Source organism: Oncorhynchus tshawytscha, linkage group LG14 (genome assembly GCF_018296145.1).
Source record: "Oncorhynchus tshawytscha isolate Ot180627B linkage group LG14, Otsh_v2.0, whole genome shotgun sequence".
Lineage (NCBI taxonomy): Eukaryota > Metazoa > Chordata > Actinopteri > Salmoniformes > Salmonidae > Oncorhynchus > Oncorhynchus tshawytscha.
This window is the reverse complement of record NC_056442.1, coordinates 56,712,378-56,784,466: the sequence shown is the minus strand read 5'-3', so window position 1 is coordinate 56,784,466 and position 72,089 is coordinate 56,712,378. Positions and strand designations below refer to the sequence as shown.

The 72,089-nt window shown below is 45.7% G+C and overlaps 3 protein-coding genes across 4 annotated transcripts in view; 2 read left to right on the top strand and 1 right to left on the bottom strand.

Moving 5' to 3' along the window:
• urb1 (URB1 ribosome biogenesis homolog) overlaps window positions 1-19,681 on the bottom strand; it is a 53,904-nt gene extending 34,223 nt beyond the window's left edge. For both annotated transcript variants that reach the window (XM_042297716.1, XM_042297717.1), the window contains exons 1-17: window positions 19,417-19,681; window positions 19,061-19,200; window positions 18,726-18,877; window positions 18,502-18,631; window positions 17,746-17,842; window positions 16,056-16,141; window positions 14,271-14,396; window positions 13,970-14,100; window positions 11,367-11,562; window positions 10,092-10,229; window positions 9,788-9,961; window positions 7,859-7,982; window positions 6,772-6,903; window positions 6,253-6,365; window positions 3,853-3,966; window positions 3,107-3,223; window positions 2,337-2,475 (exon numbers count right to left, since the gene is read on the bottom strand). In XM_042297716.1, coding sequence (XP_042153650.1) covers window positions 2,337-2,475; window positions 3,107-3,223; window positions 3,853-3,966; window positions 6,253-6,365; window positions 6,772-6,903; window positions 7,859-7,982; window positions 9,788-9,961; window positions 10,092-10,229; window positions 11,367-11,562; window positions 13,970-14,100; window positions 14,271-14,396; window positions 16,056-16,141; window positions 17,746-17,842; window positions 18,502-18,631; window positions 18,726-18,877; window positions 19,061-19,200; window positions 19,417-19,552 — 2,245 coding nt within the window. In that variant the 5' untranslated portion in view covers window positions 19,553-19,681. The remainder of the gene's footprint in view (window positions 1-2,336; window positions 2,476-3,106; window positions 3,224-3,852; window positions 3,967-6,252; window positions 6,366-6,771; window positions 6,904-7,858; window positions 7,983-9,787; window positions 9,962-10,091; window positions 10,230-11,366; window positions 11,563-13,969; window positions 14,101-14,270; window positions 14,397-16,055; window positions 16,142-17,745; window positions 17,843-18,501; window positions 18,632-18,725; window positions 18,878-19,060; window positions 19,201-19,416) is intronic.
• Window positions 19,682-30,195: 10,514 nt separating this feature from the next.
• On the top strand, window positions 30,196-46,956 carry LOC112267331 (protein phosphatase 1D). Its single transcript, XM_024445621.2, has 6 exons — window positions 30,196-30,907; window positions 34,172-34,400; window positions 36,550-36,674; window positions 43,554-43,735; window positions 44,028-44,252; window positions 45,254-46,956. Exons 1-6 carry the CDS (start codon window positions 30,385-30,387, stop codon window positions 45,671-45,673), a joined length of 1,704 nt encoding a protein of 567 aa, XP_024301389.1. The 5' UTR covers window positions 30,196-30,384; the 3' UTR covers window positions 45,674-46,956.
• A 3,883-nt stretch (window positions 46,957-50,839) lies between these two features.
• Window positions 50,840-54,090, top strand: LOC112267330. Its single transcript, XM_024445620.2, has 2 exons — window positions 50,840-51,920; window positions 52,718-54,090. The coding sequence occupies exons 1-2, from the start codon at window positions 51,414-51,416 to the stop codon at window positions 53,708-53,710; spliced, it is 1,500 nt and encodes a 499-aa protein (XP_024301388.1). The 5' UTR covers window positions 50,840-51,413; the 3' UTR covers window positions 53,711-54,090.
• Window positions 54,091-72,089: the final 17,999 nt, after the last annotated feature.

The following is a 72,089-nucleotide window of genomic DNA, read 5'->3' as shown; positions in this document are numbered from 1 at the left end:
CTTTTTAACCATTTTCATATAGACTTGATTGTGTGTTTTGGATTCTTGTCTTGCTGCATGACTCCGCTACACTTCAGCTTCAGCTGACAGACCGACGGCCTGACATTCTCCTGTAGAATTCACAGATACTGATCAGGATTCCATGGTTCCTATGGTATCAAGGCAATGACTCAGCTACACTTCAGCTTACAGACTGATGGCCTGACATTCTCCTGTAGAATTCACAGATACTGATCAGGATTCCATGGTTCCTATGGTATCAAGGCAATGACTCAGCTACACTTCAGCTCCCAGACCGACGGCCTGACATTCTCCTGTAGAATTCACAGATACTGATCAGGATTCCATGGTTCCTATGGTATCAAGGCACTCAGCTACACTTCAGCTTACAGACCGACGGCCTGACATTCTCCTGTAGAATTCACAGATACTGATATCCATGGTTCCATGGTATCAAGGCAATGACTCAGCTACACTTCAGCTCCCAGACCGACGGCCTGACATTCTCCTGTAGAATTCACAGATACTGAGCCAAAAGGCATCCCCCTGAGGACCCCCCAGGACCATCACACAACCACCACCATGCTTGACTTTTGGAATAAGGTTCTTACTGTGGAATGCAGTGTTTGGTTCTGGTCAGACATAAAATGGGACACATGTCATCCAAAAAAGTTGACTGGAGTAGTTTTCCAAAAAAAGCATCTGGATGCACCTGGATGATCATCAATACTCTTGGAAGAATGTTCTATGGACAGATGAGTCAAAATAGCCAAAAGGTGGTACAACCAGTCATTGAATGTAAGGGGGCAATTACTTTTTCACACAGGAGAATTGGGTATTGCATAACTTTGTTCCCTTAATCTAATATTAGGTGTTGGTTGAAGATCTGATAATATTTAGTATCAACAATATACAATAACCTTTTCACAGTACTGTCTATGTGACATGGGGATGATGTAGGAGTCACCAACCGTCTATGTGAGAAGGGGATGATGTAGGAGTCACCAACCGTCTATGTGACATGGGGATGATGTAGGAGTCCCCAACCGTCTATGTGTGAGTTGGGGATGATGTAGGAGTCACCAACCGTCTGTGTGAGAAGGGGATGATGTAGGAGTCACCAACCGTCTATGTGAGAAGGGGATGATGTAGGAGTCCCCAACCGTCTATGTGAGAAGGGGATGATGTAGGAGTCCCCAACCGTCTATGTGAGAAGGGGATGATGTAGGAGTCCCCAACCGTCTATGTGACATGGGGATGATGTAGGAGTCACCAACCGTCTATGTGAGATGGGGATGATGTAGGAGTCCCAACCGTCTATGTGAGATGGGGATGATGTAGGAGTCCCCAACCGTCTATGTGACATGGGGATGATGTAGGAGTCACCAACCGTCTATGTGAGAAGGGGATGATGTAGGAGTCCCAACCGTCTATGTGAGATGGGGATGATGTAGGAGTCACCAACCGTCTATGTGACATGGGGATGATGTAGGAGTCCCCAACCGTCTATGTGAGAAGGGGATGATGTAGGAGTCCCCAACCGTCTATGTGACATGGGGATGATGTAGGAGTCCCCAACCGTCTATGTGAGAAGGGGATGATGTAGGAGTCACCAACCGTCTATGTGAGAAGGGGATGATGTAGGAGTCCCCAACCGTCTATGTGAGAAGGGGATGATGTAGGAGTCCCAACCGTCTATGTGACATGGGGATGATGTAGTGAGTCCCAACCGTCTATGTGACATGGGGATGATGTAGGAGTCACCAACCGTCTATGTGAGATGGGGATGATGTAGGAGTCCCCAACCGTCTGTGTGAGAAGGGGATGATGTAGGAGTCCCAACCGTCTGTGTGACATGGGGATGATGTAGGAGTCCCCAACCGTCTATGTGACATGGGGATGATGTAGGAGTCACCAACCGTCTATGTGAGAAGGGGATGATGTAGGAGTCCCCAACCGTCTATGTGAGATGGGGATGATGTAGGAGTCCCAACCGTCTATGTGAGAAGGGGATGATGTAGGAGTCCCCAACCGTCTATGTGACATGGGGATGATGTAGGAGTCACCAACCGTCTATGTGACATGGGGATGATGTAGGAGTCCCCAACCGTCTATGTGAGATGGGGATGATGTAGGAGTCCCCAACCGTCTATGTGAGATGGGGATGATGTAGGAGTCCCCAACCGTCTATGTGAGATGGGGATGATGTAGGAGTCCCCAACCGTCTATGTGACATGGGGATGATGTAGGAGTCACCAACCGTCTATGTGACATGGGGATGATGTAGGAGTCACCAACCGTCTATGTGAGAAGGGGATGATGTAGGAGTCACCAACCGTCTATGTGAGAGATGGGGATGCTGGCGGTGTCTCCGTCCTGTCCGCTAAGATTGGCCTGTAGGTAGGCTGCCTCCTGGACAAGACTGGCCACCTTGTCTGTGTAGGTGTAGGGGTTACACACCAGACACATGAGCACCTAGGGGGACATACACACACATCAACAGGGTTACATACAATCACCTGGACACACACACACACACACACACACACATCACAGAGAGACACACACACACACACACACACACACACACACACATCACAGAGAAAACACACACACACATCACAGAGACACACACACACACACACACATCACAGAGAAACACACACACACACACACACACATCACAGACACACACACACACACACACATCACATCACAGAGAGACACACACACACACACATCACAGAGAAAAGACACACACACACACACACACACAGAGAAAGACACACACATCACAGAGAAGAGAGACACACACACACACACACATCACACACACACACACACACACATCACAGAGAAGAGACACACACACACACACACACACAGAGAAGAGACACACAGAGAAGAGAGATTATTATTATTATTGTATGCTACTTATGACGACGATCGTAGCATAACGATAGATTGATCAATTGAGGGTATCTATGATTGATTGATTGATTGATTGAGGGTATCTATGATTGATTGATTGATTGATTGAGCGATGTGTCAATTGATCCATCGATCAACCATCTGTATTCTATGGGAGGTAGACCAGGTGACTGACCCTCTCCAGGAAGTGTATGACCGTGTCCTGCTGGTCTGTCTGTAGTCGGTCCAGGTGTTCCAGCCACAGCTCCAGCTCAGACCAGGTGTACTCAAACACTCCACTGTCCTTCAGCACCTAATTCCAAACAACGGAGACCAAGGAGTTTACAGGAACTAACAGTAGATGTTTTTAATAAGTACACTATAATTCGTTTTTACTACGTTGGGCACATTCAAGAGTCAGCGGGCATACTAAATTCTGTATATATATATAGGGCACTACTTTTGAAACCACTATGGGGAAAAGTACTCAATGGTCCTGCTTGAATAAAAGTGAAGATGCCTAAAAACAGAAAATGACTCAAGTAAAAGTGAAAGTCACACAGTAAAATACTACTTGAGTCAAAGTCTAAAAGTATTTGGTTTTAAAATATCAAAAGTAAAAGCTGTCCTGCTAAGCATTCAAAATGTAACGAGTACTTTTGGGTGTCAGGGAAAATGTACGGACATTATTTTCATTAGGAATGTAAGTGAAGTAAAAGTTATAAATAGTTTTTAAAAAACTATATAGAAAAGTAAAGTACAGATACCCCCAAAATAAATACTTAAGTAAGTACTTTAAAGTATTTTTTTTTTTTACTTAAGTACTTTACACCATTGGTCAAAAGTAGTGCACTCTATGTCAGGGAATGGAGTGTCAGTTAGGACAAAGCCCGTGTGTGATTCAAACCCGGATGGAACGGAGGCAGTAGGTCTTGCGCTCACCTTCACCACCAGTTTCCTGGTGGACATTTTCAGGTGGCTGTTGTTGCTGCTCACAAACATCTTGAGGAGCAGGAAGAACACAGACTTCTCCCCAGAGCCCGTCTCCACGTGATCCTGACAACGGAAAGGAGCAAAATGGAATGACTTCAAGGTTATAAAAGGAGACTTCACAAATAGACCAGGGGCAAAACTTTCACTGGGGGGGGGGAAGAGACATGCCCCCCCCAGTTGTTTTATTGCACTGTGATGCAAAAAGAGACATGCTGAAGGACCATACAGACACCTCAGAGCTTTTGAGACAACCGTGAAGCATGGAGGAGGAGGTGTGATGGTGTGGGGGGGCTTTACTGGTGACACCATCAGTGATTTATTTAGAATTCAAGGCACACTTAACCAGCATGGCTACCACAGCATTCTGCAGCGATACGCCCATCTGGTTTGGGCTTAGTGGGACTATCATTTGTTTTTCAACCTCCAGACAGGGTAAAGGCTATTTTACTCTGCATCAGATGACCTGGTCTCCATAATCACCCGACCTCAACCCAATTGAGATGGTTTGGGATGAGTTGGACCGCAGAGTGAAGGAAAAGCAGCCAACAAGTGTTCAGCATATGTGGGAACTCCTTCAAGACTGTTGGAAAAGCATTCCAGGTGATGCTGGTTGAGAGAATGCCGAGAATGTACAAAGCTGTCATCAAGGCAAAGAGTGACTATTTATTTTGGTTACTACATGATTCCATACGTGTTATTTCATAGTTTTGATGTCTTCACTATTATTCTACAATGTAGAAAATAGTAAAAATAAAGAACAACCCTTGAATGAGTAGCTGTGTCCAAACTTTGGACTGACCGACCGTATGTGTATGTACTTATATATATCACTAGATTGGATTTATTACTAGATTAAGGGTACACTGTGTAACTTTCATAAGGTTTGGATACCCTATATGGAACGACTAAAGAAGTCTGTAATGACAACATGCCCATATCAGGGGAGATACCTCTTTAGGTCATCCCTAGCTACTGGGCCGCTCAGTCCTGGGGGTCTGCCCAGGGTCAGGAGAGATAGCTCTTTAGGTCATCCCTAGCTACTGGGCCGCTCAGTCCTGGGGGTCTGCCCAGGGTCAGGACTGAGGTTGCCACTCTGGCTTCGGCCTAACACACCAGAAACCAATAATGAACGTAAGATCCTAAAGCTGAGTGGGGTGTGTTGGGTTGGGGCGCTGTAGGGCGGTTGGCCCTTAGCTGGATTGTCCCGTCCTGCCCCCTATACTGTGTACAAGTAAAAAGAGCACTACAGTACTCTTAAGGCCTATGATATGAATCACAGCGCCCTTCGGCGGTTACAGACCTCTGGCGGTTACAGCCCGGTGCCCTCTGGCGGTTACAGACCGGTGCCCTCTGGCGGTTACAGACCTCTGGCGGTTACAGACCTCTGGCGGTTACAGACCTCTGGCGGTTACAGACCTCTGGCGGTTACAGACCTCTGGCGGTTACAGACCTCTGGCGGTTACAGACCTCTGGCGGTTACAGACCTCTGGCGGTTACAGACCTCTGGCGGTTACAGACCTCTGGCGGTTACAGACCTCTGGCGGTTACAGACCTCTGGCGTTACCTCTCACCATGACAATAACAGTGGAGGTTAGCAAATTATCCGAGGGAGCACCCCCTGTTTATGTCCCTACCACTTCTAAAAACCAAAAACCCCTGCAAGTAACAGCCATTTACTGTTTCCATAGTCTCACATTTCCTTTGAAGCCACTCTAGGAGATAGCAGACAGTTCAACCCCTGGTCTGTTCCATGCTCCTTATAGGGGATATTAAACATACCACTAACAGTCTGCTCCATTCTAACCTGAACCCTGAACCCGGTCTATAACCATCTCACCTGAACTCTGAACCAGGACAACTTGCTGGTCTAGAAGCTCCCCTGAACCAGGACAACTTGCTGGTCTAGAAGCTCCCCTGAACCAGGACAACTTGCTGGTCTAGAAGCTCCCCTGAACCAGGACAACTTGCTGGTCTAGAAGCTCCCCTGAACCAGGACAACTTGCTGGTCTAGAAGCTCCCCTGAACCAGGACAACTTGCTGGTCTAGAAGCTCCCCTGAACCAGGACAACTTGCTGGTCTAGAAGCTCCCCTGAACCAGGACAACTTGCTGGTCTAGAAGCTCCCCTGAACCAGGACAACTTGCTGGTCTAGAAGCTCCCCTGAACCAGGACAACTTGCTGGTCTAGAAGCTCCCCCCTGAACCAGGACAACTTGCTGGTCTAGAAGCTCCCCTGAACCAGGACAACTTGCTGGTCTAGAAGCTCCCCTGAACCAGGACAACTTGCTGGTCTAGAAGCTCCCCTGAACCAGGTGATAACATCAAACACACCCGGTCTATAATCATCTCACCTGAACTCTGAACCAGGAGAACTTGCTGGCCGGCAGGTCCAGGGCCAGTTGTAATATCTGGTGTTGAAGGACTGGATGGACCTCCTCTCTCATACCTTTCTCTGACACGATACCTGAAGAGAGAGACCAAATACAATACCGTTAAAACGATCCTCTCAAGATGGACACAACCAGTGGATGATTTCACAGGCCTTTTGGATAGCCGTACAGATCCTCAGAATGATGTGATAACATGGAAATTGTGTGCTAACACAATGTAAGGCAAATTAATAGATTTTAACATTCTGTTAGCACATCAGGGAGATAACTTCCATATTTTTTAACAGGACTAATAAAGAGCAACAGAGCAATCAATCAATCAATCAATGAATCAATCAATCAATCAATCAATGAATGAATCAACCAATGAATGAATCAATCAACCAATAAATCAATCAATCAATGAATGAATCAATGAATCAATCAATCAATCGATCGATCGAGATCGATCGTCCATCCATAGAGTTTATAGAGCAGTACCTTTGAGCAGCTTGCTGAAGTCAAACTTGCTCTGGCTAACCAGATGAGGCACTACCTTCTGGTAGAGACACATGACCTGGAGGATGAGGGCTTTCAGGACAATGACCTCTGGAGACTCGGGGCCTGACGGGGCTGGAGGAGACAGACGGGAGATATAGACAGATGGGAGAGACAGACAGATGGGAGAGACAGACAGATGGGAGACACAGACAGATGGGAGACACAGACAGATGGGAGACACAGACAGATGGGAGACAGAGACAATCAATGGGAAGAGAGACAGACAGGAGAGACAGACAGATAGGAGACAGAAAGATGGGAGAGAGACAGACAGATGGGAAACACAGACAGATAGATGGGAGAGACAGGAGAGACAGACAGACGCACAGGAAGAGAGAGAAGGAGAGACAGACAGATAGGAGACAGAAAGATGGGACAGACAGACGCACGGGAAGAGAGACAGACAGGAGAGACAGACAGATAGGAGACAGAAAGGTGGGAGACACAGACAGATGGGAAACACAGACAGACAGGAGACACAGACAGATAGATGGGAGAGACAGGAGAGAGAAAGACAGATGGGAGACACAGACAGACAGATGGGAGAGACAGAAGAGAGACAGACAGATGGGAAACACAGACAGACAGGAGACACAGACAGATAGATGGGAGAGACAGACAGATGGGAGAGACAGACAGATGGGAGACACAGACAGATGGGAGACACAGACAGATGGGAGACACAGACAGATGGGAGACACAGACAGATGGGAGAGACAGACAGATGGGAGACACAGACAGATGGGAGACACAGACAGATGGGAGACACAGACAGATGGGAGACACAGACAGATAGATGGGAGAGACAAAAGAGAGACAGACAGACGCACGGGAAGAGACAGACAGGAGAGAGTCAGTTAGTCACCCCTTGTTCAACTAAAGAGAGTTATAGTCGGGACAATATAGAAACGAGGAAAAATACCATATTGGTTAAGGACTATTTCAACGATGTATAAAGAGAGAGTTATAATTATAAAGAAGAGAACATTCCAATGACTATAAATATATTACAATGGAAGACATCTACCGGGTTGTTCAACTTTAGTCGCGTCCTCTTTGACATCTCCTTCCTTCTTCCCTTCATTCCCTCCTTTCTCCTTCTTGGTCAGTGACTGCCATTTGGACACGATGCTCGTCATGTCCGGTAGAACCTACAGAGAACATGGACGCCCCCCCCACCGAGTTCAGTTGACCTCCTTCAATCTATTCACGTTGTGCAGCAGTCAGAGTGGTCATTCAGTCAGAGTGGTCATTCAGTCAGAGTGGTCATTCAGTCAGAGTGGTCATCCAGTCAGAGTGGTCATTCAGTCAGAGTGGTCATTCAGTCAGAGTGGTCATCCAGTCAGAGTGGTCATTCAGTCAGAGTGGTCATTCAGTCAGAGTGGTCATCCAGTCAGAGTGGTCATCCAGTCAGAGTGGTCATTCAGTCAGAGTGGTCATTCAGTCAGAGTGGTCATTCAGTCAGATAAAAGCTGGTCATCATCGGATCTACATGGGCAACACTGCATTTAGTTTAGTAGCTAGGAGGTCGACTGTATGTTGTCTACCCCAGTAGGTCCACAGTCCTACAGTAGGTCCACAGTCCTACAGTAGGTCCACAGTCCTACAGTAGGTCCACAGTCCTACAGTAGGTCCACAGTCCTACAGTAGGTCCACAGTCCTACAGTAGGCATACAGTACTAGAGTAGGCATACAGTACTACAGTAAGTCCACAGTCCTACAGTAGGTCCACAGTCCTACAGTAGGTCCACAGTCCTACAGTAGGTCCACAGTACTACAGTAGGTCCACAGTCCTACAGTAGGTCCACAGTCCTACAGTAGGCATACAGTACTACAGTAGGTCCACAGTAGGTCCAGTCCTACAGTAGGTCCACAGTCCTACAGTAGGTCCACAGTCCTACAGTAGGTCCACAGTCCTACAGTAGGTCCACAGTACTACAGTAGGTCCACAGTCCTACAGTAGGTCCACAGTACTACAGTAGGCATACAGTCCTACCGTAGGTCCACAGTACTACAGTAGGTCCACAGTACTACAGTAGGTCCACAGTACTACAGTAGGCATACAGTCCTACCGTAGGTCCACAGTACTACAGTAGGTCCACAGTACTACAGTAGGTCCACAGTACTACAGTAGGCATACAGTCCTACCGTAGGTCCACAGTACTACAGTAGGTCCACAGTACTACAGTAGGTCCACAGTACTACAGTAGGTCCACAGTCCTACAGTAGGTCCACAGTCCTACAGTAGGTCCACAGTACTACAGTAGGTCCACAGTCCTACAGTAGGTCCACAGTACTACAGTAGGTCCACAGTAGGTCCACAGTCCTACAGTAGGTCCACAGTCCTACAGTAGGTCCACAGTCCTACAGTAGGTCCACAGTCCTACAGTAGGTCCACAGTACTACAGTAGGTCCACAGTCCTACCGTAGGTCCACAGTCCTACCGTAGGTCCACAGTACTACAGTAGGTCCACAGTCCAGTACACAGTAGGTCCACAGTACTACAGTAGGTCCACAGTCCTACAGTAGGTCCACAGTACTACAGTAGGTCCACAGTACTACAGTAGGTCCACAGTACTACAGTAGGCATACAGTCCTACCGTAGGTCCACAGTACTACAGTAGGTCCACAGTGCTACAGTAGGTCCACAGTACTACAGTAGGTCCACAGTACTACAGTAGGTCCACAGTCCTACAGTAGGTCCACAGTACTACAGTAGGTCCACAGTACTACAGTAGGTCCACAGTACTACAGTAGGTCCACAGTACTACAGTAGGTCCACAGTACTACAGTAGGTCCACAGTACTACAGTAGGTCCACAGTACTACAGTAGGTACTGCTGTGTGAGGTCCTGTATGTTACCTTGCCGAGTGCCTCCCTGTACTGCTGTGTGAAGTCCTGTATGTTACCTTGCCGAGTGCCTCCCTGTACTGCTGTGTGAGGTCCTGTATGTTACCTTGCCGAGTGCCTCCCTGTACTGCTGTGTGAAGTCCTGCATGGTGGCTGGTGTGTAGAGATCAGAGGCGAGCCACACAGAGCGGTCCAGACACAACTCTATGTTCCTCTGAGCTCTCTTCAGAAGGAACGACATGAGGGACAGGGTCGTGTGCTGCACCACCGCGTTGGCAAACTGGGACAGGCACACGAGAGGAAAGATGGGTAAACAGTCCAGCACTGGGAAACGTTGGGCAACATTTTCATCAACAAAAGTGACAAGTCTGTTAAATAGCCATTATTCTAGAACAACGGTGTCAACTCACGTTGATGCCCTGCGTGAAGAAGGCCTTGTTACAGACGGGAGGAAGTGATGTCACCAGCACCATGGACAGGAGGCGGGGCAGAGGAACAACCTCTCTGGTCTGGAAGGCCTTGGACACCTCTGGCTGAGACTCGTAGATCTGAGAAGACAGGATAGAGTGGTCGACAGCGGTCAAAATGACAGTGCCTGTGATTGACAGACAAGGGACAGCCAATTTGGGGCGGCAGCGTAGCCTAGTGGTTAGAGTGTAGAGGCGGCAGGTAGCCTAGTGGTTAGAGCGTTGGACTAGTAACCGGAAGGTTGCAAGTTCAAACCCCCGAGCTGACAAGGTACAAATCTGTCGTTCTGCCCCTGAACAGGCAGTTAACCCACTGTTCCTAGGCCAGTTAACCCACTGTTCCTAGACCAGTTAACCCACTGTTCCTAGACCAGTTAACCCACTGTTCCTAGACCAGTTAACCCACTGTTCCTAGACCAGTTAACCCACTTTTCCTAGACCAGTTAACCCCACTGTTCCTAGACCAGTTAACCCCACTGTTCCTAGACCAGTTAACCCCACTGTTCCTAGACCAGTTAACCCACTGTTCCTAGACCAGTTAACCCACTGTTCCTAGACCAGTTAACCCACTGTTCCTAGACCAGTTAACCCACTGTTCCTAGACCAGTTAACCCACTGTTCCTAGACCAGTTAACCCACTGTTCCTAGACCAGTTAACCCACTGTTCCTAGACCAGTTAACCCCGCTGTTCCTAGACCAGTTAACCCCGCTGTTCCTAGACCAGTTAACCCCGCTGTTCCTAGACCAGTTAACCCCACTGTTCCTAGACCAGTTAACCCACTGTTCCTAGACCAGTTAACCCACTGTTCCTAGACCAGTTAACCCACTGTTCCTAGACCAGTTAACCCACTGTTCCTAGACCAGTTAACCCACTGTTCCTAGACCAGTTAACCCACTGTTCCTAGGCCGTCATTGAAAATAATAACTTGTTCTTAACTGACTTGCCTAGTTAAATAAAGGTTAAAAAAAAAAATTAAAAATACAAATTGTGACGGTGTTGTAAGATTCCCATTTTGTTTAGTTGATTTCTGTTCGCCGCGCCCCTGCGCACGGTGACGTCTGATCTCCATACATTCATACAATAGAATACAGCTTACAATCCTCTATGTTGTTGTTGGTGTCAACGTTACAGACAGAACTGTCCCCGAGGTTTGAAACGTAAACAAAATAATTCTAGAAAAACCAATAATACAAGGAAACAAAGAGTTTATTAAAAACCTTCTTGAGCAGAGTGATGTTGTCCGTCCAGGCAGATTTGAGGCGAGGGATGAAGGAGTACTGTGTCTCCTTGAAGAACCTGGGCAAGATGTCAGGACTGACCCTTAGTATATTGACCATCAGATCAGACACCAGGTCATCCTCTGTAGCCTGCTTCAGCCCCACCACAAACTGCAGTAGCACAATGTTACCAGCCCTGGACAGAAGACAGACACAACAACTTCAGGTCTGTGTTTACTGTACAGACACACAACAAAAACTTCAGGAGGGTGATGGAGAGAGGGAAGAGAGAGGGGAGAGAAAACAGAGAGGAGATAGGAGAGATATAGGAGAGAGAACAGAGAGGAGATAGGAGAGATATAGGAGAGAGAACAGAGAGGAGATAGGAGAGATATAGGAGAGAAAACAGAGAGGAGATAGGAGAGATATAGGAGAGAGAACAGAGAGGAGATAGGAGAGATATAGGAGAGAGAACAGAGAGGAGATAGGAGAGATATAGGAGAGAGAACAGAGAGGAGATAGGAGAGATATAGGAGAGAAAACAGAGAGGAGATAGGAGAGATATAGGAGAGAGAACAGAGAGGAGCGAGTACAGAGAGAACCGAGAGAAGGAGAGATGGGAGAGCGATAGAGGAGAGAGAACAGAGAGAAGGAGAGATGGGAGAGAGATAGAGGAGAGAGATAGATGAGAGAGAACAGAGTGAAGGAGAGATGGGAGAGAGATAGAGGAGAGAGATAGATGAGAGAGAACAGAGAGAAGGAGAGATGGGAGAGCAATAGAGGAGAGAGAACAGAGAGAAGGAGAGATGGGAGAGAGATAGAGGAGAGAGAACAGAGAGAAGGAGAGATGGGAGAGAGATAGAGGAGAGAGAACAGAGAGAAGGAGAGATGGGAGAGAGATAGAGGAGAGAGAACAGAGAGAAGGAGAGGGGAGAGAGATAGAGGAGAGAGAACAGAGTGAAGGAGAGATGGGAGAGAGATAGAGGAGAGAGAAGATGAGAGAGAACAGAGAGAAGGAGAGATGGGAGAGCAATAGAGGAGAGAGAACAGAGAGAAGGAGAGATGGGAGAGAGATAGAGGAGAGAGAACAGAGAGAAGGAGAGATGGGAGAGAGATAGAGGAGAGAGAACAGAGAGAAGGAGAGATGGGAGAGAGATAGAGGAGAGAGAACAGAGAGAAGGAGAGATGGGAGAGAGATAGAGGAGAGAGAGAACAGAGAGAAGGAGAGATGGGAGAGAGATAGAGGAGAGAGATAGATGAGAGAGAACAGAGAGAAGGAGAGATGGGAGAGCAATAGAGGAGAGAGAACAGAGAGAAGGAGAGATGGGAGAGAGATAGAGGAGAGAGAACAGAGAGAAGGAGAGAGATAGAGGAGAGAGAACAGAGAGAAGGAGAGATGGGAGAGAGATAGGAGAGAGAACAGAGAGAAGGGAGAGAGATAGGAGAGAGAACAGAGAGAAGGGAGAGAGATAGAGGAGAGAGAACAGAGAGAATGAGAGATGGGAGAGAGATAGAGGAGAGAGAACAGAGAGAAGGAGAGATGGGAGAGCAATAGAGGAGAGAGAACAGAGAGAAGGAGAGATGGGAGAGAGATAGAGGAGAGAGATAGATGAGAGAGAATGGAGAGGAGAGAGAACAGAGAGGAGAGAGAGAAGGGGAGATGGGAAAGAGAGAGGAGAGAGAACAGAGAAGGAGAGATGGGAGAGAGATAGAGAAGAGAGAACAGAGAGGAGAGAGAGAACAGAGAAAAAGAGATGGAAGAGAGAACAGAGAGAAGGAGAGATGGGAGAACAGAGAGATAGAGAGAGAACAGAGAGAGAGGAGAGCGAACAGTGTGATAGAGAGAGAACAGAGAGAAGGAGAGATGGAAGAGAGAACAGCGAGAGAGAGAACAGAGAGAGAGGAGAGCGAGGGGAGATAAAGAGGAGAGAGAACAGAGTGATAGAGAGTGATAGAGAGAGAACAGAGAGAGAGGAGAGAACAGAGAGGAGAGATGGAAGAGAGAAGAGAGAGAGAACAGAGAGAAGGAGAGATGGAAGAGAGAAGAGAGAGAGAGAACAGAGAGAAGGAGAGATGGGAGAGAAGAGAGAGAGAGAGAACAGAGAGAAGGAGAGATGGGAGAGAAGAGAGAGAGAGAGAACAGAGAGAAGGAGAGATGGAAGAGAGAGAACAGAGAGAAGGAGAGATGGAAGAGAGGAGAGAAGAGAGAGAGAGAGAACAGAGAGAGAGGAGAGAGAACAGAGTGATAGAGAGAGAACAGAGAGAGGAGAGAGAACAGAGAGAGAACAGAGTGATAGAGAGAGAACAGAGAGAGAGGAGAGCGAGGGGAGATAAAGAGGAGAGAGAACAGAGTGAAGGAGAGATGGGAGAGAGATAGAGGAGAGAGATAGATGAGAGAGAATGGAGAGGAGAGAGAACAGAGAGGAGAGAGAGAAGGGGAGATGGGAAAGAGATAGAGGAGAGAGAACAGAGTGATAGAGAGAGAGGAGAGCGAGGGGAGATAAAGAGGAGAGAGAACAGAGAGAAGGAGAGATGGGAAAGAGATAGAGGAGAGAGAACAGAGTGATAGAGGAGAGATGGGATGCATCAGATTCATGACTGACCTGCCGGCCGTTCCAAAGCTGGGGTCGTAGAAACTGATGCCATGTTTCCGGGAGCAGCATAGATTCAGGAGGAAGTTGTGAACCAGTTTCCTCACGACCATCTTCCCTGCTTCCTCTGCGTTCTCTGCCATCTGAAGAAATTCAAAACAAGACTCGGTGATGATTGTGAGTGAGAATCATTTAGGGGGCGCTTATATTTGTCCTCTTACACACTTAAATAAGTGTGTAATGGAAAGAGAGAGAAAGAGAAAGAGAGCAGAGATAAAGAGAGATAGAGGGAACTAGTGGACAGATCCATTACCTTGCTGTCGTCTGTGCTTGCATCCACAATGCCATTCCACCTGTAGAGAGATGCAATCTGGGCCAGGAGAGATGGGGTAAAGAAACGCACCTTCTGGGTCTTACTGATGGCTTGTCTCTGGACCACCTACAGCAGAGGAAACACATCGCTGTCACGTGTCCTCCCTTCTCCTGAGCTCCAGGTCACCAGGCTGCTCATTATGACGCACACCAGCGCCCCATCAGCCTCACCTGGAACTCCATAACCTACCTGATGACCTTCCCTAAATCTGTCTCTCTCCCTTTGGTTCTTCCTTCCTGATGACCTTCCCTAAATCTGTCTCTCTCCCTCTGGTTCTTCCTGTCTGATTACCATCCCTAAATCTGTCACTCTCCCTCTGGTTCTTCCTTCCTGATGACCTTCCCTAAATCTGTCTCTCTCCCTCTGGTTCTTCCTGTCTGATTACCATCCCTAAATCTGTCTCTCTCCCTCTGGTTCTTCCTGTCTGATTACCATCCCTAAATCTGTAACTCCCTTTGGTTCTTCCTGCCTGATTACCATCCCTAAATCTGTCTCTCTCCCAATCTATCACTCCCTTTGGTTCTTCCTGCCTGATTACCTCCCATAAATCTATCACTCCCTTTGGTTCTTCCTGCCTGATTACCTCCCCTAAATCTGTCTCTCCCTTTGGTTCTTCCTGCCTGATTACCTCCCTAAATCTATCACTCCCTTTGGTTCTTCCTGCCTGATTACCTCCCCTTAATCTATCACTCCCTTTGGTTCTTCCTGCCTGATTACCATCCCTAAATCTGTCTCTCTCCCAATCTATCACTCCCTCTGGTTCTTCCTGCCTGATTACCTCCCCTTCTATCACTCCCTTTGGTTCTTCCTGCCTGATTACCATCCCTAAATCTGTCTCTCTCCCAATCTATCACTCCCTCTGGTTCTTCCTGCCTGATTACCTCCCAAATCTATCACTCCCTTTGGTTCTTCCTGCCTGATTACCATCCCTAAATCTGTCACTCTCCCAATCTATCACTCCCTCTGGTTCTTCCTGCCTGATTACCTCCCATAAATCTATCACTCCCTTTGGTTCTTCCTGCCTGATTACCTCCCCTAAATCTATCACTCCCTCTGGTTCTTCCTGCCTGATTACCTCCCTAAATCTATCACTCCCTTTGGTTCTTCCTGCCGATTACCTCCCCTTAATCTATCACTCCCTTTGGCTCTTCCTGCCTGATTACCTCCCCTAAATCTATCACTCCCTTTGGTTCTTCCTGCCTGATTACCTCCCCTAAATCTGTCTCTCCCTTTGGTTCTTCCTGCCTGATTACCATCCCTAAATCTGTCACTCCCTTTGGTTCTTCCTGCCTGATTACCATCCCTAAATCTGTCTCTCCCTTTGGCTCTTCCTGCCTGATTACCTCCCCTAAATCTGTCTCTCCCTTTGGCTCTTCCTGCCTGATTACCTCCCCTAAATCTGTCTCTCCCTTTGGTTCTTTCCCCAGGCGTTATTGTATTTGTGTTCCAGTGTTCATGTCTGTACACTACCTGTGTTTCTTGTCTTGTTCTATGTTAATTTATTAAATAAACTCCCTGGACTTGTTTCCCGACTCCCCAGCGTAAACGTTATAACCCCTTAAAGTCTGCAGTTATAACGCATTATAATGCAGTTATTAATACACTATAAATACTGGTCATAAGTATGTACAGCCACCTTATAAATGTCTCCTAATCGTCCTGACAAAACAGCCATTTTCATTCATTACCCTGAAAAGTCACCGAGACAACGAGATTAGGCCCCACCTTAGTCTGCAGAGTAGACAGAATCAGGTTGACAGTGGAGATACGATCCTCCTTCAGTCCGCTGCTTAGAATGTCTGGCAGGAAATCTGACAGACAATCAGATGTTTCATCATCAGACACGGGAGAGACAGGCCTATATTCCTACAGTAGAGATAGGACCCTCCTTCAGACACGGGGAAGGCAGGCCTATATTCCTACAGTAGAGATAGGACCCTCCTTCAGACAAGGGGAAGGCAGGCCTATATTCCTACAGTAGAGATAGGACCCTCCTTCAGACAAGGGAGAGGCAGGCCTATATTCCTACAGTAGAGATAGGACCCTCCTTCAGACAAGGGAGAGACAGGCCTATATTCCTACAGTAGAGATAGGACCCTCCTTCAGACACGGGGAAGGCAGGCCTATATTCCTACAGTAGAGATAGGACCCTCCTTCAGACAAGGGAGAGACAGGCCTATATTCCTACAGTAGAGATAGGACCCTCCTTCAGACAAGGGAGAGACAGGCCTATATTCCTACAGTAGAGATAGGACCCTCCTTCAGACACGGGAAGACAGGCCTATATTCCTACAGTAGAGATAGGACCCTCCTTCAGAGAAGGTAGAGACAGGCCTATATTCCTACAGTAGAGATAGGACCCTCCTTCAGACAAGGGGAAGACAGGCCTATATTCCTACAGTAGAGATAGGACCCTCCTTCAGACACGGGAAGGCAGGCCTATATTCCTACAGTAGAGATAGGACCCTCCTTCAGACAAGGGAGAGACAGGCCTATATTCCTACAGTAGAGATAGGACCCTCCTTCAGACAAGGGAGAGACAGGCCTATATTCCTACAGTAGAGATAGGACCCTCCTTCAGACACGGGAAGACAGGCCTATATTCCTACAGTAGAGAAAGGACCCTCCTTCAGACAAGGGAGAGACAGGCCTATATTCCTACAGTAGAGATAGGACCCTCCTTCAGACAAGGGAGAGACAGGCCTATATTCCTACAGTAGAGATAGGACCCTCCTTCAGACACGGGAAGGCAGGCCTATATTCCTACAGTAGAGATAGGACCCTCCTTCAGACAAGGGAGAGACAGGCCTATATTCCTACAGTAGAGATAGGACCCTCCTTCAGACAAGGGAGAGACAGGCCTATATTCCTACAGTAGAGATAGGACCCTCCTTCAGACAAGGGAGAGACAGGCCTATATTCCTACAGTAGAGATAGGACCCTCCTTCAGACAAGGGAGAGACAGGCCTATATTCCTACAGTAGAGATAGGACCCTCCTTCAGACAAGGGAGAGACAGGCCTATATTCCTACAGTAGAGATAGGACCCTCCTTCAGACAAGGGAGAGACAGGCCTATATTCCTACAGTAGAGATAGGACCCTCCTTCAGACAAGGGAGAGGCAGGCCTATATTCCTACAGTAGAGATAGGACCCTCCTTCAGACAAGGGAAGACAGGCCTATATTCCTACAGTAGAGATAGGACCCTCCTTCAGACAAGGGAGAGACAGGCCTATATTCCTACAGTAGAGATAGGACCCTCCTTCAGACACGGGGAGAGACAGGCCTATATTCCTACAGTAGAGATAGGACCCTCCTTCAGACAAGGGGAAGGCAGGCCTATATTCTCAAGCTTATTTTATTTGTATTATTCTTGTTGTATTTTCTGTCATTTTGAGATGTGGTATGATCCTGACCTTTCATCTCCAGTAGTTGTCCAATAGTAACATTGTCACCAGAGACCAGGAAGGAGAGGGCAAACTGGGTGTAAGCCATGCGGACATCAGGTCTACCCTAGAGAGAGATGAATGAGATCACAGAATACCAGTCATTAGAGATGCATCATTATAACCTCAATCCAAGCCCTGGTTGGGACATAGTTTTTGGGACATAGTTTTTCCTGATCAGCTCAAACGTTCAGGAGGATGACATATTGACACTAAAGACAACTATAAACCAACCGTGGGTTTTCAACGACACCAAAGAGAACTATAAACCAACCGTGGGGTTTCAACGACACCAAAGACAACTATAAACCAACCGTGGGGTTTCAACGACACCAAAGACAACTATTAACCAACCGTGGGGTTTCAACGACACCAAAGACAACTATTAACCAACCGTGGGGTTTCAACGACACCAAAGACAACTATTAACCAACCGTGGGGTTTCAATGACACCAAAGAGAACTATAAACCAACCGTGGGTTTTCAACGACACCAAAGAGAACTATAAACCAACCGTGGGGTTTCAACGACACCAAAGAGAACTATAAACCAACTATAAACCAACCGTGGGGTTTCAACGACACCAAAGACAACTATAAACCCTCATACAGAGGGAGTGTCCCAAACAGCACCCTATTCCCTATGGGACCCTGGTCAAAAGTAGTGCACTATATAGGGAATAGGGTGCCATTTAGGATGGACACAGACACTGACCAGGTCTCTTACCATCTTATCCTTCCTCTTGGCCAAAGCAGACAGGCCTTTAGTGAAGTGGAAGTGGCTGAAGACTTCCCTGGCTGTGTCTGCTCCCTGGGATACCATGGCTGACAGGAAACTCAGGCAGTGACGGACAAACCTGGCCCAGAAGAGACGACAACACTATGTTAGAATGAGACACACCCAAAATCTGTATTTCGTCCAAACAAAAGTTGCTTCATGTTCCAACGTACCTGTGGTTTTCTGAGTGTAGGGAGGTCTGTATGAGTTTCATATAGCTGGAAACAGCCTTCTTTACTATAGTGAATCCCACCATGCTGAAATGAGAGAGATCACTGGCTGTACGCAGCAGAATCATCTCCAAACTCTGGAAAATCAACATCATCTGGACAGAGACAAGGACAATGTAATGTTTAACAGATTAGTGCATGGTGTGTACATATATAGCCTGATTATATAGACTGATTATATAGACTATATATATATATAGACTGATTATATAGACATATATATGACTGATTTCCAGTGAACAGGAGACTGACAGAAGCTGATGCTGTACTCTACATACTTCACTCTCCATCTGCTTGTCTCCCTCCAGCAGTTTGAAGATCTCAGAACACTCCATGGAGATCTTGATGTAACCCTCAACAACGTCATACAGGTCAGGACATGGCAGCTTCTTTGCCGTCGTGATGAATGTATCCAAGCCTGCAGTGCAGAGAGAACATTTGTTGTTCAGTAATGACATATTCAATGACAATACAACTAGCACCTTTGATAATTGACATACACTCTGCAACAAACACACAAACATTAAAACAAAGAGTGAAATCCTGTCACTAAAAAAGTTGAGAACAATACGTTATAGCGCCGTTGTAGGTAGCTAGTAAGCTAACGGTAGCTAATAGCAACACGGCCACTCACCCTTCATTGCCTTGGTCGGCTCCTTCAACATGGCTTTAAAAACAGTTCCATTGAACTCTGCTGTCTCAGATACTTTTCCTTTCTTCGCATGCGTTTTGGACTCATCCACATCTTCACTCGACCGTTTCTTCCCCATCTTGTTTGAGAGGTAAACCGAAAATGCGATCAAATAGTTTTAGCCACCGGTCTTGCTGGCTACACATGTGAGAACCTAAACAGAAATGTGTTCTTCTGTCAATGTGTCCGGGGGAGCTCCATTTCCATGTCACTTTGGTTCCGGGCTGCGCAATCAGTGAGAATTCTCCCTTCACGCTCACGCACAATATTCCTCAAATATAAACCATTCATTCAAATAAAGAAATTAGACTGACAGTCTTGTTTCTTTTATTTCCTCTTCAAGGAGGGATCGTTATTAGAATAACAGAATAATGGTTCAGGAATTGAGCCTGTCATTCCTACCTCATTCAGCTCATTGTAAAGAACATACAGAAAACATGACAGCACTTTATCATTATTAATAAAGTATTGTATCTATCTGAAATGGATATCAAGTTTTGATACATTAAACAGATCATTGACATTAATGTCCATGGCTGATGGCCACTGTGTAGTTTGTGGCGGCAGAGCTGCAGTCTCCCCCCGTCCATCACTGTAGTCTTGCATTGCCATCCTTCCAAATCTGGAAGGAAGCCAGGCAGCCGAGGCTCCCATCACAGGGCTGTTGGAACTGAAAGGCGAGGAGGAGGAAGCCAGGGAGCTGAGGCTCCCATCACTCGGCTGTTGATCCATGTCCCATATGAACTTCAGAGTCACGTCCTTCATCCGCTCCTCATAGACCTGGTCAAACCTTCCCACTCTGGGCCACTGTGAACACGTTCTTCCAGTCCCCAAATTTGACCCATCACAGCACAACCGACAGGTCATGAGTCAGAGTAAGAGCATTATAAATGGTTTATATGCAGTTCATTTATAATCCGTTCCCCCCCCCATCTCTGGCCCATAGTCATGAAGCATCTCATAGTAATCTTATTCATTATGATCTCAAAGTCACAACTGATCCTAGATCAGCATTGCTATAGAGACGCTGTGTGAATACAGGGTCAAGCCCATAGTCATGAAGCATCTCATAGTAGATGTGCTGATCTAGGATCAGCCCCTTTTTTGAGCATGTCCTCTGGTATGAACTCATAGTTGGCCTTGAGGTCGTGTTACATGTTTTACAACGTGTATTTTTTTAAACTGTCATGTTGAAGTCTGCTTCATTCAGGTCCCCCTCCAGGAAGTGGCTGATCTTCAGGTCCTGAGAAAAAATAAATAAACATGTTCATTAAAGATGAAACCCCTGCCTGAGGTTGCACTATTGGTTAGAGCCTGTAAGTCAGCATTTCATTGTAAGGTCTACACCTGTTGTATTCGGGGCACGTGACAAATAAACTTTGATTTGATTTGGTGAAGGCCACTGCCCTGAGGTTGGGGGAGTGGTGAAGGCCACTACCCTGAGGTTGGGGGAGTGGTGAAGGCCACTACCCTGAGGTTGGGGGAGTGGTGAAGGCCACTACCCTGAGGTTGGGGGAGTGGTGAAGGCCACTACCCTGAGGTTGGGGGAGTGGTGAAGGCCACTACCCTGAGGTTGGGGGAGTGGTGAAGGCCACTACCCTGAGGTTGGAGGAGTGGTGAAGGCCACTACCCTGAGGTTGGGGGAGTGGTGAAGGCCACTACCCTGAGGTTGGGGGAGTGGTGAAGGCCACTACCCTGAGGTTGGGGGAGTGGTGAAGGCCACTACCCTGAGGTTGGGGGAGGGTGAAGGCCACTACCCTGAGGTTGGGGAGTGGTGAAGGCCACTACCCTGAGGTTGGGGAGTGGTGAAGGCCACTACCCTGAGGTTGGGGAGTGGTGAAGGCCACTACCCTGAGGTTGGGGAGTGGTGAAGGCCACTACCCTGAGGTTGGGGGAGTGGTGAAGGCCACTACCCTGAGGTTGGGGGTGGTGAGGCCACTGAGTGAAGGCCACTACCCTGAGGTTGGGGTGGTGAAGGCCACTACCCTGAGGTTGGGGGAGTGGTGAAGGCCACTACCCTGAGGTTGGGGGAGTGGTGAAGGCCACTACCCTGAGGTGGTGGGGCCACTACCCTGAGGTTGGGGGAGTGGTGAAGGCCACTACCCTGAGGTTGGGGGAGTGGTGAAGGCCACTACCCTGAGGTTGGGGAGTGACTACCCTGAGGTTGGTGAAGGCCACTACCCTGAGGTTGGGGTGAAGGCCACTACCCTGAGGTTGGGGAGTGGTGAGGCCACTACCCTGAGGTTGGGGGAGTGGTGAAGGCCACTACCCTGAGGTTGGGGAGTGGTGAAGGCCACTACCCTGAGGTTGGGGGAGTGGTGAAGGCCAGGGGGGAGTGGTGAAGGCCACTACCCTGAGGTTGGGGGAGTGGTGAAGGCCACTACCCTGAGGTTGGGGGAGTGGTGAAGGCCACTACCCTGAGGTTGGGGGAGTGGTGAAGGGGAGTGGTGAAGGCCACTACCCTGATGTTGGGGGAGTGGTGAAGGCCACTACCCTGAGGTTGGGGGAGTGGTGAAGGCCACTGCCCTCGACACATATGCAATCCCCTGCTTGTCTGGAATCAAATCCTATTCCCACAGTACTTCTACACACTATGTACTGTCACATTTCATGTCCCTCCTTATTAATAAAAACTGGAAAATTAGGCAAGAGATTCGGGATAGGCAAGCCAGGCTGGTTGGATGACTCTAGACATCGAGATGTCTTATATGAATGATGTCTTTAATCTACCATCCCCTGCCAACCAGTGGTCCAAAAAGTCCTCAAAGCTCTTTGGGGTCTGAAACATGACCCAGTCAATACACCAGCGATAATAGGAAAATCACATTGCCCTTTGAGTTCCGCATGACATAGATGATCTGGGAAAAGAACAAGAGGAGGCATTTACTATAAATGTACAGCCCTGGTCAGATGTAGCGCACTAGCCTATGGGCCCTGGTCAGATGTAGTGCACTAGCCTATGGGCCCTGGTCAGATGTAGTGCACTAGCCTTTGGGCTAGTCAGGGAGTTCCCCCCCCCATATACTCCAGCCATGGCATCATCTCCAAGTTGTTGGGATAGACATCACCCACCTAGAGGTGATGATGTGCTCTGTGGCCAGATTGTTCCTGCAGGTCAGCATCATGAAAGGTCATAGATCTCCTTTTTTATTTGACCTTTATTTAACTAGGCAAGTCAGTTAAGAACAAATTCTTATTTTCAATGACGGCCTAGGAACAGGGGGTTAACTGCTTATTCCTCGGCCTATGGGCCCTGGTTCAGATTTTCAATGACTAGCCTATGAACAGGGGATGTTAACTGCTTATTCCTGGTCAAATTAGCCTATGGGCCCTGGTCAGATGTAGTGCACTAGCCTAGCCTATTTAGTGAGCATTTCTACTTTGCCAAGATAATTCATCCACCTGACAGATGTGGCATATCAAGAAGCTGATTAAACAGCATGATCATTACACAGGTGCACCTTGTGCTGGGGGACAATAAAAAGCCACTCAAATGTGCAGTTTTGTCACACAACACAATGCCACAGGTTCCTCAAGTTTTGAGGGATCGTGCAATTGGCATGCTGACTTCAGGAATGTCTACCAGAGCTGTTGCCAATGAACTGAATGTTGATTTCTCTTCCATAAGCCACCCCCAGCATTGTTTTAGAGGATTTGTCAGTACGTCCAACCAGGCCTCGTGTAACCAAGCCAGTCCCAGACCTCCACATCCGGCTTCTTCACCTGCGGGACCGTCTGAAACTCGGACAGCTGATGAAACAGTGGGTTTCCACAACTGAAGAATTTCTGCACAAACTGCCAGAAACCGTCTCAGGGAAGCTCATTATGGGTGCTCGTCGTCCTCACCAGGATTTTGACCTGACTGAAGTTCGGCGTCGTAACCGACATCAGTGGGAAAAAGCTCACCTTTAATGGCCACTGGCACGTTTGACAAGTGTGTTCTTCAAGGACGAATCTTGGTTTCAATTGTACCGGGCAGATGGCGTTGTATGGGCGAGCGGTTTGCTGATGTCAACATTGTGAACATAGTGCCCCGTGGTGGCGGTGGGGTTATGGTATGGGCAGGCATAAGCTACAGACAACAAACACAATTGAATTTTATTGATGGAAATTTAACTTCACAGAGATACCGTGACGAGATACTGAGGCCCGTTGTCGTGCCATTCATCCGCCGCCATCACCTCATGTTTCAGCATGATAACACACAGCCCCATGTCGCAAGGCTCGGTACACAATTCCTGCAAGCTGAAAATGTCCCAGTTCTTCCATGTTCTGCAGACTCACCAGACAATGTCACCCGTTGAGCATGTTTGGGATGCTCTGGATCGACGTGTACGACAGCGGGCTCCAGTTCCCATCAATATTCGGACAGCCATTGATGAGGAGTAGAACAACATTCCCACAGGCCACATTCAACAGCCTGATCAAGTCTATGCGAAGGAGATGTGTGGTGTTGCATGAGGCAAAATGGTGGTCACACCAGATATCGACTGGTTTTCAGATCCACGCCACTACCTTTGCTTTTTAAGGTATCTGTAACCAACAGATGCATATCTGTATTCCCAGTCGTGTGAAATCCATAGATTAGGGCCTAATTAATTCATTTCAATTGACAGATTTCCTTATATGAATTGTAACTCAGTAAAATCTTTGAAATTGTTGCATGTTGCGTTTATATATTTGTTCAGTGTACATATTTGTATTTGTATTTATTATGGATCCCCATTAGTTCCTGTCAAGGCAGCAGCTACTCTTCCTGGGGTTTATTATGGATCCCCATTAGTTCCTGCCAAGGCAGCAGCTACACTTCCTGGGGTTTATTATGGATCCCCATTAGTTCCTGCCAAGGCAGCAGCTACTCTTCCTGGGGTTTATTATGGATCCCCGTTAGTTCCTACCAAGGCAGCAGCTACTCTTCCTGGGGTTTATTATGGATCCCCATTAGTTCCTGCCAAGGCAGCAGCAACTCTTCCTGGTGTTCAAACACATTTTAAAGCACTTACATAACTCATAAAACAAAGATAAAACAGTTCATATAACATTTATTACACCACTACATATCTACAATACAAAATGTATAACAACAATGTATACAACAATATTACAATCTACACTACCGTTCAACAGTTTGGGGTCACTTAGAAATGTCCTTGTTTTCGAAAGAAAAGCACATTTTTTGTCCATTAAAATAACATCAAATTGATCAGAAATACAGGGTAGACATTGTTGATGTTGTAAATGACTGTTGTAGCTGGAAAAGGCAGATTTTTTAATGGAATATCTACATAGGCAGACAGAGGCCCACTATCAGCAGCCATCACTCCTGTGTTCCAATGGCACGTTGTGTTAGCTAATCCAAGTTTATCATTTTAAAAGGCTAATTGATCATGAGAAACCCCTTTTGCAATTATGTTAGCACAGCTGAAAACTGTTGTCCTGATTAAAAAAGCAATAAAACTGGCCTTCTTATGACTAGTTGAGTATCTGGAGCGTCAGCATTTGTGGGTTCGATTACAGGCTCAAAATGGCCAGAAACAAAGTACTATCTTCTGAAACTCGTCAGTCTATTATTGTACTGAGACATGAAGGTTATTCCATGCGAGAAATTGCCAAGAAACTGAACATCTCGTACAACGCTGTGTACTACAACCTTCACAGAACAGAGCAAACTGGCACTAACCAGAATAGAAAGAGGAGTGGGAGGCCCCGGTGCATAACTGAGCAAGAGGACAAGTACATTAGTGTCTAATTTGAGAAACAGATGCCTCCGGGATGTTGGCCTTCTAGGCAGAGTTGCAAAGAAAAAGCCATATCTCAGACTGGCCAATAAAAATAAAAGATTAAGATGGGCAAAAGAACACAGACACTGGACAGAGGAACAATCTGGTTTGTGCTTAGGGGAACAATAATTTGTTTTTCAACAGGACACTGACCCAAAACACAAGTTTGGACACACCTACTCATTCAAGGGGTTATCTTTATTTTTTAAATTATTTTCTACATTGTAGAATAGTAATCAAAACATCAAAACTATGAAATAACACATATGGAATCATGTAGTAACCAAAAATGTGTTAAACAAATCAAAATATATTTTAGATTTTAGATTCTTCAAAGTAAAGATTGTCCTGTTCAGCCTGGAGGTGTGTTGGGTCATTGTCCTGTTCAAAAACAAATGATAGTCCCACTAAGCGCAAACCAGATGGGATTGCGTATCGCTGCAGAATGCTGTGGTAGCCATGTTGGTTATGTGTGCCTTGAATTCTAAATAAATCACTGACAGTGTCACCAGCAAAGCACCCCTACACCATCACACCTCCTCCTCCATGCTTCATGTTGGGAACCACACATGCGGAGTTCATCCGCATCTACTCTGCGTCTCACAAAGACACGGCGGTTGGAACCAAAAATCTCAAATTTGGACTCATCAGATCAAAGGACAGATTTCCACCAGTCTAATGTCCATTGCTCGTGTTTCTTGGCCCAAGCAAGTCTCTTCTTCTTATTTGTGTCCTTTAGTTGTGGTTTCTTTGCAGCAATTCAACCACGAAGGCCTGATTTACAAAGTCTCCTCTGAACAGTTGATGCTGAGATGTGTCTCTTACTTGAACTCTGTGAAGCATTTATTTGGGCTGCAATTTCTGAGGCTGGTAACTCTAATGATGTCACACCCTGACCTGAGTATTCTTTGTTTTCTTTATTGTTTTGGTTAGGTCAGGGTGTGACATGGATGATGTACAGTATGTTTTTTTTTTGGACTGTCTAGGGGTTTTGTAGGTTTTTGGGGTTGGTTACTATCTAGGTGTTTATATATGTCTATGTCTAGTTGTCTGTGTCTGCACATTTGTAGTATAGCTTCACGTTCGTTGTGTTATTTGTAATTTGTTTCGTGTCCGTCTTCATTAAATGTATAACTTGTATTCAAATCACGGTCTTGGTCTCCACCATTAGACGAACGTGACAAATGAACTTATCCTCTGCAGCAGAGGTAACTCTGGGTCTTCCTTTCCTGTGGCGGTCCTCATGAGAGCCAGTTTCATCATAGCGCTTGAAGGTTTTTGCGACTGCAATTTTCCAAATTGACTTACCTTCATGTCTTAAAGTAATGATGGACTGTCATTTCTCTTTGCTTATTTGAGCTGTTCTTGCCATAAAAAGGACTTGTTATTTTACCAAATAAGGCTATCTTCTGTATCCCAACACTGCCTTGTCACAACACAACTGACTGGCTTAAACCCTTTAAGGAAAGAAGTTCCACAAATCAACTTTCAACAAGGCAGACCTATTCATTGAAATGCATTCCAGGTGACTACCTCATGAAGCTGGTTGAGAGAATGCCAAGAGTGTGCAAAGCTCTCATCAAGACAAAGGATGGCTACTTTTAAGAATCTCAAATAAAAATATATATTTGTGTAACATTTTTTTGGTCAAATCAAATCACACTTTATTTGTCAAATGCGCAGAATAAAACAAGTGTATACTTTACCGTGAAATGTTTACTTACAAGCCCTTAACCAACAATGCAGTTCAAGAAGAGTTAAGAAAATATTTACCAAATAAACTAAAATAAAAATGATAAAAAGTAACACAATAACATAATAACACGGCTATATACAGGGTGTACCGGTACCGAGTCAGTGTGCGGGTGTACAGATTAGAGGTAATTTGTACATGTAGGTAGGGGTGAAGTGACTATGCATCGATAATAAACAGTGAGTAGCAGCAGTGTAAAACAAATGGAGTGGGTGGGGGGGTCAATGTAATAGTCTGTTTGCCATTTAATACTTGTTCATCAGTCTTATGGCTTGGGGGGTAGAAGCTGTTAAGGAGCCTTTTGGACCTAGACTTGGCTCTCCGGTACCGCTTGCCGTGCGGTAGCAGAGAGAACAGTCTATGACCTGGGTGACTGGACTCTCTGACAATATTATGGGCTTTCTTCTGACACCGCCTATTATATAGGTCCTGGATGGCAGGAAGTTTGGTCCCAGTGACTTACTGGGCTGTACGCACTACCCTCTGAAGCTCCTTACGGTCAGATGCCGAGCAGTTGCCATACCAGGCGGTGATGCAACTGGTCAGGATGCTCTCGATGGTGCAGCTGTAGAACTAACTTCTATGTTACCCTGTTTATCAAAAGTGTTGGAAAACAATCTCTCTGGTATGCAATCTGGTTTCCGCTCAGGTTACGGATGTGTCACTGCAACCTTAAAGTTCCTCAATGATGTCACAATTGCCATTGATTCTAAGCAATGTTGTGCTGCTATTTTTATTGACTTGGCCAAAGCTTTTGATACGGTAGACCATTCTACTCTTGTGGGCCGGCTAAGGAATATTGGTGTCTCTGAGGGGTCTTTGGCCTGGTTTGCTAACTACCTTTCTCAAAGAGTGCAGTGCATAAAGTAAGAAAATCTGCTGTTTCAGCCAATGCCTGTCACCAAGGGAGTACCCCAAGGCTCAATCCTAGGCCTCACACTCTTCTTAATTTACATAAACAACACAGCTCAGGCAGTTGGAAGCTCTCTCATCCATTTACAGTGTATACAGATGATACAGTCTTATACTCAGCTGGCCCCTCCCCGGATGTTGTGTTCAACGCTCAACAACAAAGCTCTTTCTTCGTGTCCAACAAGCTTTCTCTGCCCTTAACCTTGTTCTGAACACCTCCAAAACAAAGGTCATGTGGTTTGGTAAGAAGAATCGGGCCCTCATACCACCCTCATGGAGTCTGTTTCTGACCGTTTGAGCAGACACATGCACCTCCTGCTGGAGGTCATTTTGCAGGGCTCTGGCAGTGCTCCTCCTTGCACAAAGGCGGAGGTAGCGGTCCTGCTGCTGGGTTGTTGCCCTCCTACAGCCTCCTCCATGTCTCCTGAAGTACTGGCCTGTCTCCTGGTAGCGCCTCCATGCTCTGGACACTACGCTGACAGACACAGCAAACCTTCTTGCCACAGCTCGCATTGATGTGTCATCCTGGATGAGCTGCACTACCTGAGCCACTTGTGTGGGTTGTAGACTGCATCATGCTACCACTAGAGTGAAAGCACCGCCAGCATTCAAAAGTGACCAAAACATCAGCCAGGAAGCATAGGAACTGAGAAGTTCCCTTTTTTGGGGGTGTCTTGCTAATTGCCTATAATTTCCACCTGTTGTCTATTCCATTTGCACAACAGCATGTGAAATGTATTGTCAATCAGTGTTGCTTCCTAAGTGGACAGTTTGATTTCACAGAAGTGTGATTGACTTGGAGTTACATTGTGTTGTTTAAGTGTTCCCTTTATTTTTTTGAGCAGTCTAGATTGGTAGGTAAGGGTGCTCTTGAGCGGCAAGATGTTCTTTACCATTTGGCCATCAGATTTGCCACCAATGCTTCTTATAGGACACATCACTGCACTACAGAGTACTCCTCTGTAAACTGGTCAACTCTGTATACCCGTCGCAAGACCCACTGGTTGATGCTTATTTATAAAACCCTCTTAGGCCTCACTCCCCCCTATCTGAGAGATCTACTGCAGCCCTAATCCTGCACATACAACACCCGTTCTGCCAGTCACATCCTGTTAAAGGTCCCAAAGCAGACACATCCCTGGGTCGCTCGTCTTTTCAGTTCGCTGTAGCTAGTGACTGGAACGAGCTGCAACAAACACTCAAACTGGACAGTTTTATCTCAATCTCTTCATTCAAAGACTCAATCATAGTCACTCTTTCTGACAGTTGTGGCTGCTTTGTGTGATGTATTGTTGTCTCTACCTTCTTGCCATTTGTGCTGTTGTTTGTGCCCAATCATGTTTGTACCATGTTATGTGCTGCTAACATGTGGTGTTGCTGCCTTGCTATGTTGTCATGTGTTGCTGCCTTGCTACCATGCTGTGTTGTCATGTGTTGCTGCCTTGCTCTGTTGCTACCATGCTGTGTTGTCATGTGTTGCTGCCTTGCTGTGTTGTCATGTGTTGCTGCCTTGCTGTGTTGTCATGTGTTGCTACCATGCTGTGTTGTCATGTGTTGCTGCCTTGCTGTGTTGTCATGTGTTGCTGCCTTGCTGTGTTGTCATGTGTTGCTGCCTTGCTGTGTTGTCATGTTGTTGCTGCCTTGCTGTGTTGTCATGTGTTGCTGCCTTGCTGTGTTGCTACCATGCTGTGTTGTCATGTGTTGCTGCCTTGCTGTGTTGTCATGTGTTGCTGCCTTGCTGTGTTGCTACCATGCTGTGTTGTCATGTGGTGCTGCCATGCTGTGTTGTCATGTGTCGCTGCCTTGCTGTGTTGTCATGTGTTGCTACCATGCTGTGTTGTCATGTGTCGCTGCCTTGCTGTGTTGTCATGTGTTGCTGCCTTGCTGTGTTGTCATGTGTTTGTTCTTAAACTGACTTGCCAAGTTAAATAAAGGTTACATTAAAATTAAAAAATAAAATACTTTTTGAGCATGTGGGGACACATGCCAATTCTTTTCAGTCTCCTGAGGGGGAAAATATTCCATATGTGTTATTTCATAGTTTTGACGTCTTCTCTATTATTCTACAGTGTAGACTGTATCTACCTCAACTACCTCATACCCCTGCACGTGGACTTGGTACTCCGTGTATATAGCCAAGTTATCCCTTCTCATTTTTCTCTCTGCATTATTGGAAAGGGGGAAGGGCCCATAAGCAAGCGTGTCACCGTTAGTCAACCCGTTGTTTAGGAAGCATTTACACATCCAGTAGGTGGCGCACTGTGGTATTTGACAGAATTTACCCCAGTAGATACAGCTCTGACGTCAATGCGTTTATGGGCATGCATACAAGGATTGAAAATAAACAAAGACCAAAAGCGGCTGATTGATCATTAAGCTGCCATAAACATAACTTAAAATACTTTTAGGCCATTTTTTTAAGCTACTACAAACACCCAGCATCTGAATCAAGACGTCCCTACGGCCATGGAAAACGCATTGTTGATGCGAGTGAGTGTTTTCTCCGACCAGGGAGGCAGGAAATACATGGAGGACGTTACCGAGGTTGTAGTGGAGCCCGAGTCGGGGGAAGACGAGCTGAACTCGGACGAACAAGATGAGACCAAAGGGGATAGCTCGACGGTCGACATTGTGCCTGAAAACGAGCAGCCTGATCGGACTGTACACAACGAGCCTCTATCTGCCTCCACTACAGTTGCATGGACACAAAATGTACAAAATGGGGACCAAAGTTGTGCTGCAGTTGCACTGGCAGTTTCGACAGTGGAGAGTTCACCGGCGGAGAGTGATAACCGGCCCCAGCGCTCGGTGGCTTTCTTCGCGGTGTTTGATGGCCACGGAGGCCGAGAGGCAGCGCAGTTTGCACGGGACTATTTATGGGAATTCATCAAGAAACAGCGGGGCTTTTGGTCCAAGGATGACGAGGAAGTGTGTGCAGCTATTCGGAAAGGTTTCGTTGCCTGCCACCATGCCATGTGGAAAAAGCTGCGTAAGTTAGAATCACCCATGTGTCAAGCTAAATATGTATATTGGGATTTGTTTTCACATCTCATGCATATAGCTAGCAACCGCTACGAATGAAATGACCACCGCAGGCTGAATGTGTGGTTTGGGTTCTCTGGCTTGACCATACAAATAAACCTACCACTGCTGGCCATCTGTCAGTAGGAGAGCACAGAAAGAGACATCCCATGATTCCTATCTCACCCCCTCCAGCCCATCAGGTCACACGGACAGGCGGCTGTGCGGGGCTCCGTGAATGGGCTTTTTACATGGTTGTCTTCCTCCTCTGTTTGCCTTCGATAGGGATGACAATGGGTTTGGAAAGAGGTCGCGACGGTTTCTTGACATCGATGGCATACCAAATCATGTTTATTACTGTAGTAGGCAGGCCAGGCAGCATGTGACATCTGATAATGTTGGTTGTAAAAGAGATTTGTAAAAACCAATGCGTCCCCCATCCCCCTCTTATCCGTTTGATTAAGTAGTCTCCAAAGTAGTCTCTTGGCTTATCAGCTGTGAGGGCAGTTGTATTTTAGGGCAGTCGTCAGCGATCTGCTCTGGGTCTTTCAACTGCCCTGTCAAGACACCAGTACCCAGTCTGCTCCACACCGGTGGTTTCCAACCACCACCACTCAGTCTGGCTTTCAACCAGTGGAGGCTCATTGGAAATGGAAGGGGTCCTCAGTGAATTTCCTAAAATAACCAATAGTGAAACATTAAAGATACAACTATACTAAATATATTCACGTCACCAAATAATTGATTAAAATACACTGTTTTGCAATGAAGGTCTACAGTAGCCTCAACAGCTCTCTGTAGGGTAGTACCATGGTGTAGCCGGAGGAATAGCTGTCCTTCTCTGGGTACAGTGACTTCAATACAAAACCTAGGAGGCTCATGGCTTTCACCCCCTTCCAAATACTTACACAGTAATTATGACAACTTCCGGAGGACGTCCTCCATCCTATCGGAGCTCTTGCAGCATGAACTGACATGTTGTCCACCCAATCAGAGGATCAGAGAATGAATCTAGTACTGAAAGCATAAGCTACAGCTAGCGAGCGCTGCAGTGCATAACATGTTGCGAGTAGTTGACTCAAAAAGGGAGAAAGACAATAATTGAACAGTTTTTAAACAAATTAATTTGGTCAAAAATGAAGGAGACGCGAGAGAGGTATTTTGTTGCAGCTTGCTAATTTAGCCTACTCAAACACCCGGCTCAAACAGAGAGGAATGCAATGTTAGCTAGCTGGCTAAGGCTATCCAACAGGGAGGGATGCTATGTTAGCTAACTGGCTAAGGCTATCCAACAGAGAGGGATGCTATGTTAGCTAGCTGGCTAATGCTATCCAACAGAGAGGGATGCTATGTTAGCTAGCTAGCTATGGCTATCCAACACTAAAACCCTTCCAAGTCAAGGTAAGCATTTGTGTTTTATACATGTATTACCACCAGGGCCCGCCTGTGTAACTGCTAAGCTTCTTGCTGACTGTACACTGTACTGCATCATTGTAGCAGGTTTAATAACGCCTTAGTTCTAGTTCTATGTTAACTGATGTTAGCTAAAATGGTGACAAAGATGTAGGCTGTGTGTCGTGGTTCTAATATGAAGGTTTGGCTTAGAAAGGTTTTTCCGCCTGGTCACAAACCGCTGCTGTGTTGTGCACTGAAGTCCACAAGCGAAGGGAGAAGGTGAGAGGAGGACAACGCGTAGATGCGAAAAGGAATTAACGAGCAAAATGATCATGCTGTTTGTATGTGGCTGCTCTGAAAGTGAACTGTGTTTGCGTGTGATCAGGGGTGTTTTCATTCTGCCGATTCTGTTGAAAAAACCCATTTCTTAAACGGAACTAAACTTGGATAAACATACCTGAATTTGTCCAATAGAAACTCTCGTTTGCAACTGTTATGACTAATGATCCCGTTCCCTATATCAGGGGCTGTCCAATCCCGTTCCCTATACCAGGGGCTGTCCAATCCCGTTCCCTATACCAGGGGCTGTCCAATCCCGTTCCCTATATCAGGGGCTGCCCAATCCCGTTCCCTATATCAGGGGCTGCCCAATCCCGTTCCCTATATCAGGGGCTGTCCAATCCCGTTCCCTATATCAGGGGCTGTCCAATCCCGTTCCCTATATCAGGGACTGTCCAATCCTGTTCCCAATTTCCCTGTATCAGGGGCTGTCCAATCCCGTTCCCTGTATCAGGGGCTGTCCAATCCGTTCCCTGTATCAGGGGCTGTCCAATCCGTTCCCTGTATCAGGGGCTGTCCAATCCGTTCCCTGTATCAGGGGCTGTCCAATCCCGTTCCCTGTATCAGGGGCTGTCCAATCCCGTTCCCTGTATCAGGGGCTGTCCAATCCCGTTCCCTGTATCAGGGGCTGTCCAATCCGTTCCCTGTATCAGGGGCTGTCCAATCCCGTTCCCTGTATCAGGCGCTGTCCAATTCTGTTCCCTATATCAGGGACTGTCCAATCCTGTTCCCTATATCAGGGACTGTCCAATCCTGTTCCCTATATCAGGGACTGTCCAATCCTGTTCCCTATATCAGGGGCTGTCCAATCCCGTTCCCTATATCAGGGGCTGTCCAATCCTGTTCCCTGTATCAGGGGCTGTCCAATCCCGTTCCCTATATCAGGGGCTGTCCAATCCTGTTCCCTATATCAGGGGCTGTCCAATCCCGTTCCCTATATCAGGGGCTGTCCAATCCTGTTCCCTGTATCAGGGGCTGTCCAATCCTGTTGGAGTTAAAACCAACAGAAGGGTAGTTTTCCAGGAACAGGATTGGAGTTAAAACCAACAGGACGGTATCTCTCCAGGAACAGAGTTGGAATTAAAACCAACAGGACGGTATCTCTCCAGGAACAGAGTTGGAGTTAAAACCTACAGGACGGTATCTCTCCAGGAACAGAGTTGGAGTTAAAACCTACAGGAGGGTCTCTCTCCAGGAACAGGGTTGGAGTTAAAACCCACAGGAGGGTCTCTCTCCAGGAACAGGGTTGGAGTTAAATCCAACAGGAGTGTCTCTCTCCAGGAACAGGGTTGGAGTTAAAACCTACAGGAGGGTCTCTCTCCAGGAACAGGTTTGGAGTTAAATCCAACAGGAGGGTATCTCTCCAGGAACAGGGGTTCCTTCCTAACGGTTGTTATATTCAGGGGCCATGTTATTGCAGGGAAGTAGGTTAGTCTGAAGGCTACTTCTAAGGCCGGGCAAGTTCCAATAGTTCAACATGTTCTCCCTCCCTCTGCAGCCGAATGGCCCAAAACTCTCACAGGGCTTCCCAGCACCTCAGGCACCACGGCCAGTGTAGTGGTCATCCGGGGGAACCGAATGTACGTGGCCCACGTAGGAGACTCTGCCATAGTGCTGGGGGTCCAGGATGACCTCACAGACCAGTTCATCAAAGCCGTGGAGGTTACACAGGACCACAAGCCAGAGCTGCCCAAGGAGAGGGAACGCATCGAAGGGCTGGGGGGCAGGTAAGGCTTACTGACACATACTACCCTATTAGGTTAGTTGTCTAGCCAGCCAACTCAACATGAATGTTTAGTCTGTCTGACAGACTAGCCTAACATATAATACTGTACTAGGGCTCCCAACAACCGTACCCTCATGTGACTGTGCATCCAAAACAACAGCCCCTATGACAAGAGAATGGGTTTGTGCCAAAAAGCATGTCACCCCTCTCTCTCTCTCTCTCTCTCTCTCTCTCTCTCTCTCTCTCTCTCTCTCTCTCTCTCTCTCTCTCTCTCTCTCTCTCTCTCTCTCTCTCTCTCTCTCTCTCTCTCTCTCTCTCTTCTTCTCACAATAGCACAATAGCGACTTAAACTCTTGTCTGCTTTGGGTGACAACATTATCTATTCTAATGCAAACTCAGTCAGATGAAGCATTGAAGCATCTATGCCTGCTTGGTGGGAAACAACAGAATAACTCCTAACTGACTTGGTGACTAGACTACTGTCGGACTGACTGGGTGACTAGACTACTGTAGAACTGACTGGGTGACTAGACTACTGTAGAACTGACTGGGTGACTAGACTACTGTAGAACTGACTGGGTGACTAGACTACTGTAGAACTGACTGGGTGACTAGACTACTGTAGAACTGACTGGGTGACTAGACTACTGTAGAACTGACTGGGTGACTAGACTACTGTAGAACTGACTGGGTGACTAGACTACTGTAGAACTGACTGGGTGACTAGACTACTGTTGTAGAACTGACTGGGTGACTAGACTACTGTTGTAGAACTGACTGGGTGACTAGACTACTGTTGTAGAACTGACTGGGTGACTAGACTACTGTAGAACTGACTGGGTGACTAGACTACTGTAGAACTGACTGGGTACTGACTGGGTGACTAGACTAGAGGGATGGACAGACTACTGTAGAACTGACTGGGTGACTAGACTACTGTAGAACTGGCTGGGTGACTGGGTGACTAGACTACTGTAGAACTGACTGGGTGACTAGACTACTGTAGAACTGACTGGGTGACTAGACTACTGTAGAACTGACTGGGTGACTAGACTAGAGGGATGGACAGACTACTGTAGAACTGACTGGGTGACTAGACTACTGTAGAACTGACTGGGTGACTAGACTACTGTAGAACTGAGAACTGACTGGGTGAACTGACTGGGTGACTACTACTGTAGAACTGACTGGGTGACTAGACTGGGTAACTAGACTACTGTAGAACTGACTGGGTGACTAGACTAGAGGGATGGACAGACTACTGTAGAACTAACTGGGTAACTAGACTACTGTAGAACTGACTGGGTGACTAGACTACTGTAGAACTAACTGGGTAACTAGACTACTGTAGAACTGACTGGGTAACTAGACTACTGTAGAACTGACTGGGTGACTAGACTACTGTAGAACTGACTGGGTGACTAGACTACTGTAGAACTGACTGGGTGACTAGACTACTGTAGGATGGACAGACTACTGTAGAACTGACTGGGTAACTAGACTACTGTAGAACTGACTGGGTGACTAGACTACTGTAGAACTGACTGGGTGACTAGACTACTGTAGAACTGACTGGGTGACTAGACTACTGTAGAACTGACTGGGTGACTAGACTACTGTAGAACTGACTGGGTGACTATCTGTGTTATATCAACCAGCCAATTGAAATAAAGGTTATTGAGCAAGTCATTTTGGAACATTGTATGCTACTATCTATTAATAAGCCGTTTTATAAGACGTGTTAAATGGTTTATTGAACATTTGTAAAGTGCATCCCAAGTTACTCCCTATTCCTTTATCTAGAGCCTGGTCACAGGTAGTCAACTATAAATTAACTCCCCATTCCTTTAGAGCCTGGTCACAGGTAGTCAACTATAAATGTAATGCCTTTTGTGACACGGACTGGCTAAATCATAACTACTACTTCATCACTACCTTACTAAATGTATATGATAACTGTCCTGTCTGTCTCTCTCCTATCTCCAGTGTGATAACTGTCCTGTCTGTCTCTCTTCCTCCTATTTCCAGTGAGATAATTATCCTGTCTGTCTCTCTCTCCTATTTCCAGTGAGATAATTCTCCTGTCTGTCTCTCTCTCCTATTTTCAGTGAGATAATTCTCCTGTCTGTCTCTCTTCCTCCTATCTCCAGTGTGATAAAGAAGTCTGGTGTGAACAGGGTGGTGTGGAAGAGACCCAGGTTAACTCATAACGGCCCCGTCCGGAGGAGCACCGTCATCGATCAGATCCCTTTCCTGGCTGTGGCCAGAGCTCTGGGTATGTTGTTGTTGTCTTAAATCTCCACAGAGGTTCATTTCCATTTTTATGGAAATAGTTTGATTATTTTGTTAATGTTTCTCCCTCTTACCTGAAACCTTTATTATTTTGGAGCTGTCGCACTGGCCGTTCAGTCCGAACAGATTCACCAAATCATGGACATTAGTTGCACTGAACAGAAGTTGCCTCACTCAGAGGCATGTGTTGCTAGGCAACCCCCCCCTCCCCCCATAAATCCTATTTAGACACATTTTCTTTTAATTTGAGTCCGTGATGCCCAGAGCAGGACCAGCTACCGGCGAGCGATGAACTGAAAACTCAAGAGTTCTGATTCTATAAGCCTCGCTCACCGTAGGGGCTTATTGGAGCTGTCATTTGTGACCGAGACTTGTAAACGTGTAGCTTTAAACAACGTAGGCCTACATTTGTTGATTTCTAGGCATCCAAATAAGATTATTTCTTGATACATTTGAAACGAGGTCTAGTTGTGACCAGATTGTGAACGACTCTTGGCCGAATGCAGTGGTTGACTTCCATGAGGGGGATTTAAGAGCAATATTGTTGGTGAACTGCAGCTCCTCAAACGATCTGTTCTCGAGTTCCTGTTTGTTGAACAGAGGATGTGTATGTTTTGGTTCCAGGGTTGGGGAGTAACAGATCACATGTAATCTGTTATGTGCAAGGGATTATATAAAAACTGGTAACTAATCTGTTATGTGTAAGGGATTATATAAAAACTGGTAACTGTAATCTGTTATGTGTAAGGGATTATATAAAAACTGGTAACTGTAATCTGTTATGTGTAAGGGATTATATAAAAACTGGTAACTGTAATCTGTTATGTGTAAGGGATTATATAAAAACTGGTAACTGTAATCTGTTATGTGTAAGGGATTATATAAAAACCAGTAACTGTAACTGTAATCTGTAACTGTAATCTGTTATGTGTAAGGGATTATATAAAAACTGGTAACATCTGTTATGTGTAAGGGATTATATAAAAACTGGTAACTAATCTGTTACGTGTAAGGGATTATATAAAAACCGGTAACTGTAATCTGTTATGTGTAAGGGATTATATAAAAACTGGTAACTGTAACTGTAATCTGTTATGTGTAAGGGATTATATAAAAACTGGTAACTAATCTGTTATGTGTAAGGGATTATATAAAAACTGGTAACTGTAATCTGTTATGTGTAAGGGATTATATAAAAACTGGTAACTGTAATCTGTTATGTGTAAGGGATTATATAAAAACTGGTAACTGTAACTGTAATCTGTTATGTGTAAGGGATTATATAAAAACTGGTAACTGTAATCTGTTATGTGTAAGGGATTATATAAAAACTGGTAACTAATCTGTTATGTGTAAGGGATTATATAAAAACTGGTAACTGTAATCTGTTACGTGTAAGGGATTATATAAAAACCGGTAACTGTAATCTGTTATGTGTAAGGGATTATATAAAAACTGGTAACTAATCTGTTATGTGTAAGGGATTATATAAAAACTGGTAACTGTAATCTGTAATCTGTTAATCTGTGTAAGGGATTATATAAAAACTGGTAACTGTAATCTGTTATGTGTAAGGGATTATATAAAAACTGGTAACTGTAATCTGTTATGTGTAAGGGATTATATAAAAACTGGTAACTGTAATCTGTTATGTGTAAGGGATTATATAAAAACTGGTAACTGTAATCTGTTATGTGTAAGGGATTATATAAAAACTGGTAACTGTAATCTGTTATGTGTAAGGGATTATATAAAAACTGGTAACTAATCTGTTATGTGTAAGGGATTATATAAAAACTGGTAACTGTAATCTGTTACGTGTAAGGGATTATATAAAAACTGGTAACTGTAATCTGTTACGTGTAAGGGATTATATAAAAACTGGTAACTGTAATCTGTTATGTGTAAGGGATTATATAAAAACTGGTAACTGTAATCTGTTATGTGTAAGGGATTATATAAAAACTGGTAACTGTAATCTGTTATGTGTAAGGGATTATATAAAAACTGGTAACTGTAATCTGTTATGTGTAAGGGATTATATAAAAACTGGTAACTGTAACTGTAATCTGTTATGTGTAAGGGATTATATAAAAACTGGTAACTGTAATCTGTTATGTGTAAGGGATTATATAAAAACTGGTAACTGTAATCTGTTATGTGTAAGGGATTATATAAAAACTGGTAACTGTAATCTGTTATGTAATCTGTAAGGGATTATATAAAAACTGGTAACTGTAATTATATTATATAAAAACTGGTAACTGTAATCTGTTATGTGTAAGGGATTATATAAAAACTGGTAACTGTAATCTGTTATGTGTAAGGGATTATATAAAAACTGGTAACTGTAATCTGTTACGTGGGATTATATAAAAACTGGTAAGGGATTATATAAAAACTGGTAACTGTAATCTGTTACGTGTAAGGGATTATATAAAAACTGGTAACTGTAATCTGTTATGTGTAAGGGATTATATAAAAACTGGTAACTGTAATCTGTTATGTGTAAGGGATTATATAAAAACTGGTAACTGTAATCTGTTATATAAAAACTGGTAACTGTAATCTGTTATGTGTAAGGGATTATATAAAAACTGGTAACTGTAATCTGTTATGTGTAAGGGATTATATAAAAACTGGTAACTGTAATCTGGTTATATAAAAACTGGTAACTGTAATCTGTTATGTGTAATAAAAACTGGGATTATATAAAAAAACTGGTAACTAATCTGTTACGTGTAAGGGATTATATAAAAAACTGGTAACTGTAACTGTAATCTGTTATGTGTAAGGGATTATATAAAAACTGGTAACTGTAACTGTAATCTGTTATGTGTAAGGGATTATATAAAAACCGGTAACTGTAATCTGTTATGTGTAAGGGATTATATAAAAACTGGTAACTGTAATCTGTTATGTGTAAGGGATTATATAAAAACTGGTAACTAATCTGTTATGTGTAAGGGATTATATAAAAACCGGTAACTGTAATCTGTTACGTGTAAGGGATTATATAAAAACTGGTAACTGTAACTGTAATCTGTTATGTGTAAGGGATTATATAAAAACTGGTAACTGTAATCTGTTATGTGTAAGGGATTATATAAAAACTGGTAACTAATCTGTTATGTGTAAGGGATTATATAAAAACTGGTAACTGTAATCTGTTACGTGTAAGGGATTATATAAAAACCGGTAACTGTAATCCGTTATGTCACCAGCAAAACATTTTTTATATCGGGTTACAGATACTTTTGAAAAACTAGTTGATTACTTCGACGATTACTTTTAAATTCAGAAAAAAATTATTTGACACTAATTTGATTTCTCAATGACATTCAAATCAGCTTTGAAAAAAGGCACAAATGTAAGTTTGTTCCACCTGAGTGAGTCTGACCACCAATCAGAGACCACTGTGATGACACACCAAATGATGACCACCAATCAGAGACCACTGTGATGACACACCAAATGATGACCACCAATCAGAGACCACTTTGATGACACACCAAATGGTGACCACCAATCAGAGACCACTATGATGACACACCAAATGGTGACCACTATGATGACACACCAAATGATGACCACCAATCAGAGACCACTATGATGACACACCAAATGATGACCACCAATCAGAGACCACTATGACGACACACCAAATGATGACCACCAATCAGAGAGAGACCACTATGATGACACACAAAATGAGGACCACCAATCAGAGACCACTATGATGACACACCAAATGATGACCACCAATCAGAGACCACTGTGATGACACACCAAATGATGACCACCAATCAGAGACCACTATGATGACACACCAAATGGTGACCACCAATCAGAGACCACTATGATGACACACCAAATGGTGACCACTATGATGACACACCAAATGATGACCACCAATCAGAGACCACTATGATGACACACCAAATGATGACCACCAATCAGAGACCACTATGATGACACACCAAATGATGACCACCAATCAGAGACCACTATGATGACACACCAAATGATGACCACCAATCACAGACCACTATGATGACCACCAATCACAGAATACTATGATGAAACACCAAATGATGACCACCAATCAGAGACCACTATGATGACACACCAAATGATGACCACCAATCAGAGAGACCACTATGACGACACACCAAATGATGACCACCAATCAGAGACCACTATGATGACACACCAAATGATGACCACCAATCAGAGACCACTATGATGACGCACCAAATGTGTTTGATGGATTGTGGGAAAAGAGCAGGAATAGTCTTTTGTAGGCTTCAGTCCAAGCCATGTCTTCCAATGGTGCGACTGCTGTCGGCATCTAAAGATGATCCAACTTGAATAAACCCTTGGAGGATGACAGCAGTGGTGTAGACTACGGCGATACGGACATCACTTATTATTCATATTTATGACTTGTTATTGACTTTAAGCATCAGCTGTCAGAGCATCTTACAGATCGCTGCAGCTGTAAATAGCCCATCTGTAAATAGCCTATCCAACCAACTACCAACCTCATCCCCTTATTTGTTTTTCTGCTCTTTTGTAAATCCAGTATTTCTACCTGCACATCCTCATCTGCTCATCTATCACTCCAGTGTAAATCTGCTAAATTGTAATAACTTCACCACTATTGGCCTATTTATTGCCTTACCTTCATACTTCATTTGCATACACTGTATACATATTTATTTTTTTGTGTTATTTGACGGTATGTTTTACTCCATGTGTAACTCTGTGTTGTTGTTTTTGTCGAACTGCTTTGCTTTATCTTGGCCAGGTCGCAGTTGTAAATGAGAACTTGTTCTCAACTAGCCTACCTGGTTAAATAAAGGTGTTCTCAACTAGCCTACCTGGTTAAATAAAGGTGTTCTCAACTAGCCTACCTGGTTAAATAAAGGTGTTCTCAACTAGCCTACCTGGTTAAATAAAGGTGAAATATTTTTTTTGTAAATGTACGCTGTGGCGCTCTGATGTTGGTGGGATTTGGAGGATGATGAAGGCAACAGGGGAAAGAGCCTCAGATCCACAAAGTCCCTTCCACCAGGTGGCTGATGAGATATGTTGGGACGACTGCCATATTTGCATCTCCATCCCAAAGCCCTTGGAAGTGTATTTCGCCAGACTGCCAAGAACCTTGCCCTCATCCAGGCCAAGGCAGCGAGACACGGTAGTGATGACACCATAGGCCTTGTTGATCTCTGCACCAGACAGGATGCTCTTGTCAGCATACTTGTGGTCCATGGAGAATAAGAGCACATCCTCCCAGCTGCTCCCTCAACTGGAGTCATCTGTGTCATTGTGTTGTGTGACACAACTACATTTTAGAGTTGCCTTTTATTGTCCCCAGCACAAGGTGCACCTGTGCAATAATCATGCTGTTTAATCAGCTTCTTGATATTCCACACCTGTCAGGTGGATGGATTATCTAGGCAAAGGAGAAATGCTCACTAACAGGGATGTAAACAAATTGCACACAACATTTGAGAGAAATACGTTTTTTTTGTGGGTATGGAACATTTCTGGGATCTTTTATTTCAGCTCATGAAACACAGGACCAACACTGCGTTTTATATTTTTGTTCAGTATGGATCTAAACTTTTTTTTTTTCCTAAATACATTTTTGACGTTCTTGTTTTTGGAGAAGCAGGTTTGTTTTCTTTGCAAAAGTTTTTCAGGAGTTTTCCTCATCTCTCTGCACACCTAAAGAACTCCTAAAGAACACCTAGTTTGTCTCCAGTTCATAGATTTTCTTTCAACTGTAAAAATCTAACATCTTAATATTTCTGGTTGGGAAACAAAGTGAAGCACTGCACTACACTACACTTGACATAAATTCCCTTGTTTCTCAGTCAGTTTCACAGGTATGCTTCTTTCCATAGGGGGATGCTCTCTGTTTTTCATAGGGGGATGCTCTCTGTTTTCCATAGGGGATGCTCTCTGTTTTCCATAGGGGGAGGTTCACTGTTTTCCATGGGGGGAGGCTCTCTGTTTTCCATAGGGGATGCTCACTGTTTTCCATGGGGATGCTCACTGTTTTCCATGGGGGATGCTCACTGTTTTCCATGGGGAGGCTCACTGTTTTCCATGGGGGACGTCACTGTTTTCCATGGGGGTGCTCACTGTTTTCCATGGGGGTGCTCACTGTTTTCCATGGGGAGGCTCACTGTTTTCCATGGGGAGGCTCACTGTTTTCCATGGGGGAGGCTCACTGTTTTCCATGGGGGAGGCTCACTGTTTTCCATGGGGGAGGCTCACTGTTTTCCATGGGGAGGCTCACTGTTTTCCATGGGGGATGCTCACTGTTTTCCATGGGGAGGCTCACTGTTTTCCATGGGGAGGCTCACTGTTTTCCATGGGGGAGGCTCACTGTTTTCCATGATGGGGTTTTCCATGGGGAGGCCCACTGTTTTCTATAGGGGAGGCTCACTGTTTTCTATAGGGGAGGCTCACTGTTTTGCATGGGGGAGGCTCACTGTTTTCCATAGGGGAGGCTCACTGTTTTCCATGGGGGAGGCTCACTGTTTTCCATGAGGCTCACTGTTTTCCATAGGGGGAGGCTCACTGTTTTCCATAGGGGGAGGCTCACTGTTTTCCATAGGGGGATGCTCACTGTTCACTGTTTTGCTCTTCCCAGACATAAAGAGCCCATAAATAACTATGTTTGGTAACAGCAAGACCGGCAACGAGGCATTTCATCTTCTTTTTGTCCAGTTACTGTGAATTACTGTGGATATGTGTAAAACCCCCTCTACTTCTCCTTTCCCTTTGCTATCCAGTGTTCCCTTGTGAGACGAGGAACATTTTATTTAATTATATTCTGCCCCTATAGGGGACCTGTGGAGCTATGACTTCTACAGCGGAGAGTTTGTAGTGTCCCCGGAGCCAGACACCTGTGTTCTGACCCTTGACCCCCATAAACACCGTTACATCATCCTGGGCAGTGACGGGCTGTGGAACATGGTGCCCCCCCAGGACGCTGTCTCCATGTGCCAGGACAACGATGAGGCCATGGTGAGTCGTGGTGCTAAACGTCAGTGTGCTGTTCAGTAGGGCAAAACATTTTGCAACGGGGGGGAGGGGGAATATATATATATATATCTGTTTCTTATTGGTTTAGGTATCACTCTGTTTTGAAACGTTTTTCCCTGCTGAACACGGACTAAGGCTTTTCAAACCCGGACACTGAGGCTTGTGTGTGCAGCCTGGTCTGATTAATTCATTTATTGTATGACCCACATGATCATACATTTATTTTTAAATCACACAACTACTGTAAACAAACCTCCCCCTCTCTCTCTCCTAGGCGCCGTGCGGGGTGTCCAGCGCTCGCCAGCTGGTGAGCCACGCCCTCCTGCGGTGGCGCCAGAGGATGCTGCGTGCGGACAACACGTCGGCCATCGTGATCGCCCTGCAGGAGCCGGGTGTCCCTCAGGAACCCCTCCACCACGAGGAGGTGCTGCTGAACCTGGCCGAGGGACAACACTGTGGCCCAGCATCGGACTCCCACTCCAACACACCACTCGTCAAGGTACAGAGCAGAGGGACTTGTAAGGTTGTGTGTCCAAAAATGGCATTCTATTCTCTATGTAGTGCACTGTGGAAAAATAGGGTGCTATTTGGGGTAAATCATAATTACTACTTCATTAGTACTGTCTGAAATACCTCTGTCCCCCTCTCTCTCTCTCTCTCTTTCTGTCTCTCTCTCTCTGTCTCTCTCTCTCTTGCTCTCCCTCTGTTTCTCTCTGTCCCCCTCTGTCTCCCTTGGTCTCTCTCTTTCTGTCTCTCCCTCTGTCCCCCTCTGTCTTTCTCTCTGTCTCTCTCTCCCTCCCTCTGTTTCTCTCTGTCCCCCTCTGTCTTTCTCTTTCTGTTTTTCTGTCTCTCTTTCTGTCTCTCTCTCTCTCTGTCCCCCTCTGTCTCTCTCTTTCTGTCTCTCCCTCTGTCTCTCTCTTTGTCTCTCTGTTTCTCTGTCCCCCTCTGTCTTTCTCTCTTTCTCTCTCTCTCTCTGTCCCCCTCTGTCTCTCTCTCTGTTTCTCTGTCCCCCATTGTCTTTCTCTCTTTCTCTCTCTCTGTTTCTCTGTCCCCCTCTGTCTTTCTCTCTTTCGGTCTCTCTCTCCCTCCCTCTGTTTCTCTCTGTCCCCCTCTGTCTTTCTCTCTTTCTGTCTCTCTCCCTCCCTCTGTTTCTCTCTGTCCCCCTCTGTCTTTCTCTCTTTCTGTTTTTCTGTCTCTCTCTCTCTCTGTCCCCCTCTGTCTCTCTCTTTCTGTCTCTCCCTCTGTCTCTCTCTTTGTCTCTCTGTTTCTCTGTCCCCCTCTCTCTTTCTCTCTTTCTGTCTCTCCTCTCTGTCCCCCTCTGTCTCTCTCTCTCTCTGTCCCCCTCTGTCTCTCTCTTTCTGTCTCTCCCTCTGTCTCTCTCTTTGTCTCTCTGTTTCTCTGTCCCCCTCTGTCTTTCTCTCTTTCTGTCTCTCCCTCTGTCCCCCTCTGTCTTTCTCTCTTTCTGTTTTTCTGTCTCTCTCTCTGTCCCCCTCTCTCTAGGTTCCAGACATGTCGTCTGCTGTGTGTGAGCTCCTTCCAACCCTGGAGCGTGGACACGGCCTATCAGGGAGCAGCCTGTACGTCCTGGCCCTATCAGATCCCTTTGACACACCCCTCTCAGACTCTGACGACTCCCGCACCGGTTTCCCCCTGACGACAGGCAGCCCCGCCCCGGGGGAGGAGCTTAGTGATGTCACCGCCAGGACGCCCGGCGGCAAACGGACTCTAGATGATGACACGTCACCCAACCCAGTCCCGTCCGCCAAGAGGAACCGGAGGAAGAATGGCGAGGGAACGTTGGCGGGGCCAAAAGGCGGTGGAGGAAAGGACCAGAAACAGTCTCTGACTCCGCCCCCCACCAATGTTTCCCCCACGCTCTTCCAGCAGCGACACGGCAAGGCCACCGTGTGTGTGTGCTGAGAGACACACACACACACACACACACACACACTATAGACGGACTATCAGGGACTCAAGACAGACACTAACATTCTGCCTTTTCCACAACCTTTTACAAACGACTCTGACTGACTGAGAGACCAGAGTCCCTTTCAGGGTCGTTATTCCTCTGTTTGGTGACACCTACTAGTCACATTGATGGATTACATATTGGTATTGTGTTCTGCACTTGTCCTCTGTTATATTTCGTCTTACTCTGTTCCCTGGGATGGTGGAGAATGATTTTAAGTGGTGGTCTGTCATGTAAATCATTTTTAACCCCCGTAAGTAACTCTTGTGATGCAAAGAAAGGTTAACATTTTCAAAACGGCTTTTGTAAACACACAAAGTTTTTCGAAATTAACCACAAAATTTGGGGTCGACAGGCACTTCCAAAAAAAAAAAGGTTTGGAATACTGCCCCTCCCCCGGGGCGTGGCTGTCTGGGTGATGGTTATAACGTGTGAACGTCCACGAAGTCACAAGATATCTCACACTCATTATGTCATGACTAAATCTTTATTTATTTTTTGAGGTTTGGTGTTGTTTTGGGGACAGAAAAATCACCCAAAGTATGAATTTATCCAATCTGTAAATATTCTGCAAATCTTGACATGGGTGCATTAATAAAATACATGTGATATTTACTTTTAGGTAAAGCAATATATTTTTTTATACATTATACACTATTGTAGAAGCTATAGACGAGGATAGCCTACCATTTTTAAGATTTTCAAATCAATATATTCCTACCATTTCCTAAATTCACTTCGGTCTTGATATTTATCATAATCTTGATATTCCCTCATATCATTCAATCCTCCTATCCTTTATGGTTTACTGGGCCCATCCTGGTTTTAAATTGGATTTAAATGTTGTTTTTCCTTCTAATGTGTGTGTTCTGTTATTTCTTCACATATTCTAATGAGATAATCCCAAACTGAAAAGGTGCTGTTACAGTTTAAACCAGTGAACTAATTAACCTGTAATTAGTTCGACAAGGTGAACCGTATGATATAGTCAGTCAGTCATGTTGCTTTTCCCACTGTCAGATGAGCTCACATGACACCTTGTGGTCATTACCTGTAACTGCAACACTTAACCTATTTATTTTATTTTCCTTTTTACTGAACCCCCCCACCCAACAACAATATCTAGAGACAATGAACTGTTGGCTATTTAACTGCTCCAGTTTAGTCTATGGGGTTCTGTTGTCTGCAGTGGTCTTTGAGAAAATGGTTGTAGTAAACTAGCTAGTTGTCAATACACATTTGTTTGTTTTTTCGTTTTTAGAATACTGGGGGGGGAGGGTCTTAACTTTTATTTGCTTCTCAAGTTGATTGACTTGAACTAGGATTGCTAGTTAGATATATACGACTCGTTGACATGTTTTATTTAAAAAGCAGTCTGATGCTTCATCTTAATTTACCTACATGGATATGACTCGTTTTTTATTTTACCTTTATTTAACAAGGCAAGTCAGTTAACAAATTCTTATTTACAATGACGGCCTAGGAACAGTGGGTTAACTGCCTGTTCAGGGGCAGAACGACAGATTTGTACCTTGTCAGCTCGGGGGTTTGAACTTGCAACCTTCCGGTTACTAGTCCAACGCTCTAACCACTAGGCTACCCTGCCAGCATTGTTTTATTATTTATGTTTTATTAGTCCTCACAGAGCTGTTGCTGTGGTTACGGGGCATCAGACTTTTGACAGTACTAGTGTTTTTAACAAAGGTCTACCGACTGACACATTTGCTTCTTGACAAGCTCTTGTTAAATTATTAATCATTTTCTGTATGTAGTTTTAGTTTTTCTAGACCAAAGTGCAATTTTAACTGGACAATTTTCTTTTCTTTTCCTAATAGGCCTGTATTTGTGTTAGTGTTTTTTTTGTGTTTTTTTACTCTTGTTGGATTGAACATTTTAAATGTTTTTAGGGGGAGAGATACTGGTGTGTCATTCTGCCAGAACATATTTTGTTACTTTGTTTGATGGTTTTGTGCATAATGTTTTTAGGAATAGTATTGTTTTTGCGTCCCAAATTTAACTTTATTCCAGAAGTAGTGCACTACTTAGCTACACACAATACTCCATAATGACAAAGCAAAAACAGGTTTAGACATTTTTGCTAATTTATTTAAAAAATAAACTGAATTATCACATTTACAGAAGTATTCAGACCCTTTACTCAGTACTTTGTTGAAGCATCTTTGTCAGCGATTACAACCTTGGGTCTTCTTGGGTATGACGCTACGAGCTTGGCACACCTGTATTTGGGGAGTTTCTCCCATTCTTCTCTGCAGATCCTCTCAGGTTAGATGGGGAGCGTCGCTGCACAGCTATTGTCAAGTCTCTCCAGAGATGTTAGATCAGGTTCAAGTCCTGGCCCTGGCCGGGCCACTCGAGGACATTCAGAGACTTGTCCCGAAGCCACTCCTGCGTTGTCTTGGCTGTGTGCTTAGGGTTGTTGTCCTATTGGAAGGTTAACCTTCATCCCAGTCTGAGGTCCTGAGTGCTCTGGAGCAGGTTTTAATCAAATATCTCTCTGTACTTTGCTCCGTTCATCTTTTCCTCGATCCTGACCAGTGTCACAGTCCCTGCCACTGTAAAACATCCCCACAGCATGATGCTGCCACCACCATGCTTCACCGTAGGGATGGTGCCAGGTTTCCTCCAGACGTGACGCTTGGCATTCAGGCCAAAGAGTTCAATCTTGGTTTCAACAGACCAGAGAATCTTGTTTCTCATGGTCTGAGAGTCCTTTAGGTGCTTTTCACTGAGGAGTGGCTTCCGTCTGGCCACTCTACCGTAAAGGCCTGATTGGTGGAGTGCTGCAGAGATGGTTGTCCTTCTGGAAGGTTCTCCCATCTCCACAGAGGAACTGTGGAGCTCTGTCAGAGTGACCATTGGGTTTTTGGTCACCTCCCTGACCAAGGCTCTTCTCCCCCGATTGCACAGTTGGGCCGGCAGAAGAGTCTTGGTGGTTCCAAACTTCTTCCATTTAAGAATGATGGAGGCCACTGTATTGCTGCAGAAATGTTTTGGTACCGTTCCCCAGATCTGTGCCTCGACACGATCCTGTCTCGGAGCTCTACGGACAATTCCTTTGAACTCATGGCTTGGTTTTTGCTCTGACATGCACTGTCAACTGTGAGACCTTTATATAGACAGGTGTGTGCCTTTCCAAATCATGTCCAATCAATTGAATTTACCACAGGTGGACTCCAAGTTGAAGAAACATCTCAAGGATGATCAATGGAAACAGGATCCACCTGAGCTCAATTTTGATTCTCATAGCAAAGGGTCTGAATACTTATGTAAATTATGTATGTGTGTAAATAAGGTATTTCTGTTTATATTTGACCCCTTTCTCCCCAATTTCGTGGCATCCAATTGTTTTCAGTAGCTACTATCTTGTCTCATCGGAATTGTTGTTGACCAGATCAATGTTGATGTGTTTTTAAAAAAACTGTCTTATTCTTTGATTGTAGAGCCGTGGTTTAGTGGTAACACTCCGTCTTCTCACATACCAACTTCCGGCGCCGACGGATAATGGCCGCCTCGCTTCATGTTCCTATGAAAAAACGATGCCGATTTGATTTACTGTATGTGACTCTGATAGAGACCCCAGGGTTTAAATCGACCCTTCTGCCTTTCTATGCCTCTATATCTTCTTCTAATATGTCAAATGACTGCATCCAGTTTGCTGAGTAGAATGTTTGAGGTTATTTTGTATATTACATCGCCGAAGTCGAGGATCGGTAGGACTGTCAGTTTTACGAGGGTATGTTTGGCAGCGTGAGTGAAGGAGGCTTTGTTGCGAAATAGGGAGCCGATTCTAGATGTAATATTGGATTGGAGATGATTAACATGAGTCTGGAAGGAGCGTTTACAGTCTAGCCAGACACCTAGGTATTTGTAGTTGTCCACATATTCCAAGTCAGAACCGTCCAGAGTAGTGATGCTCGTCGGCGCGCGGGTGCGGGCATCGATCGGTTGAAGAGCATGTATTTAGTTTTATACATTTTTCTAAAAACTTGTTTTGGCTTTGTCATTATGGGGTATTATGTGTAAATTGGTGAGAAATAAAAATACATTTAGAATAACTTTGGAAAATGTTGAAAAAGTCAAGGGGTCTGAATATGCTCACAAGTGTAAACTGATAGGCAAATGGAACATCACACACTTTTGGACTACTGTTAAATAGGCATATGGCAATCAAGATAATTTTAGCATGATATTTGATGTTTAAACATGGGTTTGAAGATGATTCACTTGTTCTTATTTACCATCTAGAATGATAGAGATTGAGTAGGTGGAGAGAAAACACCGGGCGGAAACCAGAATGAAGAATGAACATGTGAGAGAAAAAAAAATCTAAAATACTGTTAGAAATTAGCTAAATGTACAACTAATAATAGATGATTTAATTAACGGAGCATCCATTATTCTTCGTGTTTACTATACATGTATCTTGCCATAGGTCTTCTGAAAGAATCGAACCTGGTCAGTGTCACTAATCAAAACCCTTTTTTCTCTCACCTTTTTTACTAAACCAAAACCCCCCTTGTGCCATATTCTGACCATGTCACCAAGGTGATCCGAATCGTTAGTCTCTCATTGTGTCACCGGATCAGACCTCGCGCACCCTCCTTCATTCCCGTTAACACAGATGTTTCAACCTTTCAGCGACCTCAATCTACCAATAGCAAAAAAAAATATCTCGAGATGTATTCGACTCTTATTTCTGAACTAATCTATGCGGTTCTAGAATCCCGAATCGGTAGAATACGGATGTACACATTACGGCAGTCACCGAAGGGTTCGGTGAGCTATAATGAGAACTGGGTCTGACTCTCCCTCCTCTCTTCGTGTCACAGGGAACTCTGACGTAGCAACATAAATTGTCCCTGTACCATGTTGGCGACCAGGTATGCGGCTAAATTGAAGTAGCCCTATTTTCATCCTAGGTTTGCGGTAGCTACATTAGTACATGCGCAAAACCCAAGTCGTTAACTGGACTTTCGATTGGACTTTAAAATTGAGGATCTGGACATAAAACTATTAACTGATAATCAAGTGGAAGACCACACACATGAATAATAGAGTATTATAACTGTAGCATATACTGTCGACAACACGTGACTGTGGAGCGCTTCAACTGTATCCACAGGGGGGGGCAGTGACCAATCAGAGTATCAGAATCAATGACGTGTTTCCGAAGCGTCGATTTGCCGACGTGTGTGCAGACGGGGAGAAGGGAAAAACAACTTTTTATCGGAGTTGTTTCGAGATGGCTATGCATTTTCATGGAATAAGGCTAGTAAGCATATAATTTCTCAATTGAATACAGACGGTTGACGTAAACAACCCTCATCGAATATTCAAAACTGGATTACAATAATGAGATGCATCCACCAATCCAAAGAAAGGATATGCGGGAGTTAGGCAGCCCGGCGTGTCGCTTTGTGGACAACGACTCTCATTATTAGAGCGGAGAGACATGTAACCTGTCAGTATAGCCATAATCTTTGATAAAAGTCCATTAACAAAGAAGTAGACCAGACCCAGCTGCTATTGCATTGGTGTCTATAGGAGACACATCTAGTAGACTGGAACTTATCTTTTTTTTTTTTTTTGCAAAACGGCGAGTGAACCATCTTCATTTATCCACCATCTTTGGTGTGTTCAGAAGGATGCAGAGTATGTAAACAAACAACAATGACAGCCGTAGGCCTGGTTCTTTGCAGCCAGACGTTAGTTCTGCATAGTTATCAAGGTATATCAGACCCATATCCATCAGTACAGAACACCTGTCGGCTCTGCGGACAAAATCTGCTCATCAAAGGGACATTACAGGCAACACGAAGAATATTTGACAAGCCCAAAGCCTCGAAGGACAAAAAGTTATGTGACAGATTCCTTGCCACCGGTTTAGTGCTAACTGAGGCACCAGGGGTGAAGTCGGGCAGAATTTGTGCGAAGTGCTATCGAGTATTTCTCAGGATAGAGGAATCTGTAAGCATTTTAAAGAAATGGCAGTCAGAGCATCAGACACCGGGGACGAGCAAGAAGAGGAGGCGTGAACTGGAGCCGAGTCCATCTGAAACAGACAGGGCTGCCAAGAAGACATCTGAACGGGAGCCGAGTCCATCTGAAACAGACAAGGGAGCCAAGAAGACATGTCCTCCCTATAAAAAGGTTCCCCCGAGGAGCAGTCTTGTCGAGGTAGTTATTTAATTTGAATCTTACCTTTATTTAACCAGGCAAGTCAGTTAAGAACACATTCTTATTTTCAATGACGGCCTAGGAACAGTGGGTTAACTGCCTGTTCAGGGGCGGAATGACAGATTTGTACCTTGTCAGCTCAGGGGTTTGAACTCGCAACCTTCCAGTTACTAGTCCAACGCTCTAACCACTAGCCCAAAATTGGACTATATACCTTACATATTATGATTAAAGGGCGAATTGGCTTTGCAAGCCAAATACTCCCATCTAATCACGGATCGATTCTAGAAACATAAATTCATATACTTTCATATCAAAGTACACACATCATGTATAGCGTTTTTAACAGTTGCAGCCGACAGTATTATTCAGTGACGACACATTGTTGCGTCGGCCTCCGTTTTACTCACAGATGTTCAGAGACGCAGACAGCAAAATAGCTCAGGAAGTCGACTCTGCGCTGTAACATGGAAATATGGCCGTGTGAGAACTCTAACTCTATAAAAGGTGTATCAATTTAACCTTGTGTTTAAAAAATTTTTTAAAAGTATTTCTCGCCGATATAAAAAATATACGGTTATTTTAATGCTACCAAAACTGTACCGCAAGCGATGCGTGTCAATGTTAAGAACCAAGCATCGTCTTAGAGCAACATTCACCACCTTGCCAATCACAAAGCCCCGCACACCCCCCTCCTCCTAAAACCACATGCATATACTTGTACTGTAGTATTCCTATCTTCTGTATTTTTATTATAATAATCTAAATTAGTCTATTAACTTCACATTATTTTGCAGGTTGTCATAACATACCCGAACCAATTGGATCCAAAGAGGGTCAAGAAGGTTTCATCAGAATTTTCTGGAATGGTTGAAAACCTGGCGAAAGGCAAACTGGCGACATTTGTCAGGTTAGCCTTGACGAATGAGACCATGTGTCAAGAAATCAGAAAGCAGATGACGCAGAAAATAGAAGCAGAGGTCAAGGCATATGCAAGACCCTTAAATTACTTGACCTCTGCTGAACCTTGCATTTTGAGTAGTACCTCGTTGGAGAAAATGAAGTATTTTTCATACGAAGCGTTGGATAATGAGTTGTCCAGGAAGACACCATGGCTTTATACCACCATCAATACTGCAACAGGTGGTTCCACCATCCATAACTGTGTGGCTGCCTCTGTGGTCCTGAGAGGTAGAAACCCCAGGCTTTCTGCACTGGCCTATGTCATCAACACAACACTGACCCAAGGGGGGGTTAAGCCCATTTTCAAAAGACTCTCTAAAATGGGCATAACAACCACACATAGCAATGTCCTAAATAAGCAGAAAGAGATGAAGGCAGCTGGGTACAACATCAACATCAAATGCTGGAGGGAGGACTGTGAGCTGTTTTTCCAACATAGTGTCAGCGGTGAAGTCTGCCCACGACCTCCTCCTACGGCTAAACCGACAGAGGAGACCGGAAGAGAGGAGGACGGGGGGCCAGTGGAGGATGAGTTTGAAATAGAGCTGGACTGGGGTCCACTGGAGGAAGAGGGTGAAGAAGATGAGGAAGAGTGGAGTCCACTGTCAGAAGAGACAGAAAGAGAGGAGGATAGAGGATCAACAGTACAGGAAGAGAGAGAAGAAGAGAAAGACAGGGGTTCCCTGCTAGGAGAGACAGAAACAGAGGAAGCGGGACATGCATCATCAGCACTACAAGGAAATGACACACAGGAAGAGGACTCTGATTCAACGGTGGATTCAGAGACGGAATACTTTGGATTAAACCTCACCTGTGAGAGTGATTAGAGAAGTAGCCTAACAAAGAGTCTGTAGATTACAGATCTAGGCCTAGGCTACATCTCTGAACAACAAGGAACTAATCATAGTCTCTGGCCAAAATGGCACCCTATTCCCCTATATAGTGCACTACTTTTGACCAGACCCTATGGAGTAACAAGTGCACTACTTTTCACCTGGGCCATTTGGGACAGAATCATACAGTGAAATTACTCCTGTTGAGGGGGTCAGGATGTGATGTCTACTGTTCCTGGTGTGTATTGAGGGGGTCAGGATGTGAGGTCTACTGTTCCTGGTGTGTATTGAGGGGGTCCGGATGTCAGGTCTACTGTTCCTGGTGTGTGTACAGTGTGTTTACAACCATATTAAAGAGACCAGTTCAATTCAAACTTTATTGTCCCAGCAGGGAGTATTTCATTGTGTAGCTAAGAGTACATAGCTGCTCAACAAAAACTTCAATTTTTGTTATTTGGTACTCCCCAAAATGGCACCCTATTCCCTAATATAGTGCACGACTTACCCCATAGGGCTCTGGTCAAAAGTAGTGCACTAGTTACTCCATAGGGCTCTGGTCAAAAGTAGTGCACTAGTTACTCCATAGGGCCCTGGTCAAAAGTAGTGCACTAGTTACTCCATAGGGCTCTGGTCAAAAGTAGTGCACTAGTTACTCCATAGGGCCCTGGTCAAAAGTAGTGCACTAGTTACTCCATAGGGCTCTGGTCAAAAGTAGTGCACTAGTTACTCCATAGGGCCCTGGTCAAAAGTAGTGCACTAGTTACTCCATAGGGCCCTGGTCAAAAGTAGTGCACTAGTTACTCCATAGGGCTCTGGTCAAAAGTAGTGCACTAGTTACTCCATAGGGCTCTGGTCAAAAGTAGTGCACTAGTTACTCCATAAGGCTCTGGTCAAAAGTAGTGCACTAGTTACTCCATAGGGCCCTGGTCAAAAGTAGTGCACTAGTTACTCCATAGGGCTCTGGTCAAAAGTAGTGCACTAGTTACTCCATAGGGCTCTGGTCAAAAGTAGTGCACTAGTTACTCCATAGGGCTCTGGTCAAAAGTAGTGCACTAGTTACTCCATAGGGCTCTGGTCAAAAGTAGTGCACTAGTTACTCCATAAGGCTCTGGTCAAAAGTAGTGCACTAGTTACTCCATAGGGCCCTGGTCAAAAGTAGTGCACTAGTTACTCCATAGGGCCCTGGTCAAAAGTAGTGCACTAGTTACTCCATAGGGCTCTGGTCAAAAGTAGTGCACTAGTTACTCCATAGGGCCCTGGTCAAAAGTAGTGCACTAGTTACTCCATAGGGCCCTGGTCAAAAGTAGTGCACTATACAGGGAATAGTGTTCCATTTGTGAAGCCACTCAAGATGATCCAGACCATAAACAACAAATAAATAGAAATTATAATACCAATTCATTTTTTAAATGACCTCGAGTTTGCCAGAGATATTGGACTCATATGTTGTACAAACTAGTGTCAATCCCGACATCACATGTAGTAATCAGTTTAGATACAGCGTAGTCTCAAAGCTGACTGGAGTTGTCAGTTCAGATGTTCTGTTTTCCAAATCAGAACTAGTTCAAGTGGTGTAAAATGACTTGCTCTCCTCTCCTTCATCTGTGGTCTGCATTATTATTATTATTAACCTTTATTTAACTAGGTAGGTCAGTTTTAAGAACAAATTCGAAAATATTTTCAATGACGGCCTAGGAACAGTGGGTTAACTGCCTTGTTCAGGGGCAGAACGACAGATTTTTACCTTGTCAGCTCCGGGATTCGATCCATCAACCTTTCGGTTACTAGTCCAACGCTCTAACAACTAGGTTACCTGCCTCCCCTCTAAACCACTAGGCTACATGCCTCCCCTCTAAACCACTAGGCTACCTGCCTCCCCTCTAAACCACTAGGCTACCTGCCTCCCCTCTAAACCACTAGGCTACATGCCTCCCCTCTAAACCACTAGGCTACATGCCTCCCCTCTAAACCACTAGGCTACCTGCCTCCCCTCTAAACCACTAGGCTACATGCCTCCCCTCTAAACCACTAGGCTACATGCCTCCCCTCTAAACCACTAGGCTACATGCCTCCCCTCTAAACCACTAGGCTACATGCCTCCCCTCTAAACCACTAGGCTACCTTCCGCCCCTCTAACCACTAGGCTACCTGACGCCCCTCTAAACCACTAGGCTACCTGCCGCCCCTCTAACCACTAGGCTACCTTCCGCCCCTCTAACCACTAGGCTACCTGACGCCCCTCTAAACCACTAGGCTACCTGCCGCCCCTCTAACCACTAGGCTACCTGCCGCCCCTCTAACCACTAGGCTACCTGACGCCCCTCTAAACCACTAGGCTACCTGCCGCCCCTCTAACCACTAGGCTACCTGACGCCCCTCTAACCACTAGGCTACCTGACGCCCCTCTAAACCACTAGGCTACCTGCCGCCCCTCTAACCACTAGGCTACCTGACGCCCCTCTAACCACTAGGCTACCTTCCGCCCCTCTAACCACTAGGCTACCTGCCGCCCCTCTAACCACTAGGCTACCTGACGCCCCTCTAAACCACTAGGCTACCTGCCGCCCCTCTAACCACTAGGCTACCTTCCGCCCCTCTAACCACTAGGCTACCTGACGCCCCTCTAAACCACTAGGCTACCTGCCGCCCCTCTAACCACTAGGCTACCTGCCGCCCCTCTAACCACTAGGCTACCTGACGCCCCTCTAAACCACTAGGCTACCTGCCGCCCCTCTAACCACTAGGCTACCTGACGCCCCTCTAAACCACTAGGCTACCTGCCGCCCCTCTAAACCACTAGGCTACCTGCCGCCCCTCTAACCACTAGGCTACCTGCCGCCCCTCTAACCACTAGGCTACCTGACGCCCCTCTAAACCACTAGGCTACCTGCCGCCCCTCTAACCACTAGGCTACCTTCCGCCCCTCTAACCACTAGGCTACCTGACGCCCCTCTAACCACTAGGCTACCTTCCGCCCCTCTAACCACTAGGCTACCTGCCGCCCCTCTAACCACTAGGCTACCTGACGCCCCTCTAAACCACTAGGCTACCTGCCGCCCCTCTAACCACTAGGCTACCTTCCGCCCCTCTAAACCACTAGGCTACCTGCCGCCCCTCTAACCACTAGGCTACCTGCCGCCCCTCTAACCACTAGGCTACCTGACGCCCCTCTAAACCACTAGGCTACCTGCCGCCCCTCTAACCACTAGGCTACCTTCCGCCCCTCTAACCACTAGGCTACCTGACGCCCCTCTAACCACTAGGCTACCTTCCGCCCCTCTAACCACTAGGCTACCTGCCGCCCCTCTAACCACTAGGCTACCTGACGCCCCTCTAAACCACTAGGCTACCTGCCGCCCCTCTAACCACTAGGCTACCTTCCGCCCCTCTAACCACTAGGCTACCTGACGCCCCTCTAAACCACTAGGCTACCTGCCGCCCCTCTAACCACTAGGCTACCTGCCACCCCTCTAACCACTAGGCTACCTGCCGCCCCTCTAAACCACTAGGCTACCTGCCGCCCCTCTAACCACTAGGCTACCTGACGCCCCTCTAACCACTAGGCTACCTGACGCCCCTCTAAACCACTAGGCTACCTGCCGCCCCTCTAACCACTAGGCTACCTGACGCCCCTCTAACCACTAGGCTACCTGACGCCCCTCTAACCACTAGGCTACCTGCCGCCCCTCTAACCACTAGGCTACCTGACGCCCCTCTAAACCACTAGGCTACCTGCCGCCCCTCTAACCACTAGGCTACCTGACGCCCCTCTAACCACTAGGCTACCTGACGCCCCTCTAAACCACTAGGCTACCTGCCGCCCCTCTAACCACTAGGCTACCTGACGCCCCTCTAACCACTAGGCTACCTGCCTCCCCTCTAAACCACTAGGCTACATGCCTCCCCTCTAAACCACTAGGCTACCTGCCTCCCCTTTAAACCACTAGGCTACCTGCCGCCCCTAAAGACACAGGACAGGTGTAACATACAGGATGCTTACAGGAAGTTTTACTGTCTATACCCAGTCCACATATTTCATATCGGTGCAGATGAAGCTAAAGACTCTAGTCTATTGGGATGCACCCCTATGAGAGAACAAAAGAGCTTCAGATGTTCAACCATAGAACTAGAATCCTAGAATATTCTACTTATTTTTCTCCCCAATTTCTAGTTTTGACCTTTGTCTTGTCGCTGCAACTTCCCAACGGACTCAGGAGAGGCGAAGGTCGAGCCGTGGGTCCTCGGAAACATGACCCGCCAAGCCGTGCTGCTTCTTAACCCACTGCTCACTTAACCTGGAAGCCAGCCACACCAATGTTTCGGAGGAAACACAGTCCGCCCGAAGACCGAAGTCAGCTTCCAGGTACCCGGCCCGATGATCCAAGGAAACTCCCCCCCCCCTGGTCAAACCCTCCCCTACCACGGACGGCGCTGGGCCAACTGTACTCCGCCCTATGGCACTCCCGGTCACGGATCAAACGCCCATCCCAGTGGAACATCAGAACTGCGATGCAGAGCCTCAGACCGCTGGGAGGATTACATTTGTATGGGTTCAACTGAGGAAGAAGAGACCGGAAGGCTGCTCACAGAATCATTCTCACCATCCGTGAAGGACAGCACCTGGAAGGCTACGGTTCCACCCAGCTGTCAGAGGGAGAGAGAACCTGCATCCCAAATTACACCCGATTCCCTATATAGTGCCCTTATCGGGCTCTGGTCAGAAGGAATGCACTGATTGAATAGGGTGCCATTTGTGACGAAACCCTTGAATACAAAAATAAATAAAAAATAAAACCTACATCAAGTATTTCAGAGAGGGGTCTGTCTGGGTTATGTTCAGGAAGGAGACATGTTCTGGGTAAATAAAGACTAGACGAACACAACCACACATTGGAAACAGTTACCCTTTAAAACTCACACTTAGACTATCAACCCATTTGGGCCCGGTTTCCTGGGAGGCCCGGTTTCCTGGGACAGATCAAGCCTAATCCTGTGCTAAAAAGCATTGCCAATGTCCCTGTGACTGGGCTATCCCCGAAAATTTGCTACCGTATAAAGTTTGACCCGTAGGTGTTTCCTGTGGTTTCTGCCAGTGTGTGAGACACTGACCCGTGGGTGTAACTGACTGACCTGTGTGTGAGACACTGACCCGTGGGTGTAACTGACTGACCTGTGTGTGAGACACTGACCCGTGGGTGTAACTGACTGACCTGTGTGTGAGACACTGACCCGTGGGCCCTGACTGACCTGTGTGTGAGACACTGACCTGTGGGTGTAACCTGTGTGTGAGACACTGACCCGTGGGTGTAACTGACTGACCTGTGTGTGACACTGACCCGTGGGTGTAGACCTGTGTGTGACACTGACCCGTAGGTGTAACTGACTGACCTGTGTGTAGACACTGACCCGTGAACTGTGTGTGAGACACTGACCTGTGGGTGTAACTGACTGACCTGTGTGAGAGACTGACCCAGTCATAAGGAATGAGTGGGAGGAGGAGGAAACTGGGTACCATTTTGGATTGGAGGTGTTCCATGGCCAGTGTGTGAAACACTGACCTGTGGGTGTAACTGACTGACCTGTGTGTGAGACACTGATCCAGTCATAAGGAATGAGTGGGAAGAGGAGGAAACTGGGTACCATTTTGGATCGGAGGTGTTCCATGGCCAGTGTGATGTGATAAGAGGCGATGGTGAGCAGACTCTGTAGCTCAGGGTCAGGGGTCAGTTTGTCTCTGTGGGTCTGAAGGAAGTGCCGCAGGGTTCCCGTAGTTCACAAACTCAATGAACAACACAGGGTTCTGGGTAAACAACACATATTATAATTCATGTTGTTGTAGTATACATGTTATAGATACTCGTTTTCTATTCCTTATGGAGACTAATATAAATAATGCAGACTCCCGGAGTGGTAGATTATCACACAGTATTTGTTCTTATTTTGGTCATGGGAGGATGGTCAGTTTCTCATTTGGGTCTCAGGCTGAAAAAGTTTAAGAACCTCAAATGTAGTGAATAGGCTACCATTTGAGATGTAAACTTTGTGACCTTTTCCCCCACTAAAGCAGTGTCTCGTTTCCCCCTCAGTCTCAATGGACATTTCATCTCTGATCATTATGGGAATAAGATTATCAACTGCCTCAGAGGTTGAGGAGTGTACTGGTGGTAGCCTAGCCTAGCGTAACCTTTGGTGATCTGGTGGCAGCCTAGCGTAACCTTTGGTGATCTGGTGGTAGCCTAGCCTAGCGTAACCTTTGGTGATCTGGTGGCAGCCTAGCCTAGCGTACCCTCTTTGGTGATCTGGTGGTAGCCTAGCCTAGCGTAACCTTTGGTGATCTGGTGGCAGCCTAGCCTAGCGTAGCCTCTTTGGTGATCTGGTGGTAGCCTAGCGTAGCGTACCCTCTTTGGTGATCTGGTGGTAGCCTAGCGTAGCGTACCCTCTTTGGTGATCTGGTGGTAGCCTAGCCTAGTGCACCCTCTTTGATGATCTTGCAGGCGAACAGGCCGTGACCCTTGCAGGTTCCCTGTGTGTCATCCTGGCCTTGTAGAAGACTCCCTCCTTCCCTGTCTTGATGAGCTGAAGCGGGGACCCTGGGGATAATCACATCACTGTGGTTGTTATACTGATTAAAGACTTATTAAAATGTATACAATTAGATTATTTTACTTACATTGTCTGTGTGCATATAGTCCTATGTATATGTGCGAGTGTGTGGAGCAAATGACAGACCCGGTCTTGTTTCCCTGTAGTGGTGTCTGCTCCTCAAGGCTCTCTCTTTCCCCAGCCTCTCTGCTACTCAGGGCCATCTCTCTCTCCACAGCCTCTCTGCTCCTCAGGGCCCTCTCTCTCCCCAGCCTCTCTGCTCCTCAGGGCCCTCTCTCTCCACAGCCTCTCAGGGCCCTCTCTCTCCCCAGCCTCTCTGCTCCTCAGGGCCCTCTCTCCACAGCCTCTCTGCTCCTCAGGGCCCTTTCTCTCCACAGCCTCTCCACAGCCACTCAGGGCCTTCTCTCCTCGGGGCCCTAGCCTCTCTGCTCCTCAGGGCCCTCTCTCTCCCCACCCTCTCTGCTCCTCAGGGCCCTCTCTCTCCCCAGCCTCTCTGTTCCTCAGGGCCCTCTCTCTCTCCACAGCCTCTCTGCTCCTCAGGGCCCTCTCTCTCTCTCCACAGCCTCTCTGCTCCTCAGGGCCCTCTCTCTCTCCACAGCCTCTCTGCTCCTCAGGGCCCTCTCTCTCCACGTTACAGCCAGAAGGGAGGATGTTCCATGTATGGATGGTCCATATGGGAATGGCTGACACAGACAATATACCATGTATGAATTATACCATGTAGTATGTACAGTAGCTGTACTATACTGTGTAGTATCTATGTATTATACTGTGTAGTATCTATGTACAGTAGCTGTGCTATACTGTGTAGTATCTATGTATTATACTGTGTAGTATCTATGTACAGTAGCTGTACTATACTGTGTAGTATCTATGTATTATACTGTGTAGTATCTATGTACAGTAGCTGTACTATACTGTGTAGTATCTATGTATTATACTGTGTAGTATCTATGTACAGTAGCTGTACTATACTGTGTAGTATCTATGTATTATACTGTGTAGTATCTGTATTATACTGTGTAGTATCTATGTATTATACTGTGTAGTATCTATGTACAGTAGCTGTACTATACTGTGTAGTATCTATGTATTATACTGAATAGTATGTATTATACTGTGTAGTATATACAGTGGGGCAAAAAAGTATTTAGTCAGCCACCAATTGTGCAAGTTCTCCTAGCTGGTCTGTCATAATGTAATAGAGACAGTAGATCTAGCAGGTCTGTAATAAAATAGAGACAGTAGATCTAGCTGGTCTGTCATAATATAATAAAGACAGTAGATCTAGCTGGCCTGTCATAATATAATAGAGACAGTAGTTCTAGCTGGTCTGTCATAATATAATAGAGACAGTAGATCTAGCTGGTCTGTCATAATATAATAGACACAGTAGATCTACCTGGTCTGTCATAATATAAAAGAGACAGTAAATCAAATCAAATCAAATCAAATTTTATTTGTCACATACACATGGTTAGCAGATGTTAATGCGAGTGTAGCGAAATGCTTGTGCTTCTAGTTCCGACAATGCAGTAATAACGAACAAGTAATCTAACTAACAATTCCAAAAAAACTACTGTCTTATAACACAGTGTAAGGGGATAAAGAATATGTACATAAGGATATATGAATGAGTGATGGTACAGAGCAGCATAGGCAAGATACGGTAGATGATATCGAGTACAGTATATACATATGAGATGAGTATGTAAACCAAGTGGCATAGTTAAAGTGGCTAGTGATACATGTATTACATAAGGATGCAGTCGATGATATAGAGTACAGTATCAACGTATGCATATGAGATGAATAATGTAGGGTAAGTAACATTATATAAGGTAGCATTGTTTAAAGTGGCTAGTGATATATTTACATCATTTCCCATCAATTCCCATGATTAAAGTGGCTGGAGTAGAGTCGGTGTCATTGACAGTGTGTTGGCAGTAGCCACTCAATGTTAGTGGTGGCTGTTTAACAGTCTGATGGCCTTGAGATAGAAGCTGTTTTTCAGTCTCTCGGTCCCAGCTTTGATGCACCTGTACTGACCTCGCCTTCTGGATGACAGCGGGGTGAACAGGCAGTGGCTCGGGTGGTTGATGTCCTTGATGATCTTTATGGCCTTCCTGTAGCATCGGGTGGTGTAGGTGTCCTGGAGGGCAGGTAGTTTGCCCCCGGTGATGCGTTGTGCAGACCTCACTACCCTCTGGAGAGCCTTACGGTTGAGGGCGGTGCAGTTGCCATACCAGGCGGTGATACAGCCCGCCAGGATGCTCTCGATTGTGCATCTGTAGAAGTTTGTGAGTGCTTTTGGTGACAAGCCGAATTTCTTCAGCCTCCTGAGGTTGAAGAGGCGCTGCTGCGCCTTCCTAGTAGATCTACCTGGTCTGTCAAATTAGAATAGAGACAGTAGATCTAGCAGGTCTGTCATAATATAATAGAGACAGTAGATCTAGCTGGCCTGTCATAATATAATAGAGACAGTAGATCTAGCTGGTCTGTCATAATATAATAAAGACAGTAGATCTAGCTGGTCTGTCATAATAAAGATTAGAGACAGTAGATCTAGCTGGTCTGTCATAAAATAATAGAGACAGTAGATCTAGCTGGTCTGTCATATTATAATAGAGACAGTAGATTTAGCTGGTCTGTCATAATATAATAGAGACAGTAGATCTAGCTGGTCTGTCATATTATAATAGAGACAGTAGATCTAGCTGGTCTGTCAAAATATAATAGTGACAGTAGATCTAGCTTGTCTGTCATACTATAAAAGAGACAGTAGATCTACCTGGTCTGTCAAATTAGAATAGAGACAGTAGATCTAGCTGGTCTGTCATAATATAATAGAGACAGTAGATCTAGCTGGTCTGTCATAATATAATAAAGACAGTAGATCTAGCTGGTATGTCATACAATAGAGACAGTAGTTCTAGCTGTTCTGTCATAATATAACAGAGACAGTAGTTCTAGCTGGTCTGTCATAATATAATAGAGACAGTAGATCTAGCTGGCCGTCATAGTACAATAGAGACAGTAGATCTAGCTGGTCTGTCATAATATAATAGAGACAGTAGTTCTAGCTGGTCTGTCATAATATAATAGAGACAGTAGATCTAGCTGGTCTGTCATAATATAACAGAGACAGTAGAAGACCTGATCTAACATAATATAATAGAGACAGTATATATAGCTGGTCTGTCATAATATAATAAAGACAGTAGATCTACCTGGTCTGTCAAATTAGAATAGAGACAGTTGATCTAGCTGGTCTGTCACAGTACAATAGACGCAGTAGATCTAGCTGGTCTATCATAATATAATAGAGACAGTAGATCTAGCTGGTCTGTCATAATATAATAGAGACAGTATATCTACCTGGTCTGTCATAATATAAAAGAGACAGTAGATCTACCTGTTCTGTCAAAATATAATAGAGACAGTAGATCTAGCTGTTTTGTCATAATATAATAGAGGCAGTAGATCTAGCTGGTCTGTCATAATATAATAGAGACAGATGATCTAGCTGGTCTGTCATAATATAATAGAGACAGTTGATCTAGCTGGTCTGTCATAGTACAATAGAGACAGTAGATCTAGCTGGTCTGTCATAATATAATAGAGACAGTTGATCTAGCTGGTCTGTCATAGTACAATAGAGACAGTAGATCTAGCTGGTCTGTCATAATATAATAGAGACAGTAGATCTAGCTGGTCTGTCATAATATAATAGAGACAGTAGATCTATCTGGTCTGTCATAGAACAATAGAGACATTAGATCTAGCTGGTCTGTCATAATATAATAGAGACAGTAGATGTACCTGGTCTGTCAAATTAGAATAGAGACAGTAGATCTAGCTGGTCTGTCATAATAGAATAGAGACAGTAGATTAACCTGGTCTGTCATAATATAATAGAGACAGTAGATCTAGCTGGCCGTCATAGTACAATAGAGACAGTAGATCTAGCTGGTCTGTCATAATATAATAGAGACAGAGACAGTAGATCTAGCTGGTCTGTCATAATATAATAGAGACAGTAGATCAAGCTGGTCTGTCAAAATATAATAGAGACAGTAGATCAAGCTGGTCTGTCATAACATAATAGAGACAGTAGTTCTAGCTGGTCTGTCATAATATAATAGAGACAGTAGATCTAGCTGGTCTGTCATAATATAATAGACAGTAGATCTAGCTGGTCTGTCATAATATAATAGAGACAGTAGATCAAGCTGGTCTGTCAAAATATAATAGAGACAGTAGATCAAGCTGGTCTGTCATAACATAATAGATACAGTAGATCTAGCTGGTCTGCCATAATACAATAGAGACAGTAGATCTAGCTGGTCTGTCAAAAAATAGAGACAGTAGATCTAGCTGGTCTATCATAACATAATAGAGACAGTAGATAGCTGGTCTATCATAATATAACAGAGACAGTAGATCTAGCTGGTCTATCATAATTTAATAGAGACAGTAGATCTAGCTGGTCTGCCATAATATAATAGAGACAGTAGATCTACCTGGTCTGTCATAATATAATAGAGACAGTAGATCTAGCTGGTCTGTCATAGTACAATAGAGACAGATGATCTAGCTGGTCTGTCATAATATAATAGAGACAGTAGATCTAGCTGGTCTGTCATAATATAATAGAGACAGTAGATCTAGCTGGTCTATCATAACATAATAGAGACAGTAGATCTAGCTGGTCTATCATAATATAACAGAGACAGTAGATCTAGCTGGTCTATCATAATTTAATAGAGACAGTAGATCTAGCTGGTCTGCCATAATATAATAGAGACAGTAGATCTACCTGGTCTGTCATAATATAATAGAGACAGTAGATCTAGCTGGTCTGTCATAGTACAATAGAGACAGATGATCTAGCTGGTCTGTCATAATATAATAGAGACAGTAGATCTAGCTGGTCTGTCATAATATAATAGAGACAGTAGATCTAGCTGGTCTGTCATAGTACAATAGAGACAGATGATCTAGCTGGTCTGTCATAATATAATAGAGACAGTAGATCTAGGTGGTCTGTCATAATATAATAGAGACATAGAGACAGTAGATCTAGCTGGTCTGTCATAATATAATAGAGATAGTAGATCTACCTGGTCTGTCAAATTAGAATAGACAGTAGATCTAGCTGGTCTGTCATAATAGAATAGAGACAGTAGATTAACCTGGTCTGTCATAATATAATAGAGGCAGTAGATCTACCTGGTCTGTCAAATTATAATAGAGACAGTAGATCTAGCTGGCCGTCATAGTACAATAGAGACAGTAGATCTAGCTGGTCTGTCATAATATAATAGAGACAGTAGATCTAGCTGGTCTGTCATAATAGAATAGAGACAGTAGATTAACCTGGTCTGTCATAATATAATAGAGGCAGTAGATCTACCTGGTCTGTCAAATTATAATAGAGACAGTAGATCTAGCTGGTCTGTCATAATATAATAGAGACAGTAGATCTAGCTGGTCTGTCATAATATAATAGAGACAGTAGATCTAGCTGGTCTGTCATATTATAATAGAGACAGAGACAGTAGATCTAGCTGGTGTGTAATAATATAATAGAGACAGTAGATCTAGCTGGTCTGTCATAATATAATAGAGACAGTAGATCTAGCTGGTCTGTCATAATATAATAGAGACAGTAGATCTAGCTGGTCTGTCATATTATAATAGAGACAGAGACAGTAGATCTAGCTGGTCTGTCATAATAAAGATTAGAGACAGTAGATCTAGCTGGTCTGTCATAAAATAATAGAGACAGTAGATCTAGCAGGTCTGTCATAATATAATAGAGACAGTAGATCTAGCTGGTCTGTCATATTATAATAGAGACAGAGACAGTAGATATAGCTGGTCTGTCATAATCTAATAAAGACAGTAGATCTAGCTGGTCAGTCATAATATAAGAGAGAAATTACCTACCTACCTACCTGTCTAGCCCTACCTACCTACCCGTCTAGCCCTACCTACCTACCTACCTACCTACCTACCTACCTACCTACCTGTCTAACCCTACCTACCTACCCCTACCTGTCTAACCCTACCTACCTACCTACCTACCTGTCTTACCCTACCTACCGACCTACCCGTCTAACCCCACCTACCTACCTACCTGTCTAACCCCACCTACGTACCTGTCTAACCCTACCTACCGACCTACCCGACTAACCCCACCTACCTACCTACCTGTCTAACCCCACCTACGTACCTGTCTAACCCTACCTACCTACCTACCTGTCTAACCCTACCTGCCTACCTACCTGCCTACCTACCTGCCTACCTGCCTACCTGTCTAACCCTACCTGCCTGCCTGCCTACCTGCCTACCTGCCTACCTGTCTAACCCTACCTGCCTACCCCTACCTGTCTAACCCTACCTGCCTACCTGTCTTACCCTACCTACCCCTACCTACCTGCCTGCCTACCTGCCTACCTACCTGTCTAACCCCACCTACCTACGTGCGTACCTGTCTAACCCTACCTGCCTGTCTAACCCTACCTGCCTACCTACCTACCTACCTACCTGTCTAACCCTGCCTACCTGCCTACCTGCCTAACCCTACCTACCTACCTAACCCTGCCTGTCTACCTACCTGCCTGTCTTACCCTACCTGCCTGCCTGTCTAACCCTACCTACCTACCTGCCTACCTACCTAACCCTGCCTGCCTACCTGCCTAACCCTACCTGTCTACCTACCTACCTGTCTTACCCTACCTGCCTGCCTATGTACGTACCTGTCTAACCCTACCTACCTGTCTAACCCTACCTACCTGTCTAACCCTAACTACCTACCTACCTACCTGCCTACCTACCTGTCTGGCCCTACCTACCTACCTACCTGTCTAACCCTACCTACATGTCTAACCCTACCTACCTACCTGTCTCCCTACCTGCCTGTCTGTCTAACCCTACCTGCCTACCTACCTGCCTACCTACCTACCTGTCTAACCCTACCTACCTACCCCTACCTGTCTAACCCTACCTACCTACCTACCTGTCTTGCCCTACCTACCGACCTACCTGTCTAACCCCACCTACCTACCTACCTGTCTAACCCCACCTGTCCTGTCTAACCCTACCTACCGACCTACCTGTCTAACCCCACCTACCTACCTACCTGTCTAACCCCACCTACGTACCTGTCTAACCCTGCCTACCTACCTGCCTACCTACCTACCTACCTGTCTAACCCTGCCTGCCTACCTACCTGCCTACCTACCTACCTGTCTAACCCTACCTGCCTACCTACCTGTCTAACCCTGCCTACCTGCCCTACCTGTCTAACCCTACCTACCTGCCTGTCTTACCCTACCTACCCTACCTACCTGCCTACCTCCTACCTACCTACCTGTCTAACCCCACCTACCTACCTACCTACCTACCTGTCTAACCCTACCTACCTGTCTAACCCTACCTACCTACCTACCTACCTACCTACCTGCCTACCTGTCTAACCCTACCTACCTGCCTACCTGTCCTAACCCTACCTGCCTGGTGACCTACCCTCCTGTCCATACCTACCTACCTGTCTTAAAATGTAAACTGGCCTGTCTAACCCTACCTGCCTCACCTACCTACCTACCTAACCCTGCCTACCTACCTACCTAACCCTGCCTGTCTACCTACCTACCTGTCTTAACCCTACCTGACCTACCTACCTATGTACGTAACTGTCTAACCCTGACCTACCTGTCTAACCCTTTTACCTGTCTAACCCTAACTACCTACCTACCTACCTACCTACCTACCTACCTACCTGTCCTAACCCTACCTACCTACCTACCTGTCTAACCCTACCTACATGTCTAACCCTACCTACCTGTACCTGTCTAACCCTACCTACCTATCTGTCTAACCCTACCTACCTACCTACCCTACCTACCTACCTACCTACCTACCTGTCTAGCCCTACCTACCTACCTACCTACCTGTCTAGCCCTACCTAGCTACCTACGTGTCTAACCCCACCTACCTACCTGTCTAACCCCACCTACCTATCTACGTACGTACCTGTCTAACCCTGCCTACCTACGTACCTGTCTAACCCTACCTACCTACCTGTCTAACCCTACCTCTACCTAACCCTACCTACCTGTCTACCTACCTACCTACCTGCCTACCTACCTACCTACCTGTCTAACCCTACCTACCTACCCGTCTAACCCTACCTACCTACCTACCTGCCTACCTACCTGTCTGTCTAACCCTACCCATCTATCTACCTACCTACCTGTCTAACCCTACCTACCTACCTGTCTAACCCTACCTACCTACCTACCTACCTGTCTAACCCTATCTACCTACCTGTCTAACCCTACCTACCTACCTACCTACCTGTCTAACCCTACTTACCCACCTGTCCTCTTAAAAGAGCCCCTGGTGAGGGTACATCCGTTCCATAACACACTCCACATTAAAATGTAAACTGGCACTGCCCAACAATAGACAGACGTCATCTAGGCCTAACTCACTGAATCGCTGTAAACAAGAGACCAGAAAGTCTGCTCTTGTGTGTTTGTCTGCTAGTATCCGAGAGAAAATCAGAACCCTTGAAGAGAAGACACCCGTTGAGAGGAAACAGATTACATGAACATATGTCCATTTTATGCAAATAAGTATCTTACAAATTCTACCTACCTACCTGTCTAACCCTACCTACCTGTCTAACCCTACCTACCTGTCTAACCCTACCTGTCTAACCCTACCTACCTGTCTAACCCTACCTACCTGTCTAACCCTACCTGTCTAACCCTACCTACCTACCTGTCTAACCCTACCTACCTGTCTAACCCTACCTGTCTAACCCTACCTACCTGTCTAACCCTACCTGTCTAACCCTACCTACCTGTCTAACCCTACCTGTCTAACCCTACCTACCTACCTGTCTAACCCCTACCTACCTACCTGCCTACCTACCTACCTACCTGTCTAACCCTACCTGTCTAACCCTACCTACCTACCTGTCTAACCCTACCTACCTACCTACCTACCTGCCTGCCCTACCTACCTACCTACCTACCTGTCTAACCCTACCTACCTGTCTAACCCTACCTGTCTAACCCTACCTACCTACCTGTCTAACCCTACCTACCTGTCTAACCCTACCTGTCTAACCCTACCTACCTACCTGTCTAACCCTACCTACCTACCTACCTACCTGTCTAACCCTACCTACCTGTCTAACCCTACCTGTCTAACCCTACCTACCTGTCTAACCCTACCTGTCTAACCCTACCTACCTACCTACCTACCTACCTGTCTAACCCTACCTACCTACCTGTCTAACCCTACCTGTCTACCTACCTACCTGCCTGCATACCCCTACCTACCTACCTGCCTGTCTAACCCTACCTACCTACCTACCTGTCTAACCCAACCTGTCTACCTACCTACCTGTCTCTACCCTACCTACCTACCTGTCTAACCCTACCTACCTACCTGTCTAACCCAACCTGTCTACCTACCTACCTGTCTACCCTACCTACCTACCTGTCTAACCCTACCTACCTACCTGTCTAACCCTACCTGTCTACCTACCTGCCTGCCTGCCTGCCTACCTACCTGTCTAACCCTACCTACCTGTCTAACCCTACCTGTCTAACCCTACCTGCCTGTCTAACCCTACCTGTCTAACCCTACCTACCTGTCTAACCCTACCTGTCTAACCCTACCTACCTACCTGTCTAACCCTACCTACCTACCTACCTACCTACCTGTCTAACCCTACCTACCTACCTACCTGTCTAACCCTACCTACCTACCTGTCTAACCCTACCTGTCTACCTACCTACCTACCTACCTACCTGTCTAACCCTACCTACCTACCTACCTGTCTAACCCAACCTGTCTACCTACCTACCTGTCTACCCTACCTACCTACCTGTCTAACCCTACCTACCTACCTACCTGTCCTGCCTGCCTGCCTGCCTACCTACCTACCTACCTGCCTGCCTGCCTACCTACCTGTCTAACCCTACCTGCCTACCTACCTGTCTCTCTACCTACCTGTCTAACCCTACCTACCTACCTGTCTAACCCTACCTGTCTACCTACCTGTCTACCTACCTGTCTACCTACCTACCTGTCTAACCCTACCTACCTACCTGTCTAACCCTACCTGTCTAACCCTACCTACCTACCTGTCTAACCCTACCTACCTACCTGTCTAACCCTACCTGTCTACCTACCTACCTACCTACCTACCTGTCTTACCCTACCTACCTACCTGTCTAACCCTACCTACCTACCTACCTACCTACCTACCTACCTTACCCTACCTACCTATGGTCGGCCGGAGTTCAATCGATCTGCCCAACACAACGGACATTCCTAGTGTAACCATCCAGGGTAAAGGACCAGTGTTACTGGAGTCAGTAGGGGGGGGGTTGTTTGTGTGTGCACCACACTGCCGGGAGGGGGATGCACAGTAGCATCCCGTGGTTCTCAAACCACCTTACACTGAGACTGAGCTGTCTGACTGACAGAGACAATTACAGTATCTATACAATGAACACAAGAGGTCTACTAAATTAACTTTCTGTATCGTGACAGCCTTTTGGTAGGCTGTCATTGTAAATAAGAATTTGTTCTTAACTGACTTGCCTAGTTAAATAAAAGGTTAAATTAAATAAAAATAGTATTACTTTTTGGTCAGTCGGGTCAATTATGGGCAGTGAAGGATATAGTAAATATGAATTATATACTGCATGTCAATGAGGAGTATGAAGCAGCCAATAGAGACATCTTCATTTGGAAAGAGATGCTTCACAGTGAAGTCTGGACTCCTAGCTTATCATTCACGTGGTTTAATACAGTTTGATATTATCTGATAATATGGTGGGTGTAGATGTGAAAGTTCCTCTGTCTCTCAAATGTCACCATATTCCCTATAGAGTGCACTAATTTTGACCAGGGTCTATAGGGAATAGGGTGCTATTTGGGACGTAACTGCTGTCAGGTATACAGTAAATGTCAGGCTGGGCGTCTTCGTTTCAGGGAAAGCTGTTCCGTTAGTGCTAGTAGCTCCCAGCTGGTCCGGTCCGTTAGTGCTAGCAGCTCCCAGCTGGTCCGGTCCGTTAGTGCTAGCAGCTCCCAGCTGGTCCGGTCCGTTAGTGCTAGCAGCTCCCAGCTGGTCCGGTCCGTTAGGGCCAGCAGCTCCCAGCTGGTCCGGTCCGTTAGGGCCAGCAGCTCCCAGCTGGTCCGGTCCGTTAGGGCCAGCAGCTCCCAGCTGGTCCGGTCCGTTAGGGCCAGCAGCTCCCAGCTGGTCCGGTCCGTTAGGGCCAGCAGCTCCCAGCTGGTCCGGTCCGTTAGGGCTAGCAGCTCCCAGCTGGTCCGGTCCGTTAGGGCTAGCAGCTCCCAGCTGGTCCGGTCCGTTAGGGCTAGCAGCTCCCAGCTAGTCCGGTCCGTAAGGGCTAGCTGGTCCCAACTGGTCCGGTCCATTAGTGCTAGAAGCTCCTAGCTGGTCCGGTCCGTTAGTACTAGCAGCTCCTAGCTGGTTTGTTCTGCAGAGAGACCCAGGCTTCAGTGGAGGGCTGTGGTTCTCTCACATACAGTGCATTCAGAAAGTATTCAGACCCCTTGACTTTTTACACATTTTTACATTTTTTTTAGTCTAAAATGGATTTAATATTTTTTTAATTTACTCAATCTACAAACACAACACCCCACAATGGTAATGCGAAAACAGGTTTTCCAGAATTGTTTGCAAATGTATAAACAATAAAACAGAAATACCTTATTT

Excerpts from the sequence above, each read along its gene's own strand:
- LOC112267331 (XM_024445621.2), top strand. The coding sequence starts at position 30,385 with ATGGAAAACGCATTGTTGATGCGAGTGAGTGTTTTCTCCGACCAGGGA. Across the intron at positions 34,401-36,549 it reads ATCGAAGGGCTGGGGGGCAG|TGTGATAAAGAAGTCTGGTG; the intron begins GTAAGGCTTACT and ends TCCTATCTCCAG. Across the intron at positions 36,675-43,553 it reads GGCTGTGGCCAGAGCTCTGG|GGGACCTGTGGAGCTATGAC; the intron begins GTATGTTGTTGT and ends CTGCCCCTATAG.
- LOC112267330 (XM_024445620.2), top strand. The coding sequence starts at position 51,414 with ATGACAGCCGTAGGCCTGGTTCTTTGCAGCCAGACGTTAGTTCTGCAT. Across the intron at positions 51,921-52,717 it reads CGAGGAGCAGTCTTGTCGAG|GTTGTCATAACATACCCGAA; the intron begins GTAGTTATTTAA and ends ATTATTTTGCAG.